Below are 72,089 nucleotides of genomic sequence, written 5' to 3' on the forward strand. Positions count from 1 at the left end.
CTGTCTTTGTCTCTGAGGTGTGTTTCCTGTAGGCAGCAGAATGCAGGTCCTGCTAGGTATCCAGTTTGTTAATCTATGTCTTTTTTATTGGGAGTTGAGGCCATTGATGTTGAGAGATATTAATGAATAGTGATTATTGCTTCCTGTTATATTCATATTTGGATGTGAGGTTATGTTTGTGTTTTTTCTTCTCTTTTTGTTTTGTTGCCAACATTTATTAGTTTTGCCTTCTAGGTATATAGCTTGCCTCCTTATGTTGGGTTTTACCATTTATTATCTTTTGTTGTGCTGGATTTGTAGAAAGATATTGTGTAAATTTGGTTTTGTCATGGAATATCTTGTTTTCTCCATCTATGTTGATTGAGAGTTTTGCAGGATACAGTAACCTGGGCTGGCATTTGTGTTCTCTTAGGGTCTGTATGACATCAGTCCAGGATCTTCTGGCCTTCATAGTTTCTGGTGAAAAGACTGGTGTGATTCTGATAGGTCTGCCTTTATATGTTACTTGGACCTTTTTCCCTTACTGCTTTTTTAATATTCTTTCTTTATTTTGTGCGTTTGGTGTTTTTGACTATTATGTGGACGGAGGTGTTTTTTTCTGGTCCAATCTATTTGGAGTTCTGTAAACCTTGGTATGTATGCCTATGGGCATCTTTTTAGGTTAGGGAAGTTTTTTCTATGATTTTGTTGAAGATATTTACTGGTACTTTGAGCTGGGAGTATTCACTATCTTCTATACCTATGATCCTTAGGTTTGATATTCTCATTGAGTCCTGGATTTACTCTATGTTTTGGACCAGTAGCTTTTTCCGCTTTACATTATCTTTGACAGTTGAGTCAATGATTTCTATGGAATCTTCTGCTCCTGAGATTCTCTCTTCCATCTCTTGTATTCTGTTGGTGAAGCTTGTATCTACAGCCTTGGTCTCTTTTGGTTTTCTATATCCAGGTTATATCCATGTGTTCTTTCTTGATTGCTTCTATTTCCATTTTTAATTCCTTCAACTGTTTGATTATGTTTTCCTGGAATTCTTTCAGGGATTTTTGCGATTCCTCTCTGTAGGCTTCTACTTGTTCTCTAAGGGAGTTCTTCACGTCTTTCTTGAAGTCCTCCAGCATCATGATCAAATATGATTTGAAACTAGATCTTGCTTTTCTGGTGTGTTTGGATATTCAGTGTTTGCTTTGGTGGGAGAATTGGGCTCTGATGATGCCATGTAGTCTTGGTTTCTGTTGCTTGGGTTCCTGCGCTTGCCTCTCGCCATCAGATTATCTCTAGTGTTACTTTGTTCTGCTATTTCTGACAGTGGCTAGACTGTCCTATAAGCCTGTGTGTCAGGAGTGCTGTAGACCTGTTTTACTGTTTTCTTTCAGCCAGTTATGGGGACAGAGTGTTCTGCTTTGGTGCGTGTAGTTTTTCCCCTCTACAGGTCTTCAGCTGTTCCTGTGGGCCTGTGTCTTGAGTTCACCAGGCAGGTCACTTGCAGCAGAAAGCTTGGTCTTACCTGTGGTCCTGAGGCTCAAGTTCACTCGCGGGGTGCTGCCCACGGGCTCTCTGCGGTGGCAGCAACCAGGAAGATCTGCTCTGCCTTCCCGGGAGCCTCCGTGTAACCAGGGTTCTAGATGTGCTTTTGGTGTTTCCCTCTGGAATCAGTAATGTGCAGAGAGCAGTCTCTTCTGGTTTTTGAGGGGCGTGGTCTGCCTCTCTGAAGGTTTAGCTCTCCTCCCACGGGATTTGGGTGCAGAGAACTGTTTATCCAGTCTCTTTCCTTCAGGTTCTGGCGGTGTCTCAGGCAGGGGTCCTGCCGCTCCTGGGCCCTCTCCCACGGTAGCCCAGAGGCCTTATACAGTTTCCTCTTGGGCCAGGGATGTGGGCAGGGGTGGGCAGTGTTGGTGGTCTCTTCCGCTCTGCAGCCTCAGGAGTGCCCACCTGACCAGGCGGTGAGGTCTCTCTCCCACGGGTTCTGGGAGCAGAGAGCTGCTGCAGGCCCGGATCCGCGGGTGTGGGACTTCCGGTAAACACAGGATGTGCCCGGTCCTAGAGGAATTCTGCCTCCGTGTGTTCCGAGATCACCAGGCCACTTTCTTGCAGCAGAAAAATTCGTCTTACCTGCGGTCCCGAGGCTCAAGTTAGCTCGCGGGGTGCTGCCCACGGGCTCTGCGCGGTGGCAGCAACCAGGAATCATACCTGCTTTTTATTGGTTTGTTTGCTTCTCTACCTATATTATATCCTGGCCTCAGTTTCTCCTGCTTCCCTTCCTCCTAGTCCCCCTCAAAAACACATTTTCTATTTCCACTATATCTATTCCTCCATTGTTACCCCTAAAAAAACAAAGGGCTCTCAGAGATAGCAACTGAATGCAGCCTATCAAATTACAATAAGACTAGGCATGATCCCTCATATCAAGGCTAGATGATGCAATGCTATAAAAGGTAAATTGTCCCAAGTTTAAGCAAAAGAGTCAGAGGCAGTCCCTGCTCCTCTGTTAGGGATGCAATAAGAACACAAAGTTATACAACCATACTAAATAAGCAGAGATTATTGCAGATTTCATGCAGGGTCCATGTTTTTCTCTTCAGTCTCTATGAGTCTCTGTAAGACCTGCTTAGTTGATTCTGTGGGTGTGTTCTCATAGTGTCCTTGACCCCTCTGGCTGCTTCTTTCCCTCTTCTGTGGCTTGACCATTTGTTTGGCTGTGGTCTCTGCATCTGTTCATTTCATCTCCTGGATGATGCCTCTGAAGACTATGGGGACAGGCACCATACTCTAAAAATAGCGGAAAATTATTAGAAATCATTTGTCTTTGTTTTTCTTCCTCTTACATTTCTGTCATTCTTTTTTCTTTCTTTTCTTTCTTCTTTTCTTCCTTTCTTTCCCTTTCCCTTCCTTCCTTCTTTCCTTCCTTCTCTTCTTTCTCTCTCTCATATATATATATACATATATATTTACATATTTACATATATATTTATTTACATGTATATATTTATTTACATATATATATATATATGTATGTATATATTTTTTTCTCCAGTTGTGTTTGTTTCTATCCTTAATCTCTGCCATGACCGGCTTTTAGTTCCTCGCAGTCAACACAGTGGCAGGCATGGGCTCCTTCTTAGGTATGTGCCTTAAGTTAGACCAGACTTGTGGGCCACTTACACACATTCTGCCTCACCATTACCCCAGCCTATCTTGTAGGCAGAACATATTGTAGAATGAAAATTGTGTGGCTGTTCTCCTTGCTTCTTACATCAATGATAAATTTTCAAATCATGTCATTATACTTCTGCAGCAAACACTTTATTAGCTCAATCAATTGCCCAGCTGTTTGCACACTCCCTGTTCTTTTGTAACTAAGCGACTTCCCTGATTTTCCTACAGATCCATCCTGTCTGAAGACAAATCTATCTTCTTTAAGACAAAATGGCATCTCTCTTTTCTGATTTTGGCTTTATGTGGTACTGGAAAGAGCTAAACCAGGTGGAATTCATAAAGTTTAAGGAATTTCTCATACTTGAGATTCTGCAAATGGGGCTAAAACAGATTTCTTGGACTGAAGTAAAGAATGCATCTCGGGAAGACCTTGCCATCTTACTGGTGAAATATTGTGAGGGGAAGCAAGCCTGGGACACAACCTTCAAAGTTCTCCAGATAATCAGTAGAAATGATCTCACTGAGAGGGCAACAGGGGAGATTGCTGGTGAGTTGCTCAATGCTCCTTTAATATAATAAGGTTTGTTTAATAATTTTGACGACTGTTCTTCATGCCCACCTACCTTAGGGACAGAGGTGTCATTGCACATAATTCTCCTTGAGGAAGGAAGCAGTTTCATGTATACATGTTAGTTCTAGGCTGTATATTCAAATTTATGAGGGTTGCAACCCTAACCTAGATGATTAAACTACTACATAGGACATTATTAATGTTCCCTTCAAATCTAAACTGGAGCCTTAACTGTAGAGTGAAATAGTAGCACTGAGGATTTAGGGCAGCAGCAAGAGAGACACCTGTAAGAAATCATATTTATGGAGTCTAGGAAGATGTCTTTGTCTGCAAGGTATTTGCTATGAAAACTTGAAAATCTGCCTTTGGATCTCAGCAACCATATAAAAACAAGACAAGGTAGCAATCTGGTCAGGTAGCTTTGCAAGTTCTGAGCTAGCTGAAAAAATTGTCTCAAAAAATGAGATGGATGGCCGGAGGAGATGACTCAGTTGTTAAGAATACCTGTTCTTCTTGAAGGGCTCGAGACCCCATATGTACAACAATGCCAAGCAACCAGAGCTCCAGGACTAAGCCACTACCTAAAAGACTATACATGGACTGGACCCTGGACTCTGACCTCATAGGTAGCAATGAATATCCTAGTAAGAGCACCAGTGGAAGGGGAAGCCCTGGGTCCTGCTAAGACTGAACCCCCAGTGAACTAGACTGTTGGGGTGAGGGTGGCAATGGGGGAGGGTGGGGAGGGAACACCCATAAGGAAGGGGAGGGGGAGGATGTTTGCCCGAAACCGGGAAAGGAATAACACTAAAATGTATATAAGAAATATTCAAGTTAATAAAAAAAAAAAAAGGAAAGAAAAAAAATCAAAAAAAAAAAAAAAGAATACCTGTTCTTACAGAGGAACTCCATTCTTTTTCCAGAATCTACCTGGTGGTTCACAACCATCTGTAACTCCACGTCCAGGGGATCCAACACATTCTTTTATTCTCTGAGGGCACTGCATATTTCTGGTGCACATACATGAATGTATAAAAAAGCACCCTTTCACCCCTGTTAAAAGCAAATTAATATTTAAGAAAGTAGCAGCTAAGGAAGACACCCAATGTGAACCTCTGGTCTCTACATGCACATACACTGTACCCCTCCCCATCTCACCATCCCACATACATATCAAGTATGTATTTGAAATATCTACATAACACAGTATGAAACAAGATTTTTCAGCCTTTGTTGTTTAACAACAAAAGATTATAAAAGAAAAGTCATGTTTCATAAACACTCTGACACTGAGAATCAGACATTAAATTATATTGGTAGAAGATACCATGGATGCTTTAAAGTTTAATGTATTTTTTGTTTATTTGTTTCTGAGGTTCCAGTGTCTTACTATGATAATTTTCATTTTATTTTTTTCTTATCCTCATTATAATGGGATTCGCTGTTAATTTTATATTTATGGCTAGAAAATAGTCTTTACTCTTCAGTCTACATTTGTTTAAATATTGTCTCTGTGCTGTTCTTTCTATCCCACTCTACTTTGTGATTCTAATTACACATATTAAATCTTTAAATCATTATCAAAATATGCATAAGAACCATTAGAAACTATTTTATGTGTTTGTGAGAGTAACTGCATATTTGTGTGTCATGTGTGGCAGTGCCACTGGAGGGTAGAGGACATCACTTCTCCTGGTACTAGACCTACAGAAGGTTGATGCTACCATGGGGATGTTTAGCGTTAAACCCAGGGCTTCTGAGTTCTTTTAACAACTGAGCAGTCTCTTGAGCCCCACATATTACATCTCCATACAATGCCTTATGTATAATCTCTTTTTATCTTTTCTGAGCTCTAGGTTGGATCTTGTTTCTTGCCCTCCTTCCCCTGTACAGCTGTTTCTCATCAATATCAAAATCAATGTTTGATCCTTTTGACCTTTCTTTATTTTTCTTGAATGCAGCAAAATGCTGGTAACTCTTTACATATTCAGTTGGTTAGTCTATGTCTTTATATTGGGGAATTGAGTCCATTGATATTAAAAGATAATAAGGAATTGTGATTGTTGTGTCCCATTATTTTTGTTGTTTGAGGTGGAATTATGTTTGTGTGTCTATTTTCTTTTGGTTTCTTTGCAAGGAGATTATTTTCTTGCTTTTTCTAGGATGTAATTTCTCTCCTTGTGTTGGGATTTTCCTTCCATTATCCTTTGTAGTGCTGGATTTGTAAAAACATATTGTGTAAATTTGTTTTTTTTATGGAAATCTTGGTTTCTCCATCAATGTTAATTGAGAATTTTCCAGGATATTGTAGCCTGGGCTAGCATTTCTGTTCTCTTAGATGTTCAGTATGACACCTGCCCAGGATCTTCTGGCTTTCATAATCGCTGGTGAGAAATATGGTCTAATTATGATAGGTCTGAATATATATGTTACTTGATTTTTCCCATAATGCTTTTAATATTCTTTCTTTGTTTTGTGCATTTGATGTTCTGACTATTATGTAAAGGGAGTAATTTCTTTTCTGGTCCAATCTATTTGGAGTTCTGTAGGCTTCTTGTATGTTTATGGGGATTTCATTACATTAGGGAAGTTTCTCTCTATAGTTTTGTTGAAGATGTTTACTAGCCGTTTAAGTTGGGAGTCTCCATTCTCTTCTATACCTATTATCCTTACGGTTTATCTTCTCATTGTGTCCTGGATTTTCTAAATGTTCTGTGTTAAGAGCTTTTTACCATTTCACATTACCCTTGATGTTTGTGACAATGTTTTCTCCTGTATCTTCTGCCCCTAATATTATCTCTTCTCTCTTGCTGTATTATGTGTGTAATGCTTACATCTATGACTTCTGATCTCTTTCCTAGGATTTCTATCTCCAGGGTTGTCTCACTTTTTTGCTTTCCTTATTGTTTCTATTTCGATTTTCAAATCCTGGATGATTTTGTTCAATTCTTTCACCTGTTTATTTGTGTTTTCTTGTAATTCCTTAAGAGATTTTTATGTTTCCTTTTTAAGGTATTCTACTTGTTTACCTGTGTTGTCCTGTAATTTTTTAATCTCCTTTTCTTTTTTTCATTTTTATTAAATTGGGTATTTCTTATTTACATTTCAAATGTTATTCTCTTTCTGAGTTTCCTGTTCATCAACCTCCTAACTCCACCCTCTCCATTTCTATAAGAGTGTTGCCATCCCTATCCACCCCTCCCTACCACCACCCCCAACAATCCCCTACACTGGGTGTCCAACCTTGGCAGGAACAAGGGCTTCCCCTTCCACTGATGCCCCAACAAGGCTATTCTCTGATACATATGCATTTGGAGCCCTGGGTCAGTCCATATATAGTCTTTTGGTAGTGGTTTAGTCCCTGGAAGCTCTGGTTGGTTGGCATTGTTGTTCTCATGGTGTTGCAAGCCCCTTAAGCTCTTTTATTCCTTTTTCTAATTCTTCCAACAGGGGTACTGTTCTCAGTTGAGTGGTCAGCTGCTAGCATTCACCTCTGTATTTGACATACTCTACCTGTGTCTCTCAGGAGAGATCTATATCCGGTTCCTGTCAGCATGCACTTCTTAACTTTATCCATCTTATCTCATTTCAGTGGCTGTATATATATGGGCCACATATGGAGCAGGTTCTGAATGTCCTTTCCTTCAGTCTAACTCTAAACATTGCCTCTGTATCCCCTTCTATGGAGATTTTTGTTCCCCTTTTAAAGAAGGAGTGAAGCATCTGCATTTTGCTCACCCTTCTTGAGTTTCATGTGGCCTTTTGACTTTTCTTACACATATTTTGATAAGTTCAAATATGCACACTTCCATGCCATGGAGCACAAATGGAGATCAGAGAAAAACTTCTGAGTTAATTCTGTTTCTGTCCTTTGGGGCTCATGAAACAAATTGAGGACCTCAGACCTTGTGACAAATGCCCAAAGACATCTCATCAGCCCCGATCTTTCGATTCTTAAATTTAGTTCAGACCTTTTACAAAGGTATACAATTTGCCTTGCTTTTATCAGTTTCCTTAATTGGTCAACTTGCCTTTTATTATTATTGAGCATATTTTAGAAATTAATTGTTATATTTGGCATACAAAATGTTTCGATGTTTAATTTGAGTGTATATGTGTGTGCATGTATGTGTGTATGTATATACATTTTTCAACATATATAAAATCTTATATATATGATTTTATATATATACATTTTATACATATATACATATACATATATACATACAAATATATATACACATTATATATATACATTTATATATATATATATATTCACTATGGTATCATTTCAAAAATTGCACATATGAATGAATGTGTATGGGGTTATGTGTGTGAGTACAGTGCTTGTAGAAGCCAGGCATTCAAGAGATGGGTAATTTGCATAGGCATTGTGAGGCAACAGATATGTGTGCTGAAAACCCTTCTCAGGACATCTTCCAGAGTAGCCAGTGCCCCTAACTACTGAATCATATCTCCAGATCCATTATTCTTCCTTTTATGTCAGTGTGACATTACCTGTTTTCATTATTATGCAGACAAATTTATGTTGAAAATAATACTATTTTTCTGTTTTCTGCTGTTATGGCAACCATGTATAATTACACTCTGTTAGGTGGGCATATCTGAGTATGTTAGAGATTAACAGACACTGTTGTTTAAGTTTGGATAGCCATGCAGTGTGCCTTACTTTGTTGCAAATTTTGCTGTCCGTAAGTCAGTTGCACACTGCAGAGAGTACTATATGGTTCAACATATTATCTATGAAAGCCATGCTTTTCATTTTGAATGAATGTGTTTACTTAATACATAGCAAGTCAAAATAAAATAATAACTAGCAAATGATAGAAATAAATGGTATGTAGGATAGATAGATAGATAGATAGATAGATAGATAGATAGATAGATAGACAGACAGACAGACAGAGGAATAGAGATATCTAGATACCTAGATATTTAGATAGATACCTAGATAGACACATAAATAGATACATAGATACATAGAAAGCATAATCAAATTTGACCTTCAAAACTCTGGTAGAAATTGATAGGGTCTTTACTTCAGTCTCCTGAAATGCTTGCTGACAGGGGCCCTGAGAGACTCTGCCAGAGCCTGATAAATACAGAGGTGGGTGATCTCAGCCAAGCATTGGACTGAGCAAGGCGTCTCCAATTGAGGAGTTAGAAAAAGGATTGAAGGAGCTGAAGGGGTTTGTAACTCCATAAGAGGAACAACAATATCAACCAAGCAAACCCCCTAGACCACCCAGGGACTAGAGGAACATGTCTCCATCTACATATATAGCAGAGGATGGCCTTAATGGGCATCAGTGGGAGAAGGGGCTTTGGTCCTGTGAAGGCTTGATGCCCCAGTGTAGGGGAATGTCAGGGCAGCATTGTGGGGTGAATGGGTGGGTAGGGGAGCACCCTCATAGAAACAAGGTGAGGGAGGATTGGATTGGGGGTTTCCAGAGTGGAAACCAGGAAAGGGTAAGACATTTGAAATGTAAATAAATAAAATATCCAATAAAAATGTTTAAAAAAAACCAGAGAAATTGACAGGGGAAGCCTCTTTTAAGTCAACATCTGGAGTTCCCAGGCAGAGCAGAGAGTATCCTCTCAAGTGATATTCCAATTCAAAAACAAATTATGGTAGGAAGTTTACATCACCAAATCAGGCTTTTATAACATCATCAAATTGAGCTCTCACAAAATCGAGCAGAAACCAGATTGAGAAGGGGGAGCTAGTTGGAGCTCCCAATTGAGGGGTCTCTCCAATGGCCAAGTTTCCCATTATTCTAATGCTAGCTTTATTTCCCATTGCAGGCCCTTTTATATCATGATGTAATATATCATAAAATCTGCTTGAAATAGTTCATGATTTAGCTGATCCTCAAGGGTTACTCTTGAGCTGTTTATTCTCTTCCCTTCCTGTTGCAGAGATAGTGCTCAGTCCATTCCCTGACAAGAACACAAGAAGGCACTGTATGTAACATGTTTGAGTTTAAAATGGGGTAAAGAGACCTCACTTCAAGTGCCAGCTTCTGAAACAGCACATGACAGTTTAACAATATAACATTCATGACACACAGAGAAATGCAACTCTGCTCCAGGGCCAGTAAAAATCTTCACACATGAACTATCATTGTTCTTGGCTTACAGACTTCTACAAACATTCATCACAAGGCAGGGAGAGAAGAAATGACTCAGTGGCTAGAAGCATGCCCCACACTTGCAAAGAATCTGAATTCAATTCCTAGCACCCATGTGGGACTGCTCATAGACAACTGTAATTCAGCTCTGGGTGTATTTAACAACTCTGACTTCAAGAGGAACCCACAAACACATTATTAAAAAATATTTAAGGGTACATTCTGAAATGAAAATATTGAGATAAGACTATATATGGGTAAATGTTTAACTTAATTTTGATATATTTTGGCTTTTTCTCCACTCTCTGACTCAGCACATGCAAATATATATCGAGCTCATTTAAAGAAGAAGCTGACCCAAGATTGTTCTAGAAAGTTCAGCGTTAGTATTCAGAATTTCTTCCAGGATGAATATGATCATCTTGAGAACCTTCTCATACCAAAGGTAACTGAAGAAAAGCCACAACTGGTGTTCCTGAAAGGTGTAGCTGGAATTGGCAAGACTATTCTGTTGAAAAATTTAATGATTGTCTGGTCAGAAGGCCTTGTGTTTCAGAACAAATTCTCCTATATCTTCTACTTCTGTTGTCAAGATGTGAAGCAATTGAAGACCACAAGCCTAGCTGAACTGATCTCCAGAGAGTGGCCCAGTTCCTCAGCTCCCATGGAGGAGATCCTATCCCAACCTGAAAAGCTCTTATTTATCATTGACAGTTTAGAAGGAATGGAATGGGATTTTACCAAACAGGAATCAGAACTGTGTGACAATTGCTTAGAGAAGCAGCCAGTGAATGTATTGCTGAGCAGTTTGCTCAAGAAGAAGATACTCCCTGAATCATCTCTTCTTATCTCAGCTACTTTTGAGACTTTTGAGGAATTGAAGGACTGGATTGAGTACACAAATGTGAGAACAATAACTGGATTCAAGGAAAGCAATATTAAGATGTATTTCCATAGCTTGTTCCAAGATAGGAACAGAGCCCTGGAGGCCTTCAGTTTTGTAAGAGAAAATGAGCAGCTGTTCACTTTATGTCAGGCCCCTGTGATCTGCTGCATGGTAGCTACTTGTCTTAAGAATGAGATAGAGAAGGGGAAAAATCCAGTCTCTATCTGTCGACGTACCACCTCTCTGTACACCACTCACATCTTCAATTTGTTCATTCCTCCAAATGTCCAATACCCAAGTAAGAAAAGCCAAGACCAACTACAGGGCTTGTGTTTTCTAGCAGTGGAGGGCATGTGGACTGACATATCTGTGTTTAGTGAGGAGACTCTGAGGAGAAATGGAATCCTGGACTCTGACATCCCTACATTGTTGGACATTGGAATTCTTGAACAGAGCAGAGAGTCTCAAAATTCTTACATATTCTTCCACCCGTCTGTCCAGGAGTTCTGTGCTGCCATGTTTTATCTGCTACAGACCCACATGAACCACCCTAGTCCGGATGTTCTCCATGTAGAAAAACTATTGTTTTCTTTTCTAGAGGAGGTCAATACACAGTGGATTTTTTTGGGTCGTTTCATATTTGGCCTTTTGCATGAATTGGAACACGAAAAGCTGGAAGCATTTTTTGGCTACCAGTTGTCTCAGCAACTAAAACAAGAATTGTTTCTGTGGCTGGAACTTCTGTTGGACCCTGAAGTTGAAGTAAATACAATGAAGTTCTTTTACTGTCTGTTTGAGATGGAAGAGGAAGTCTTCGTACAGTCAGCAATGAACTGTAGGGAAGAGATTGACGTTGTGGCTAAGGATTATTATGATTTTATCGTTGCTGCCTACTGCTTAAACCATGGTTCTGCACTGAGAGACTTATCTATTTCAACCCAAAATGTCCTAAATGAAAAGCTGAATCAGAGATATATGTGAGTCTGTTCATTATTTTTATTTCTCCCATTTTCAGAACCTCTCCTTGTGCATTGATAATTTATATAGACAGATTCAAAACTCGCCCTTACTGGCTATGTAATGCCAAGTGTTCGGTGTTCAGAAACCTAGAAACCATATACACACAAACAACAAAAACAGTTTCAACAGTTTGTGTGTGTGTATGTTTCTGTATATGTATATGTACATATATATGAGTATACATGTGTGTATATATGTGTATCCACATACAAAACCCCTAACATATGTGAAAAAATTTACCTGTTTTCATAATAGCTTCTACTTTTTTAAAAATTCATTTTTCTTTTGTGTGTATGTGGCTACATCTTAATATGCACATATGTCAAAATGGCATGGGTGGCCAGAAGAGGTCATCAGATCTCCTGGAACTATAGTTAAATAGCTGTGGGTTCTGGGGTCCAAATTCTTAATATCAGAAGAAACATAAGCATGATTAAATTAACCAGTGAACTCTCTCCAGTCTGATAGATGCCATCTTGAGCCCCAAATTTACTCTTCTAAATATTTGCTATTTCATCATTTTAATATTTATTTTTTGTTAATTGTTTTGAGACAGGATTTCACTATATAGTTGTACTGAGCTTGGAACTCTGATAACCATCTGCCTGTCTCCATAATCTTGGAATTAAAGGCATGTACTTCCATGTCTGAGTATATTTCTTAATTATTAGTTATATATATATTAGCAATATTGTATCAGTTCATATGTACAGACGCCCAGGGAGAAGTTCAGTTTTCAGAGTACTGCCTGCTATACTGCACATGTAAAGGATTTGTTCCCCAGCATCATATAAAACTGAATATAATGGCGAATGCCTATAATATAATTTTCTGATAGTAGATACAGAAGACAAACTCAGGGTCATTGGTGCTTATTTATCAAGTGTAGGACAGGCCCACAATTCATGACAGAGTTTACATAAGGAATAAAATATTATTAAACTGAGTCAGGTATAGTGGTATCATGCTTATAATCTTAGCCCTCAGAGAACTGAGGCAGGAAGTTCTCTGAGCATTTTAAACTAGTCTGGGCTACATAAAAAGTGGGTTCCAGGTGAATCTTGTCTAAAGATTAATATTCTATCTATAAAAAATCTTGAGCAAAAAAAGTATATGTGAACAACTTATGATCACTTGACTCTTTTATTCTCCCATTGTGAAGATATAATGCAGGGCCTCATCTCTACTAGGCCAGCATGTTTCTGGCAATTGCAACCCCAGATTTTTTTGAGACATGTTTTAGCTTTCTATTCATTGTGGAATCAAAACTAGTCTTTAATTTCTAATCTTTCTGCAGCAATAGAATTAGTTAAATTGACTGCTTAGAAGCCCTGGAATTTGTCCTTTTGGCTTTCCTTTTCCTTTAATGGCCTCATTATCAAAGCAGCAATGATATTAACCCACCACAATCTGAGCGTGGAGTTTATATTTTCTACCCTTATGAGATATTAACAACACGTGCAGACTTTTTCTTGACCTCCTAGCTGCAAACTGCCTTGTGAACATTAAAAGTTGTGGAGAGCATGGGATTGGATCAGTTGCACAAGTATGAGAACTTCAGTTCCATCCCCTGGATCCACATTTCAAATAAAAACCAAAAATAAAACAACAACAACAGAAACCAAAAATCCCAAAAGCATTTGTGTCTAGTAGCAGGTACCTATAATCCCAGCACTAAATAGGCAGAGACAAATTTTCCATTTATAAGCACATACATGCTCTCATATGCCTGTGCGCATTCACTCATACACATATACACACAAAAACATGTACTATATTAATTTACTGCTCAGAAATATGTAATGTTAGCTGGCAAGGTGGATCAGCAGAAAAAAGGTGCCTTTTCTCAAGTCTGATGACCTATATTCAATTCATTAGACAAGATAGGAAAACTGTTTACTGTACATTGCCCTTTGACCTCCACACCCATAATGTGGTGTGCGTGTGTGCACACACACACACAAAGAAATGTTACAAGGCAAATTTGATTATCTTGTTGCAGATGATAATAGCCAGAGGAGTCACATACATTATCCAAGATTATAAACTGAGTAAGTCATGGCATCTGAAGCTTGAGCCAGGAGATCCTTGTTCCAGGTTTTAACTCATTGGCATCTGACATCATTTTTTTTCATTCTAAATTTACCAAGGTTATTTATAAATCAGATTTTCTCAACTTCAATACTGCCAAGTCATCTATGTTCCCTTATCCTGATATGGGAGTAGGGAAGGTAGCTGAAAACATCACATAAGCTTTGTCCCCAGTGCATAGGATTCTCAGAATCCTCTGGTTATTTCCAGTAAATATTAATTGAATCTCTAAAATGAAGGTATAACATCCAGAATCCTACTACTTTACCACATGTCTGGCTATTTACTGCAAATATGAAATGACCTTACATGGCTACCCTTATTCAGTATGGGGAGTCAGTTTGTTATATTTATGTGCTGTGAATGGTTTGACTTAACTTTTTGTAAATGAGTAGAATCTGAAAGTGCTGGCAGGTTTTATCCTCTATTTTTTATTTTATGGGATTGAATGATTTTGTCTACATGTGTACATGTACCTGATATGCATATATTGACCATGGTGGACAGATGGGGTTGTCATTTATCTATGGAGTTGGAGTTATGGATGGTTGTGAGCCAGCATGTTGGTGCTGGAAAATGAACTCAGGTCTTCTGAGAGAAGAACAAATGATCTTAACCATTGAGCCGTCTCTCCAGTCCCTTGAATTTATTTTCTAAGAGTGGTATGTATTCCTTTCTCCTCTGTTACAGGGAAAATCTACTCATGCTTTGGCATAATATATGCTCTGTGTTTGTAAGGAATAAGGACATTCACATCCTCCAAATGAAAGACAGTATTTTCAATGAGCCAGTTTTTCAAATCTTATATAATTATCTAAAGAACTCCAGCTGTATCCTTAAAGAACTTGTGTAAGTTAAAAGGTGATTTTGATATAGTCATATCTTGGAAATAACAGACCTGTCTTCTCACTGTCTCTCAGCTAGCTCCATAAATGTAGACTTATATACTCTAAAGTGGAATCTCACTACTTTTGCCACTAATGTCTGTTGCCAATTTTTTTTAATTTAGAGCTATCCCATTCATTGTAGGAAGATCATATGTAGAGCTCTACTTTCTAGGTGCTAATAGTTTCCTCATGTAACAGCCAACCTTGCCTCTACAAGTTTCTCAAAGTTCCACATGGAAGAGAAAAATCACCCTGATTGAGAGCCAGTGAGCTATGCCACTGGGTTATGAAATTAGAGTTATGTTGTCATTATGTAATATAGCATCTTGCTAAAGGTTAGATGTTATGCTAATTATAAACTGATGGATAACTCTATTTGTTCTGCAGGGCAAATGATGTGTCCTTTTTATGCGATAAGTACCTATTTTTTGATTTGATTCGAAGCTACAATTTGGAACTCTTGGACCTCAGCGGCACATTCCTCTCCCATAGTGATGTGGTAATATTGTGTAATATCTTGAACAAGGCAGAGTACAAAATACAAAAACTCAAGTAAGTCTTTGTTTTCTCCCAGCTCAGTGACTCCCATCAAAGGAGGCATTTAATTTTGATCCTTATGCTGTGATAAAAATGACCTGACCTAAGTAATCATAGAAAAAAAATGTTTACTGGATTCAAAATTTCAACTTATAGGTCATCCCTGTGGCTAGTTAGAAGAGCAAAAATAACTAGAAGCATAGTCACATCATATGCATAATCGAGCAAAGAACAATGGATTAATGCATGCATGCTTGTGCTCAATTAACTCCCTCATTGAGATTCCCTTTCTGTGTGATTTTAGATTGTGTCAAGTTGACATTAAAACTATCATATGACTACAGCATTTAATTTGTGGACTTGTGTCCTATTTTTCTATTATCCATGTATAGATTTCCTCACTTTAAAACTTGATCACCACTGTCAATGAAATGGGTCAATCGGTTAAGGCACTTGCTACTAACCCTACAACCCGAGTTTTATACCAGGATCCACATGAAGAACTTCAAAAGATGACCAACTAGACTAAAGTCCCTATCACAAGCACATAGAACTATGTCAATAACTTAGTTTCAGAATATAGAATGGACTCTCAACTGGGGCAGTCACAGAATGCAATGCCTATGAGATCATTGACCCTATTTCATACTGAATGTGCCTCTCTTTTAATTCTGTTTGCTATCATGGAAGAATATTAAGGTCTTTAGGAACTGAAGAGGGAAAGACAGATGGTTTAGTATTTTGGAGAGTGCCAAGTGAATTCAAATTTTCATATTGTGTATTCCTATATATTTCATATTATATTTAATGTTACTGACAACTCGGCACAATGAAGAACCATCTGAGAAGTGTCAATGAAGGAGTGTCTAGATCAGATGGGCCCAGGAGCATGTCTATGAGACATGGTCTTGATTATGCTAATTAGTCTGTGAAGGCCCAGTCCACAGTGGGCATCGCTGTGTATGAATTCTTTGTGCCCTTGACTCTACATGTGATATGACTAAGCTGCTGCCCCCTTGACCTCACAAAATGAAATATTATAATCTGGAATAATGAACTAAATCATAACTTCTCTCTCCAAAAATGATTTTTGTGAAGATATTATCACAAAAACAAAAATGAAACTAAACCAACTATACATTATTTTAAATATATTTTTATCCTGTTTATTATACAAGACAATATTGATATTGTTGTCTGCATTTCAATAATTATGTAGCTTTAGAAAGTATTATTATAGACAGGAACTGAGACATCATTAATATAAAGATTTAGGTTAGCTTCAGGTAACATCTTCCAAACATAAGCATTTTCAGTGATTTACTCAGATTCAATGCTAAATCTGATATGAGTCAAAAGTAATGAAGGGAGATGTGTTGGGTAAGCCAAATGTTCCTCCTCTTACTGAATATTTTATTAGAGTAGTTTTGTGTAAATTTGTGGAAATGTATTTTCTTCCTATTCATATACTCTCCTTTCCCTCCTACAGGTTAGCCAACTGTTCCCTCAGTGAGCAATCTTGGAAATACATTTCTGATGTTCTTTGTCAGAACAAAACCCTGAGACACCTAGACATCAGCTCCAATGACCTGAAGGATGAAGGATTGAAAGTTCTCTGTAAGGCTCTCACTCTCCCAGACAGCGTACTGTTAACACTAAGGTAGGTTTCTTTGAGCTTGTACTTGGAGGTCCTGTTTAGAAATCCTGTTTAGTATACGACTGAGAATATGCAGAGTAGAGCCACATATCTCTGACTCCTGAAGATCATTTCCTTGGGACAGATAGATCTGTGCCTTGCCCTCTATGTCACAGTTTTGGTATGTAGTGTGAAGCCTCTCAAAATATATACACAAGGGAATAAGAGAAAGAGGAATTATGACTTGAGCTGAAGAGAGGGTTAAAAAGTTTAGATGGGTGCTAGAAGATGAAGATATATCAAAAGATGGAAAACTGTACCCCAAATTCTAGATAGAGGGCATATTAGTGTTTTTGTTCCAATCATTGTGATTGTGATTAAATATCAGATAAAAGCAGCTTAGGGGAGGCAGAATTCATTCAAAGTCATGGTATAGAATTGTGTAATGTCTCCTGTTGGGGAAAAAAAGCATGATGGAGTAGCCTCATAGTGACAGTGGTATATATAAAGATTCCTCTCATTACTGTGGATCAGGAAGTAGGGTACGGAGCAAATATCAGAGTCTAGGATATAATCCTTAAGCCCACAACCAGGGACTCACAACTACCTGCCACACAGCAATATTCCAGAAATTCCACAATGTCCCAAAACCATATAGGGACTATTGCTTTAAACATAGGAGTGGGTAGGAGACTTTTCAAGTCCAAGGATGAGTAAGACACAGAAGAGGGACTCTAAAATGTTTCTATGAATTATCTAGTATCCATGAAAAATCTACATTGGAAAGAATAAAGAGCAGTGTTTCAGTAATGGGAAGAAAAATGACAGAACTCTCGATTTCAAATTATAAAACAAAGAAATTTTTGGATAATTTAATGTGGTTATTGTTTTGATCATGTTAAGTGGATTAGCATTCCGATATCAAATGGATTTTGGTATCAATTCCAGATGTGTGGGACTTGCTAGACCCCTGATAACTACTCAATTATAAAATCACAGATTCACAACATTTTCATCCTTTCAAGAAAAAAAGCACAAAGTGCAAACCCAATATAAAATATGACTTCCCTGTGATGGTGGCTTTCTAAAACACACTAAAATTGTTATACAGGATATAATGTAAACACATTCAAAGTATTTATGTTTCTCTAGCACTCTAAAGAATGGAAAAAGGTTTAAAAGTATACACTACTCACTACTTGAAGTCTCTAAATACATTGAATATGTATTGAAAATCCATTGGGAGAGTAAAAGTCGGTTTTCTCCAATGAAAAGACAATGACAATATTACCCATATCAATCCCACACTCAGCAATATTGACCTACCCTAAATGGATGCTGTTTTACATGCTTCAGTTGGTTGGTTTGATCAAACTAGGCTTGAATAAAACCATACTTTAAAATAAAAATGTAAAATTTATATGGCATTTTCCGAATCACAAAATAAAATTACTGTAAGAAGATAATGAGGAAAGTCTCACTCAAATATTTTAACTGATTAGATAGTTGTGTGAGAGCTGGAGATATGACTTTGTTCAGAGCACATATTTCTCTTCAATAGAATCTAAATTTTATTCCCAGAACTAAAGTCCAGTGACCCAATAACTTCTGTCCCACTAGCTCTGGAAACCCAATCACCTGCTCTAACATTTGTAGGTACCTTCTTACATGTGACAGAAATACACACAGAAACATTGATGTTTGTTTGTTTTTGTTTAATTTCTCTATATCTGGGTCTTTATCATATCATAACATTATAGATGATCGGGAGATTATTTGTAGCATCCACAGATTTTATTTATTGGATATATTTTTATTTAAATTTCAAATGATATCCCCTTTCCTGTTCCCATCAAAAAACTTCCATTCCATTCAACCTCTCCCTTGTATTATGAGGGTATTCCTCCACTCATCCACACATCCATTCCCACCTCTTTGCTCTGACATTCCCTTATACTGAGGGATATAGCCTTGGGAGAACCAAGGGCTTCTCTACCCATTGGTACACATCAAGTCCATCCTGTGCTACATTTGTGACTGGAGCCATGGGTCTGACCATGTGTATACTTTGTATGGAGGTTTAGTCCCTGGGGCTCTGGTTAGCTGGTATGATTGTTCTTATAGAGTTGCAAACCCATTCAGATACTTCAATCCTTTATCTAATTCCTCCAATGAGAACCCCATTCTCAGTTCAATGGGTGGCTATACGCGTTCACCTATGTATTTGTCATGTTCTCCAGAACCTCTGAGGAGACAGCTAAAAGGATCCTGTCAGCATGCACTTCTTGGCATCAGCAATATTGTTTGGGTTTGGTGGCTGTATGTGTAAGGTCTGGATCCCGAGGTGAGGCAGTCCCTAGATGGCCTTTCCTAAAGTCTCTGCTACAAATTTTGTCTCCAAATTTCCTAATATTAATATTTTTGTTCCTCCTTCTAAAAAGGACTTCAGCATCCACACTTTGGTCATCCTCCTTGAGCTTCATGTAGTCTATGGATTGTATCATTGGATAATTCAAATATTTGAGATAATATCCAATTATCAGTGAATGCATAACATGTTTGATTATTTTGTGACTGTCACCACACTCAAGAAGATATTTTCCAGTTTCATGCATTTGACTATGAATTTCATGAAGTCATTGTTTTTGATAGCTGAGTAGTACTCCATTGAGTAGATGAACCACATTTTTTTATCCATTCCTCTGTTGAGGGACATCTGTGTTATTTCCAGCTTCTAGCTACTATAAATAAGTCTGCTGTGAACATAGTGGAGCAAGTGTCCTTGATACATGTTGGAGCATCTTTTGGGTATATGCCCAGTAGTGGTATAGCTGGGTCCTCAGGTAGTAAGACGTCCAATTTCTGAGAAAGCTCCAGACTGATTTCCAGAGTGGTTGTACTAGCTTACAATTCCATGAACAATGGAAGAGTGCTCTTCTTTCTCCATATCCCTGACAGCTTTGTTGTCACCTGAAGTTTTGATCTTAGCCATTCTGACTGGTGTAAAGTGGAATCTCAGGGTTGTACAAATTTGCATTTCCCTAATGACTATGGATGTAGAACATTTCTTTAGATGCTTCTGAGCCATTCAGTATTCCTCAGTTGAGAATTCTCTGTTAAACTCTGTAACTCATTTTTTTATATTTTTATTATTATTAACTTGAGTATTTTTATATACATTTCGAGTGTTATTCCCTTTCCAGTTTCCGGGCAAACATCCCCTTCCCCCTCCCCTTCCTATGGGTGTTCCTCCCAACCCCCCCCCTTGTTTCCCTCTCCCCAACAGTCTAGTTCACTGGGGGTTCAGTCTTAGCAGGACCCAGGGCTTCCCCTTCCACTGGTGCTCTTACTAGGATATTCATTGCTACCTATGAGGTCAGAGTCCAGGGTCAGTCCATGTATAGTCTTTGGGTAGTGGCTTAGTCCCTGGAAGCTCTGTTTGGTTGGCATTGCTGTACATATGGGGTCTCGAGCTCCTTCAAGCTCTTCCAGTTCTTTCTCTGATTCCTTCAACGGGGGTCCTGTTCTCAGTTCAGTGGTTTCCTGCTGGCATACGCCTCTGTATTTGCTGTATTCTGGCTGTGTCTCTCAGGAGCGATATGCATTCACATTTTGATTTTTAATGAGGTTATTTGATTCTCTGAGTCTAACTTTTTTTTTTTTTTATTAACTTGAATATTTCTTATATACATTTCTGAGTGTTATTCCCTTTCCCAGTTTCGGCAAACATCCCCTCCCCCTCCCTTCCTTATGGGTGTTCCTCCGACCCTCCCCCATTGCCGCCTCCCGCAACAGTCTAGTTCACTGGGGGGTTCAGTATTAGCAGGACCCAGGGCTTCCCCTTCCACTGGTGCTCTTACTAGGATATTCATTGCTACCTATGAGGTCAGAGTCCAGGGTCAGTCCATGTATAGTCTTTTAGGTAGTGGCTTAGTCCCTGGAAGCTCTGGTGGCTTGGCATTGTTGTACATATAGGGTCCTGAGCCCTTCAAGCTCTTCCAGTTCTTTTCTCTGATTCCTTAACGGGGTCCTATTCTCAGTTCAGAGGTTTGCTGCTGACATTCGCCTCTGTATTTGCTGTATTCTGGCTGTGTCTCTCAGGAGCGATCTACACTTCTGCACTTCTTTGCTTCATCCATCTTGTCTAATTGGGTGGCTGTATATATATGGGCCACATGTGGGGCAGGCTCTGAATGGATGTTCCTTCAGTCTCTATTTTAATCTTTGCCTCTCTCTTCCCTGCCAAGGGTATTCTTGTTCACCTTTTAAAGAAGGAGTGAAGCATTCACATTTTGATCATCCGTCTTGAGTTTCATTTGTTCTAGGCATCTAGGGTAATTCAGGCTTTTGGGCTAATAGCCACTTATCAATGAGTGCATACCATGTATGTCTTTCTGTGATTGGGTTAGCTCACTCAGGATGATATTTTCCAGTTCCAACCATTTGCCTACAAATTTCATAAACTCGTTGTTTTTGATAGCTGAGTAATATTCCATTGTGTAGATATACCACATTTTCTGTATCCATTCCTCTGTTGAAGGGCATCTGGGTTCTTTCCAGCTTCTGGCTATTAAGAATAAGGCTGCGATGAACATAGTGGAGCACGTGTCTTTTTTATATGTTGGGGCATCTTTTGGGTATATGCCCAAGAGAGGGATAGCTGGATCCTCAGGCAGTTTAATGTCCAATTTTCTGAGGAACCTCCAGACTGATTTCCAGAATGGTTGTACAAGTCTGCAATCCCACCAACAATGGAGGAGTGTTCCTCTTTCTCCACATCCTCGCCAGCATTTGCTGTCACCTGAGTTTTTGATCTTAGCCATTCTCACTGGTGTGAGGTGAAATCTCAGGGTTGTTTTGATTTGCATTTCCCTGATGACTAAAGATGTTGAACATTTCTTTAGGTGTTTTCAGCCATTCAGCATTCCTCAGCTGTGAATTCTTTGTTTAGCTCTGAACCCCATTTTTAATAGGGTTATTTGTCTCCCCCTGGGTCTAACTTTTGAGTTTTGTATATTTTGGATATAAGGCCTCTATCTGTTGTAGGATTGGTAAAGATCTTTTCCCAATCTGTTGGTTGCCTTTTTTGTCCCAACCACAGTGTCCTTTGCCTTACAGAAGCTTTGCAGTTTTATGAGATCCCATTTGTCGATTCTTGATCTTAGAGCATGCCATTGGTGTTTTGTTCAGGAAATTTTTTCCAGTGCCCATGTGTTCCAGATGCTTCCCTAGTTTTTCTTCTATTAGTTTGAGTGTGTCTGGTTTGATGTGGAGGTCCTTGATCCACTTGGACTTAAGCTTTGTACAGGGTGATAAGCATGGATCGATCTGCATTCTTCTACATGTTGATCTCCAGTTGAACCAGCACCATTTGCTGAAAATACTATCTTTTTTCCATTGGATGGATTTGGCTCCTTTGTCAAAAATCAAGTGACCATAGGTGTGTGGATTCATTTCTGGGTCTTCAATTCTGTTCCATTGGTCTATCTGTCTGTCTCTGTACCAATACCATGCAGTTTTTATCACTATTGCTCTGTAATATTGCTTGAGTTCAGGGAGAGTGATTCCCCCCTGAAGTCCTTTTTTTATTGTTGAGGATAGTTTTAGCTATCCTGGGTTTTTTGTTATTCCAGATGAATTTGTAAATTGTTCTAACTCTTTGAAGAATTGGATTGGTATTTTGATGGGGGATTGCATTGAATCTGTAGATCGCTTTTGGTAAATGGCCATTTTTACTATATTAATCCTGCCAATCCATGAGCATGGGAGATCTTTCCACCTTCTGAGGTCTTCTTCAATTTCTTTTTCTTCAGTGTCTTGAAGTTCTTATTGTACAGATCTTTTACTTGCTTGGTTAAAGTCACAATGAGGTATTTTTTTATATTATTTGGGTCTATTATGAAGGGTGTCGTTTCCCTAATTTCTTTCTCGGCTTGTTTCTCTTTTGTGTAGAGGAAGGCTACTGATTAATTTGAGTTAATTTTATACCCAGCCACTTTGCTGAAGTTGTTTATCAGCTTTAGTAGTTCTCTGGTGGAACTTTTGGCATCACTTAAATATACTATCATATCATCTGCAAATAGTGATATTTTGACTTCTTCTTTCCGATCTGTATCCCCCTTGATCTCCTTTTTGTTGTCTGATTGCTCTGGCTAGAACTTCAAGAACTATATTGAATAAGTAGGAGAGAGGGCAGCCTTGTCTAGTCCCTGATTTTAGTGGGATTGCTTCAAGTTTCTTCCATTTAGTTTAATGTTAGCAACTGGTTTGCTGTATATGGCTTTTACTATGTTTAGGTATGGGCCTTGTATTCCTATTCTTTCCAGGACTTTTATCATGAAGGGGTGTTGAATTTTGTCAAATGCTTTCTCAGCATCTAATGAAATGATCATGTGGTTTTGTTCTTTCAGTTTGTTTATATAATGGATCACGTTGATGGTTTTCCGTATATTAAACCATCCCTGCATGCCTGGGATGAAGCCTACTTGATCATGGTGGATGATTGTTTTGATGTGCTCTTGGATTCTGTTTGCCAGAATTTTATTGAGTATTTTTCTGTCGATATTCATAAGGGAAATTGGTCTGAAGTTCTCTTTCTTTGTTGGGTCTTTGTGTGGTTTAGGTATAAGAGTAATTGTGGCTTCATAGATGGAATTCGGTAGTGCTCCATCTGTTTCAATTTTGTGGAATAGTTCGGATAATATTGGTATGAGGTCTTCTATGATGGTCTGATAGAATTCTGCACTAAACCTGTCTGGACCTGGGCTTTTTTTGGTTGGGAGACCTTTAATGACTGCTTCTATTTCCTTAGGAGTTATGGGGTTGTTTAACTGGTTTATCTGTTTGATTTAACTTCGGTACTGGTATCTGTCTAGAAATTGTCCATTTCTGTAGATTTTCAAGTTTTGTTGAATATAGGCTTTATAGTAAGATCTGATGATTTTTTGAATTTCCTCTGAATCTGTAGTTATGTCTCCTTTTCATTTCTGATTTTGTTAATTTGGACACTCTCTCTGTGTCCTCTCGTTAGTCTGGCTAGGGTTTTATCTATCTTGTTGATTTTCTCAAAGAACCAATTTTTGGTTCTGTTGATTCTTTCTATGGTCCTTTTTTGTTTCTACTTGGTTGATTTCAGCTCTGAGTTTGATTATTTCCTGCCTTCTACTCCTCCTGGGTGTATTTGCTTCTTTTTGTTCTAGAGCTTTTAGGTGTGCTGTCAAGCTGCTGACATATGCTCTTTTCCTGTTTTTTTCTGCAGGCACTCAGCGCTATGAGTTTTCCTCTTAGCACAGCTTTCATTGTGTCCCATAAGTTTGGGTATGTTGTACCTTCATTTTCATTAAATTCTAAAAAGTTTTTAATTTCTTTCTTTATTTCTTCCTTGACCAGGTTATCATTGAGTAGAGCATTGTTCAGTTTCCACGTATATGTGGGCATTCTTCCCTTATTGTTATTGAAGACCAGCTTTAGGCAGTGGTGGTCCGATAGCACGCATGGGATTATTTCTATCTTCCTGTATCTGTTGAGGTCTGTTTTTTGACCAATTATATGGTCAATTTTGGAGAAAGTACCATGAGGAGCTGAGAAGAAGGTATATCCTTTTGCTTTAGGATAGAACTTTCTATAAATATCCGTTAAGTCCATTTGGCTCATGACTTCTCTTAGTCTGTCTACGTCTCTGTTTAATTTCTGTTTCCATGATCTGTCCATTGATGAGAATGGGGTGTTGAAATCTCCTACTATTATTGTGTGAGGTGCAATGTGTGCTTTGAGATTTAGTAGGGTTTCTTTTACGTATGTAGGTGCCCTTGTATTTGGGGCATAGATATTTAGGATTGAGAGTTCATCTTGGTGGATTTTTCCTTTGATGAATATAAAGTGTCCTTCCTTATCTTTTTTGATGACTTTTAGTTGGAAATTGATTTTATTTGATATTAGAATGGCTACTCCAGCTTGCTTCTTCTGACCATTTGCTTGGAAAGTTGTTTCCCAGCCTTTCACTCTGAGGTAGTGTCTGTCTTTGTCTCTGAGGTGTGTTTCTTGTAGGCAGCAGAATGCAGGGTCCTCGTTGCGTATCCAGTTTGTTAATCTATGTCTTTTTATTGGGGAGTTGAGGCCATTGATGTTGAGAGATATTAAGGAATAGTGATTATTGCTTCCTGTTATATTCATATTTGGATGTGAGGTTGTGTTTGTGTGCTTTTCTTCTCTTTGTTTTGTTGCCAAGATGATTAGTTTCTTGCCTCTTCTTGGGTATAGCTTGCCTCCTTATGTTGGGCTTTTTACCATTTATTATCCTTTTGTAGTGCTGGATTTGTAGAAAGATATTGTGTAAATTTGGTTTTGTCATGGAATATCTTGGTTTCTCCATCTATGTTAATTGAGAGTTTTGCAGGATACAGTAGCCTGGGCTGGCATTTGTGTTCTCTTAGGGTCTGTATGACATCAGTCCAGGATCTTCTGGCCTTCATAGTTTCTGGTGAGAAGTCTGTGTGATTCTGATAGGTCTGCCTTTTATATGTTACTTGACCTTTTTCCCTTACTGCTTTTAATATTCTTTTCTTTATTTTGAGCCTTTAGTGTTTTGACTATTATGTGACGGAGGTGTTTCTTTTCTGGTCCAATCTATTTGGAGTTCTGTAGGCTTTTTGTATGCCTATGGGTATCTTTTTTTAGGTTAGGAAGTTTTCTTCTATGATTTTGTTGAAGATATTTACTGGTCCTTTGAGCTGGGAGTCTTCACTCTCTTCTATACCTATTATCCTTAGGTTTGATCTTCTCATTGAGTCCTGGATTTCCTGTATGTTTTGGACCAGTAGCTTTTTCCGCTTTTACATTATCTTTGACAGTTGAGTCAATGATTTCTATGGAATCTTCTGCTCCTGAGATTCTCTCTTCCATCTCTTGTATTCTGTTGGTGAAGCTTGTATCTACAGCTCCTTGTCTCTTCTTTTGGTTTTCTATATCCAGGGTTATTTCCATGTGTTCTTTTCTTGATTGCTTCTATTTCCATTTTTAATTCCTTCAACTGTTTGTTTGTGTTTTCCTGGAATTCTTTCAGGGATTTTTGTGATTCCTCTCTGTAGGCTTCTACTTGTTTACTTGTTCTCTAAGGGAGTTCTTCACGTCTTTTCTTGAAGTCCTCCAGCATCATGATCAAATATGATTTTGAAACTAGATCTTGCTTTTCTGGTGTGTTTGGATATTCCATGTTTGTTTTGGTGGGAGAATTGGGCTCCGATGATGCCATGTAGTCTTGGTTTCTGTTGCTTGTGTTCCTGCGCTTGCCTCTCGCCATCAGATTATCTCTAGTGTTACTTTGTTCTGCTAATTCTGACAGTGGCTAGACTGTCCTATAAGCCTGTGTGTCAGGAGTGCTGTAGACCTGTTTTTACTGTTTTCTTTCAGCCAGTTATGGGGACAGAGTGTTCTGCTTTGTGTGTGTAGTTTTGTCCTCTACAGGTCTTCAGCTGTTCCTGTGGGCCTGTGTCTTGAGTTCACCAGGCAGGTCACTTGCAGCAGAAAAGTTGGTCTTACCTGTGGTCCCGAGGCTCAAGTTCGCTGACCGGAATCTGCCAACGCTCTCTCCCCGGTGGCCGCGACCAGGGAGATCTGCCCCACCCCTTCCGGGAGCCTCCGTACACCAGGGTTCCAGATGGCCTCCGGTGTTTTCCTCTGGAATCAGCAATGTGTGTAGAGAGCAGTCTCTTCTGGTTTTGCAGGCGTGTCTGCCTCTCTGAAGGTTTAGCTCTCCCTCCCACGGGATTTGGGTGCAGAGAACTGTTTATCCGGTCTGTTTCCTTCAGGTTCCGGCGGTGTCTCAGGCAGGGCTCCTGCCTCACCTGGGCCCTCTCCCACGGGAGCCCAGAGGCCTTATACAGTTTCCTCTTGGGCCAGGGATGTGGGCAGGGGTGGGCAGTGTTGGTGGTCTCTTCTGCTCTGCAGCCTCAGGAGTGCCCACCTGACCAGGCGGGTGAGGTATCTCTCCCACGGGTTCTGGGAGCAGAGAGCTGCTATGGCCGGGATCCGCGGGTGTGGGACTTCCCAAACACAGGACGGCCTGGTCCTAGAGGGATTCTGCCTCTGTTGTCCCGATTCCACCCGGCAAGTCACTTGCAGCAGATAAGTTAGTCTTACCTGTGGTCCCGAGGCATATTTGCTGGGTTCTGCCCACGGGCTCTCCGGTGGCAGCGACCAGGAAGATCTGCTGCCTCTTCCGGGAGCCTCCGTGCACCAGGGTTCCAGATGGCCTCCGTGTTTTCCTCTGAATCAGTAATGTGTGTAGAGAGCAGTCTCTTCTGGTTTCGCAGGCGTGTCTGCCTCTCTGAAGGTTTAGCTCTCCTTCCCACGGGATTTGGGTGCAGAGAACTGTTTATCCGGTCTGTTTCCTTCAGGTTCCGGCGGTGTCTCAGGCAGGGCTCCTGCCTCACCTGGGCCCTCTCCCACGGGAGCCCAGAGGCCTTGTACAGTTTCCTCTTGGGTCAGGGATGTGGGCAGGGGTGGGCAGTGTTGGTGGTCTCTTCTGCTCTGCAGCCTCAGGAGTGCCCACCTGACCTAGCCGTAAGGTATCTCTCCCACGGGTTCTGGGAGCAGAGAGCTGCTGCGGGCCGGGATCCGCGGGTGTGAGCTGGAGTCTAACTTCTTGAATTGTGTGTATATATTGGATATTAGCTCTCTATTGGATGTAGAATTCGAAAGATCTTTCCACAATCAGTTAATTGCTGTTTTATCCTAATGACAGTGTCCTTTGTCTTACAGAATCTTTGCAATTTTTTGTCTTACAGAATCTTTGCAATTTTATTAAGACCCATTTGTCAATTCTTGATCTTAGAGCATACGCCATTTGTGTTCTGTTCAGGAAAATTTCCCCAGTGCCCAAATGTTCAATGCCCTTCCCCACTTTTTCTTCTACTAGTTTGAGTATATCTGGTTTTATATGGAGGACCTTGATCCACTTGGACTTGAGCTTTGTACAGGGTGATAAGAATGGATCAATTTGCATTCTTCTCCATGCTGAGCTCCCATTTAACCAGCACCATCTGTTGAAAATGCTATCCTTTTACCACTGGATTGTTTTAGCTCCTTTGTCAAAGTTCAATTGACAATAGATGTATGGGTTCATTAATGGCTCTTCAATTCTATTATATTGATCTACCTCCCCGTCTGGGTAGCAGTATCATATAATTTGTATCATTATTGCTCTGTAATAAATATTGAGATCAGGGATGGTGATTCCCCCAGATGTTCTTTTATTGTTGAGGATAGTTTTTGCTATCCTGTTTTTTGTTTGTTTGTTTGTTTGTTTTTTTGTTATTCCAAATGAATTAGCAAATTGTCCCTTCTAACTCTATGAAGAATTTAGGTGGGATTTTGCTGGGGATTGGATTGAATTGTAGATTCCTTTTGGCAAGTTGGAGATTTTTACAATATTAATCCTGCCAAATCATGAGCACGGGAGTTCTTAACGTCTTCTGAGATCTTCAATTTCTTTCTTCAGAGACTTGAAGGTCTTGTCATACTGATCTTTAACTTGCTTTGTTAAAGTCACACTAAGGTATTTCATATTAATTGTGATTATTGTAAAAGGACTTGTTTCCCTAATTTTTTTCTCAGCCTGTTTGTCCTTTTAGGTGAGGAAGGCTGCTGATTTGTTTGAGTTAATTTTATATCCAGCCACTTTGCTGAAGTTGTTTTTCAGTATTAGGATTTCTCTGGTAGAACTTTTGGGGTCACTTAATTATCATATCATCTGGAAATAGTGATATTTTGACTTCTTCCTTTCCAATTTATATCATTTTGACCTCTATTTGTTGTCTGATTCCTCTGATTAGGAATTGGAAAACTATACTGAATAGGTAAGGAGAGCGTGGGCACTTGTTTATTCCCTGATTTTAGTGGAATTGCTTGAAGTTCCTCTACATTTCCTGTGACGTTGGCTACTGGTGTGCCAAATACTGCTTTTCCTATATTGAGGTATGGGCCTTGAATTCCTGATCTTCCCATGAGTTTTATTATGAAGGAGTGTTGAATTTTAACAAATGATTTCTCATCATCTACTGAGATGATCATGTCGTTCTTTGAGAAAATTTTGTAAGAGGATTATGTTTATAGACATCCACATATTAAAACATTATTACATCCATGGGATGAAGTCTAATTGATCATAATGGATTAGAGTTTTTGTGTGTTCTTGGATTCTGTTTGCAAGAATTTTATTGAGTATTTTCACATTGATATTCAGAAGGACAATTGGTGTGAAGAACTTTTCATTGTCGGGTCTTTGTGTGGTTTATGTAGAAGCATAATTGTGACTTCATAAAAGGAGTTGGACAGTGTTCTTCTGTTTCTATTTTGTGGAATAGTTTGGACATTATTGCTATGAGGTCTTCTATGAAGGTCTGATAGAATTCTAGATTAACATATCTGGTCCTGGGTCTTCTGGGAAAGAGTGTACTTTTTTTTATCTTTATTAACTTGAGTATTTCTTATTTACATTTCGATTATTATTCACCTTCTCGGTTTGTGGGCCAACATCCCTGGCAGGACCAAGGGCTTCCCCTTCCACTGGTGATCTTACTAGGATATTCATTGCTACTTATGAGGTTGGAGCCCAGGGTCAGTCCATGTATAGTCTTTGGGTAGTGGCTTAGTCCCTGGAAGCTCTGGTTGGTTGGCATTGTTGTTCATATGAGGTCTCGAGCTGTCGCTTCTGTCTTTGACCCGCAGAAAAGAGCAACACCACAATGTTCTTCTCAAAGCAGTTTATTCAGGAACCTTTCTTGCTGCATACAAGCAGCAATCTCTTTTTTCTTTTCTTCTCTCTCCCTTCTCTCTCACCCCCAGCCCCCGAGCACACTCCCTTATATCCTCCTTCAACTCTGCCTCCTCAGTACAGACTGCATAATCTCAGTTCATAGGTTCACATCACATGGCCTATTCTTTCGTCATGGTGCATCTGCGCAGTTCTCACAATGGCTGTGGCTAGTTTCAGGTGTGTGAGGAAGTCACGTGCTAGTCATGAGACTTAGCTGCAGTCCCGGGCGCCATCTTTGGACTGCCGCCACACTCGCTCCCCACATCGAGCCCCTTCAAACTCTTCCAGACCTTTCTCTGATTCCTTCAACAGGGGTCCCGATCTCAGTTCAGTGGATTGCTGCTGGCATTCGCCTATGCAATTGCTGTATTCTGCATGTGTCTCTCAGGAGAGATCTACATCTGGTTCCTGTCAGCCTGCACTTCTTTGCTTCATCCATCTTATCTAATTGGGTGGCTGTATATGTATGGGCCACATGTGGGACAGGCTCTGAATGGGTGTTCCTTCAGCCTCTGTTCTAATCTTTGCCTCCCTATTCCCTGCCAAGGGTATTCTTGTTCCCATTTTAAAGAAGGAGTGAAGTATTTGCATTTTGGTCATCCTTCTTGAGTTTCTCGTGTTCTGTGCATCTAGGGTAATTCAAGCATTTGGGCTAATAGCCACTTATCAATGAGTGCATACCATGTGTGTTCTTCTGTGATTGGGTTACCTCACTCAGGATGATATTTTCCAGTTCCATTTATTTGCCTATGAATTTCATAAAGTCATTGTTTTTGATAGCTGAATAATATTCCATTTTGTAGATGTACCACATTTTCTGTATCCATTCCTCTGTTGAAGAGCATCCAGGTTCTTTCCAGCTTCTGGCTATTATAAATAAGGCTGTTATGAACATTGTGGAGCATGTGTCTTTGTTATATGTTGGGGCATCTTTTGGGTATATGCCCAAGAGAGGTATAGCTGTGTCCTCAGGTAATGCAATGTCCAATTTTCTGAGGAACCTCCAGACTGATTTCCAGAATGGTTGTACCAGTTTGCAGTCCCACCAGCAATGGAGGAGTGTTCCTCTTTCTCCACATCCTCGTCAGCCTTTGTTGTCACCTGAGTTTTTGTTTTGAGTTTGTCATTTTTATTGGATATTTTCTTTATATACATTTCAAATATTAAAAATTTCTAGGTTTCCCCTCCAGAAACCCCCCATCCAATCCCCATGCCCTGGCTCAATGAGTGTGCTCCCTCACCCACCCACACACTTCTGCTGCCCAGGCCCTGGGTTCCTCCATGTGTATTTGGTTGGTGCTTTAGTCCCTGGGAGGTCTGAGGGGTCTGGTTGGTAGATATGATTGTTCTTCCTATAGGGCTGCAAACCCACTCAGCTACCTCAGTCTTTTCTTTAACTCCTCTACTGGGACCCCATTCTCAGTGCAACGGTTGGCTGTAATTGGTATCTCTGAAACCGAGTATTGTTAGGTGAGATCTCAACCCACAAATTATTTGAATAGATTCAGGAAAGAAAACTTGATATATATTCTATTAACATAAAAGGTCAACATGGAAATAAAATGAATTTTCTTTTTTTAAACTTTTTTATTAGATATATTTATTTACTTACATTTCAAATGTTATTTCCTTTCCCAGTATCCTGTCCATATGTCCCCATGCCTCCCCCCTCCCCCATACGGGTATTCCCAACATCCACTCCTCCTACTGTTCTCCCCATATTCCCCTGGACTGGGGTTCCAACCTTGGTGGGGCCAAGGGCTTTCCCCTTCCACTGGTGTCCCAACAAGGCTATTCTCTGCTACTTATGCTGTTGGAGCCCTGGGTCAGACCATGTATAGTCTTCCGGTAATGGTTTAGTCCCTGAAAGCTCTGGTTGGTTGGCATTTTTCTTATTAGGTTGCAAGCTCCTTCAACTCTTTCAATCCTTGCTTGGAAGTTTGTTTTCTATCCTTTTACTCTGCGGTATTGTCTGTCTTTGTCACTAAGTCGTATTTCCTCTATGCATCAAAATGCTGGGTCTTCTTCTTCTTTTTTTTTTGTTTTTGCCCTTTTTTTTTTTTTTTTTTTTTTTTTATTAACTTGAGTATTTCTTATATACATTTCGAGTGTTATTCCCTTTCCCGGTTTCCGGGCAAACATCCCCCTAATCCCTCCCCCTCCCCTTTTTTATGGGTGTTCCCCTCCCCATCCTCCCCCATTGCCGCCCTCCCCCCAACAATCTAGTTCACTGGGGGTTCAGTCTTAGCAGGACCCAGGGCTTCCCCTTCCACTGGTGCTCTTCCTAGGATATTCATTGCTACCTATGAGGTCAGAGTCCAGGGTCAGTTCATGTATAGTCTTTAGGTAGTGGCTTAGTCCCTGGAAGCTCTGGTTGCTTGGCATTGTTGTACATATGGGGTCTCGAGCCCCTTCAAGCTCTTCCAGTTCTTTCTCTGATTCCTTCAACGTGGGTCCTATTCTCAGTTCAGTGGTTTGCTGCTGGCATTCGCCTCTGTATTTGCTGTATTCTGGCTGTGTCTCTCAGGAGCGATCTACATCTGGCTCCTGTCGGTCTGCACTTCGTTGCTTCATCCATCTTGTCTAATTGGGTGGCTGTATATGTATGGGCCACATGTGGGGCAGGCTCTGAATGGGTGTTCCTTCAGTCTCTGTTTTAATCTTTGCCTCTCTCTTCCCTGCAAAGGGTATTCTTGTTCCCCTTTTAAAGAAGGAGTGAAGTATTCATTTTGATCATCCGTCTTGAGTTTCATTTGTTCTAGGCATCTAGGGTAATTCAAGCATTTGGGCTAATAGCCACTTATCAATGAGTGCATAACATGTGTGTTTTTCTGTAATTGGGTTACCTCACTCAGGGTCTTCTTTATTTATCCAGTCTGTTAGTCTATGTCTTTTTATTGGTGAATTGAGTCCATTAATGTTAAGAGATATTATGGAATAGTGATTGTTGTTTCCTGTTATTTCTGTTGTTAGAGATGGAATTAATTTTGCATGGATATCTTCTTTTGGATTTGTTGCAAGAAGATTACTTTCTTTCTTTTTCCAGGGTGTAGATTCCCTCCCTGTGTTGGAGTTTTCCAATTATTATCCATTGCAGGGCTGGATATGTGGAAAGATACAGTGTATGTTTGGTTTTGCTATGGAATATCTTGGATTTTCAATCTACAGTAATTGAGAGTTCTGCTGGGTATAGTAGCCTGGGCTGGCATTTTTGTTCAATTGGGGTCTGTATGCCATTTGCCCAGTTTTTTCTGGCTTTAATATTCTCAGGTGAGAAGTATGCTATAATTCTGATAGGTCTGCCTCCATATGTTACAACACTTCTTTCCCTTACTGCTTTTTAATAATCTTTGTTTTGTGTATTTGGTGTTTTGACTATTATTTGATGAGAGGAGTTTCTTTTCTGGTTCAATCTCTTTGGAGTTCTGCAGCCTTCTTGTATGTTCATCAGCATCTTTTACTTTAGGTTAGGTAACTTTTTTTCTGTAATTTTGTTGAAGATATTTCCTGGCCTTTTAAGTTGGGAATCTTTATTCTCTTTTCTATCTATTACCCTTAGATTTGATCTTCTCATTGTATCCTGGATTTCCGGGATGTTTTGGGTTAAGAGCTTTTTGCATTTTGTATTTTCTTTGACTCTTTTGTCAATGTTTTCTATGGTATTTCTGCCACCGAGATTCTCTCTTCTATCTCTTTTATTCTGCTGGTAATATTTTGGTCTATGATTCCTAATCTCTTTCCTAGGTTTTCTATCTCCAGGGTTGTTTCCCTTTGTGATTTCTTTAATGTTTCTATTTCCAGTTTTAGATCCTGAATGGTTTTGCTCAATTTTTACCCTATGTACTTGTATTTTCTTTTAATTCTTTAAGGGATTTTGTGTTTCTGCTTTAAGCACATTTATTTGCTTACCTGTGTTGCTTTGTATTACATTAAGGCAGTTATATATGTCCTTCTTAAAGTCCTCTATCATCATCATTAGATGTAATTTTCAAATCCAAATCTTGCTTTTTTGGTGTATTGGGATACCCAGTATTTGCTTTGGTGGGAGAACTGGATGCTGCTGTTGCTAAGTGGCCTTAGTTTCTGTTGCTTAGGTTCTTGTCCTTGCCTTTTGCCATCTTCTTATCTCTGGGGTTAGCTCGTCTTGCTGTCTCTGACAGTGGCTTGATCCTCCTGTAAGCCTGTATGTCACCACTTCTAGAAACTGGCTTTCTCCCAGTAGGATCTGGATACAGAGAGCTGTGTTACGGGGTCAGCTCTAGACACAGGCAGAACAGAATGGGCTCCAAAGAATCAGGCACATTTCCTCGTATTCATATAATGAAGTGTATCCAAGATCAGAAATAAGCTGGATTCAACACAGTTACACTATTCCTGTTCAGCCATTATCTCTGTGGATGGCAAAGTCTGTGATATCATGCCGTTTTTCTTCCCTTAATATAAAGTATAAACCTTGAAATCTGTACAGTAGCTACTCTCACCCTGCCTTACCCACATAGTATGTTACCCATAGTGCCCCACTCCATTTTCTTTTGAGTTAACTATAGTCAATCATTGCTCAAGAATATTACTTAACACTATTATTTTTACTTTAAAAGATATGTTTGCTTCCTCTAATGTGTGTGCACAAGTGCCTAAGGAGGCTGCAAGAGGGAATTGGATCCCCTAAAACTGGAGTTACAGGTGCTTGTGAGCAGTGTAACATGAGTTCTGGGAAACAAACCTAGGTCTTCTGCAAGAGAGGTGTACTCTTAACTTCTGAGCTACCGGTCCAGCCCACTGTTTTAACTTCATTCCAATGTATTGTAGTTGATCTTCTATAACATTGTTAATATCTTAGTTTGCCTGGTTTATTTCATTGTCATTGTCTGAAAGGTTCAGTGCTGTCTACAGTTTTTGGCATCATTTAACTTTGTGAAATGCTTCCTCTTCAAATCAAGAAGTAATCACTGTTGTGTTATTTTCTCTTTCAGTGTGAAAGCTTGTTTCATCACCACTGTAGGCTGCCAGTACCTGGCTGAAGTCCTCAGGAACAACCATAAACTGATGTTCCTAACACTTTCAAAGAATAAGCTAGAAGACTCTGGTGTGAAGCTCCTGTGTGATGCTATAAAACATCCCAGATGCCAATTATCTCAACTCAAGTGGGTGTCATCAAGGTCATAGTGATATCTTTGAGGGTGGCAGAAGATGGGAAATTTATGTGCAGAAAGGAAAACTGAAAATCCAGAGCAGGCCTATGAAGATGGCTCAATAATTAAGAATACTGCATGTTTTTCCAGAGGACCCAGGTTCAATTCTCAGGTTCCACATTGTAGCACATAACTTTCTGTGTCTCCATTTTCATAGGACCCACCACCTTCATACAGATATCATGCAGGCAAAGCACCAATCCACATAAAATATAAATAAATAAATAAATAAATAAAATAAGTAAATAAGTAAATTAATATATACATAGATACATATACACACCATAGGGGAAATAAAGCAGGTATCAGTGGTTGTATTAAAAGACGCTCTACAAACTCAAGCCTTGAGGCAATGATTCTTTACTGCTGGCTGATTGCTAATCTATCTAAGCATGATGTATCTAGACTGGGCATCCTTACAGATTTGATTATCTAGGTGACTGTAATATGGGTGAACAAACTGTTAGAAATGGTGCCAAGATAAGTACATGTTGTAATGACAGATGTGTACCTGGATGAAGAGATGCTAAGTTGGATGAATGGATGCATAGACTTATACATAAAACCATCTGTACGTGACTGTTGGTTGCATGTATGAGATAAATGTTTAAGTGTGTGAATGTATTTAGTTGGGTGAGTCCATGGATTCAAGAATGGATGAATGCATGGTAGGATGGATGGGTGATTGATGATTGCTTGTTTCAATGGACAGAAGCATGCATAGTATTGAAAATTCTTACATGGATGTGAGTAGATATGAATACCACATAGATGATTGGATGGATACAGGGATGGATATCCACTGGAGATGACAGAAGAGATTGGACATCTCATTAACTTGTTTGAATGGCCTGATGTGGCAACTGCTTTGGCTGCCATAACAAAAATAAAATGACTCCTCAGACAAAAGATTTATAAACACAGTAGTAGAGAAAATAAATATGATTGTACACCAACAGGGATGGATCTTTTAGAGCACCAAACAAGTAGTTTGTTCTAAGCTATTTTCATTAAGGTGAAAATTGTTGTCTTCTCCCTGTGTCTTCACAGTTATACAAGATTTCATCCCAACTGATTTTATCTTAGTTGCCTCTGAAAAGATTCTGTCTTAAAGTCCCGTCCCAAGGAAACTTGTGGATTAGAACTTCAACAGACGAATTTTGAGGGGAGATCATTTAGCCATTAGCAAAATGAATCTAAATGGTTCAAATCAAAAGGTGTCAAGGTTCTTGAGGTGTAGGCTCAGAATTCACCAACATTTGCCCCCTTTTTTAACTGTAGTTCACAATGCAAGATCAAATTTCATCCCAGGTTCAAGGTCTGGTACAGCAGACTATTAATGGAACTACTAGTTCACTACAAACATGGATACTGAGAATGGGCAATTGTGCCCACAACTGCCAATGAAGGGAAATGTTTGTTAACACTGAACTTTTAGAGTCTGTCCTCAGATGGAATGCAGTGAGCATACTCTAAATAGCTAAGTCACCAACCATGCATATTCCTTTTTACCCTGACACAGAATGGTTCCTCTCTGTTGTAGCTTGAAAGCCTGTGAACTTACTGGTGCCTGTTGTGAGGATCTTGCTTCTACTTTTACCCAGTGTAAAACCTTGGGTTGGATCAATCTGGTGAAGAACGCTTTGGACTTCAATGGATTGGTTGTGCTATGCAAGGCTCTGAAACAGAAAACCTCTAACCTGAAAGAACTAAGGTAAGTTGGCCTCTATTTTTCAATATAACATGAATCCTTGGGGCTAAGAAAGGATTAATTGAAATCTGAAATGTGCAGCTAATAATATGACCATTTAAGTTTGATAGAAATAAGAGTTGGGGAGATGGCTCAGTCCATACAGTGATTGCTATATAAAATAAGAACTAGAGTTGGTTCCCCAGAAACTACACGAAAAAATCATGCATGAGCTTGCAATTGTAATCCAGTACCAGAAGTGTAATACAGGAGGATCCTTAATGTACATGGCCAAGCAATCTATTCGAATTGGTAAGTTCCAGAACAATAAGAAACCCCATCTCAAAAATCAAGAATGATTCCTGAGGTTGGCCTCTGACCTCTGTCTGTTACACACATGTGACCAAAATGCAAGTAGACCAATAATAAGGTGGCTGGTCACACCAATGATAATCCTGCTGTTGTAAAACAAGTAAGCACACCTTGTCAAGAAACTCCACTTCTCACTGATGGACTAATTGTTGTTTGGAAAAGGGACACTATAAAATATTCCTTTAAATTAAAGTTAAAATGGATACAAGTTATGTTCTGTCACTGCACAGAGGGAAGGGGTAAATGTTACAGCATTATTAGATTAAGTATAATGACCCTCCTTTTTCTGTGACTGATGAGTGCCCAAGTACTGGTGGTACTTGGGACTTTTATAAAGATATTACATAAATATGCTTGTAAACACAATTTTATGCAGAGAGACCTGACTTAAGATTGTTCAGCTCCACAATATGAAGGTATATAGTCATTTATGTTTTTTTCCAGAACAGTAGTCATTAATAACATGAGACATCATTTTTGACATTTCAACATTTTAATATAAAATGGCCTTTGTATTATGTAATTTGATTTTTGCCCACCTGGAAATTAATGTGAGTTCTATCAGAATATTTAAGATAGGCTAAGTGAATTAGGGTGGTCTGCTTTTATATAAAGGTTTATATTATGCATTTTCATATAAATATGTGATTCAGAGTAATTTATATAAGCATATTTTATAAATATGATGTACACCAAATAATTATTTTAAAATTCTCAGCATTTATCTCTGCATTTCATTTTCTCCCCTATGGTCTTCAAACCAACATGTGACTAAGGTAATTTTTATGAAAATATATGAATCAGGTGCACATCCGTGTTTGGATTGTGTACAGGAGACAAGAGAACATCCTCTTATGGACATCCATCATCAGATGCCATCCTCCTCAGTAATTTTGAGATAGGAATTCTCACTGAAACCTGTGACAAACTAATTCTGAAAGACAAATTATCCACCAAGGGTCCTGCTAGTCTCTGTCTTAATGGATCTTAGAAATCACAGTGATAAGCCAACATTTCCAACTTTTTTGTGGGTGTTAGGAATTAGCCAAAGGTTATCATGCTTGCGTAGCAGATACTTCACTAAGAGTTATTTATCCAGATCCCCAAGATCAGGTTCATTTTGAGTAGTTATTAAGGTACTCATTTCTAGGAACATGAAATCAGAGTGTCCAACCTTTTGGCATTGCACCATGGCTCACACAGAGCTAACTCTCAGAAACTGTGCAGCCAGTTTACAAACAAAATCTTATTCTTCAGAGGAAACTTAACTTTTTTTTTCATCTTTATTAAATTTGGTATTTCTTATTTACATTTCGATTGTTATTCCTTTTCCCATTTTCCGGGTCAACATCTCCCTGACACCTCCACCTCCCCTTCTCTATGGGTGTTCCCCTCCCCATCCTCCCCCCATTACCGCCCTCCCCCCAACAATCACGTTCACTGGGGGTTCAGTCTTAGCAGGACCAAGGGCTTCCCCTTCCACTGGTGCTCTTACTAGGATATTCATTGCTACCTATGGGGTTGGAGCCCAGGGTCAATCCATGTATAGTCTTTGGGTAGTGGCTTAGTCCCTGGAAGCTCTGGTTGCTTGGCATTGTTGTTCATATGGGGTCTCAAGCCCCTTCAAGCTCTTCCAGTTCTTTCTCTGATTCCTTCAACGGGGGTCCCATTCTCAGTTCAGTGGTTTGCTGCTGGCATTCGCCTATGTATTTGCTGTATTCTGGCAGTGTCTCTTAGTAGAGATCTACATCTGGTTCCTGTCAGCCTGCACTTCTTTGCTTCATCCATCTTATCTAACTGGGTGGCTGTATAAGTATGGGCCACATGTGGGGCAGGCTCTGAATGGGTGTCCCTTCTGCCTCTGTTTTAAACTTTGCCTCCCTATTCCCTGCCAAGGGTATTCATGTTCCCCTTTTAAAGAAGGAGTGAAGCATTTGCACTTTGGTCATCCCTTTTGAGTTTCATGTGTTCTGTGAGTCTAGGGCAATTCAAGCATTTGGGCTAATAGCCACTTATCAATGAGTGCATACCATGTGTGTTTTTCTGTGATTGGGTTAGCTCACTCAGGATGATATTTTCCAGTTCCATCCATTTGCCTATGAATTTCATAACGTCCATTGTTTTTTATGGCTGAGTAGTATTCCATTGTGTAGATGTACCACATTTTCTGTATCCATTCCTCTGTTGAAGGGCATCTGGGTTCTTTCCAGCTTCTGGCTATTATAAATAAGCCTGCTATGAACATAGTGGAGCATGTGACTTTGTTATGCGTTGGAGCATCTTTTGGGTATATGCCCAAGAAGGGCATACCTGGGTCCTCAAGTAATGCAATGTCCAATTTTCTGAGGAACCTTCAGACTGATTTCCAGAATGGTTGTACCAGTCTACAATCCCACCAACAATGGAGGAGTGTTCCCCTTTCCTACATCCTTGCCAGCATCTGCTGTTGCTGGAGTTTTTGATCTTAGCCATTCTGACTGGTGTGAATTGGAATCTCAGGGTTGTTTTGATTTGCATTTCCCTTATGAGTAAAGATGTTGAACATTTCTTTAGGTGTTTCTCAGCCATACAACATTCTTCAGCAATAAATTCTTTGTTTAGCTCTGAACCCCATTTTTAATAGGGTTATTTGTCTCCCTGCAGTCTAACTTCTTGAGCTCTTTGTATATTTTGGATATATGAACTCTATCAGTTGTAGGATTGATAAAGATCTTTTCCCAATCTGTTGGTTGCCATTTTGTCCTAACAACAGTGTCCTTTGCCTTACAGAAACTTTGCAGTTTTATGAGATCCCATTTGTTGATTCTTGATCTTAGAGCATAAGCCATTGGTGTTTGGTTCAGGAAATTTTCTCCAGTGCCCATGTATTCGAGATTCTTCCCCACCTTTTCTTCTAATAGTTTGAGTGTTGATAGACCTTTTCATGGCTGCAATCATTCGCATGTGGCTCATGAGCAACAGGTTGAATATGCCTATCAGATATTGGGTTAAAATATTTATATTCTTACCTCTCTGTCCTGGAAGAAAGATCCAAGCTCACTTCCTTAATATTTACTCTTGCAAATTATGCTGCCCCTGGAAATATGAAGTGACTGCAAGATTTTTCTTACTTTGTGCAACCTGGAAATTTAGAGGGTACCAAGCTGTAGTGGATGCAAAACAAAATAGAAAAAAGTAAGTTATCTATCATTTTCTGAGCCTTCTAGCTGTGTTATTCATTCCTACTCAGCCATGTTTATTCTGTACCTCTGGGGAAGGTATCAGTTCCTCAGATTTAGTTGGCAAAGTAAGAGTCATTAATTTGATGTGAGAAGTTAATTTATAGTTATCAGGTAATTCTGTAGATCTTATGAAACCCGGTAAGTGTATATGTTTCTTCTTGTCCTCTTACCCCACCATGGAACGCCTCAGATGTTAATATGTGCCCTAGACACATGGTTTGTTTCTAGAGGACAACACTACTGGAAACATAAAAATTAACACAATGTGATGGTTTGAATGAAAATGTTTCCTATAAGCTCAGATATTTGTATATTTGGTCTGCTGTTGATATTGCTATTTCAATACTTGAGAAAGTATGTCATTGGGACAGGTTTTGAGGTTGTAAAGCTTCATACCATTCTCAATGACATTTCTCTGCTTCATGCTGTGTATCATGATGTGACCACTCAGCTTCCTGCTCCTGCTGCTACTCTTCCCTGCCACCATGTTGAGAGACTCTTATCCTACTGGAATCATTGGCATTTTTAGGCAAATAGACATTTCCTACTATATGTTGCCTTGTTCAGTTTATTTTTTTTAATTTCAATAATAGAAATGTAATTAATACAGAATGAAAATAGGAATCAGGTTGTGTGTGTGTGTGTGTGTGTGTGTGTGTGTGTGTGTGGTGTGTCTGTGTGACTGTGAACGTATTGTGTGGATACAGATGCATGAGAACAGTTAGCTATAAGGATAAGATCAGACCTTCTCATCATGGAAAGAATTATAATTTTGGGCTTGAAGAAGGAAATCCCCAAGCTTTCTTCATAACTTTTATGCAAAACCCTAAGGCTTTGATGGAATCAGTGGTTCCTACCAACGTTCTGGATGTTGATATGAAACTGAAATAGATGATGGTTTGGGTGTAAAATTCCTTACACAGAGATGGCCAAAGTAGAAGCTGCAGAGAGGCTTAGTCAATTAAAGTGCTTGCAGCTGAAGTATAAGTACCCGAGTTCAGATTTTTTACCCTCCACATAAAACAGTTGATTGTGTCCTCATGTGTCTGTGTCCTTAGGGCCAGGAAGAAGTGTGGTGAGTATAGCCTTCTGGCTAGCCAATCCATGAATGGCAGCTTCATTAAGAGACCCTGTCTCACAAAGATAAGTTGCAAAGCAATTGAAGACATGTCACCTTGACCTCTGACAGACATGTAAATGCTTACACACATACATAAACATACATACACACACACATACACACACAAGCACATATATAAACATGAGGGCAAACTAATTTTTTCTTTAATTTTTAAAATTTTATGTGTATGTACATTTTAGCTGCATGTATATTCTGTCTCAGAATCAAAATTTGGTATGAGATCCCTTGGAACTGGAGTTACAGATGGTTCTAAACTTTAGTGTGGGGAATTGAACTAGAGTCCTCTACAAAAATAGTCAGTGCTTTTAGCAACTGAGTTATCTTCCCAGTCCCCAAATTAGTTTTTATGACAGAGTCTGGATGTTAAACATGTATCAGCATACCATTTCATAACTTAAATATGCCACCCTATTAGAAAAAACATCAGCATCTCCTGAACTTAGCCTTAGAAAAACTATGAAGGGAAAATGAGAAGTTGAAAAGCACAAATGAAAGAATAAACGTCTAGAGAAATGAGTCTTGAATTAAGAGCACTTGCTGCTCTTGCAGAGAATTCAGCTTCAGTTCCCAGCACTCAAAGTGACTGCTCACAATTGCAAAACACATGGTTCTTGGAGATCAGGTGACTTCTGATTGTCATGAGTACCGTTAAACAGATTGTATACATATGCTCAAATAGGCACATGCACACAGAAACTAAAACTTTTGAATTGTAATAAAATTACAATTAATGAATTAATGCTGCTTGTTCTTTGCATCTTTCTAGACTGCGAATAACTGACTTTGATAACAAATCCCAGACATTTCTACTTTCTGAGGAAAAGGAAAATAAATTCTTGAATATCGAAGATGATGAGTAAGCAGAAGCAGAAAACAAAGGTAAACTTCCTGATGCAAGAACAATGGATGTATTGTGACATCAAACTACTTCTGAAAGAAAGAGAAGAGGATCTTTGTTTTGTTCTATCGTGTAAAAATTACAGGTTGTAAACATTCTAATGAGATAGGAATTCTTTAAATCCATTCAGATGAGTTTTGCAATTTAGATGCAGCTTTTTGTTTGCACTAGAGTTTCAGACAGGCCATACAAAGACAATCATGCTAAAATATAATGATATGTTTTTCGCACACTGCTTTCTTAAGCACCCAATAAAGTGTTAAGTATCTTTAAATAATGGCTTGGAATCTCTTCTCAAGAGTTTTGGTCTTTTGTTGGATTACTGGAGTTATGGTGTAGGTCCACCCAAAAAGTTGTTGGGGAATTCTTAATTGGCTATGCATGAGAATTCAATAGCAGTGAGCTAAGACTGGACACTCTGATAATGGAAACTGATGTTGTCTTGTGTTTCATATTATCCAAGTCTACTGACTTCTAGTTCTGAATGTTAATGCATATAGAGTTGTGTGTGTGTGTGTGTGTGTGTGCATGTGTGTGTGTGCGTGTATGTGTATGTGTGTGTGTGTATGTACATGAGCATAGTGACCTGCAAAGACCACAAGTGAACCTCAGATCTCTGGGAGCTGGAGTTTCAGGCAGTTTTGTGATGTCTGTAACAAGTATTTGGAAGTGAACTTACATTCTGCAAAAGCAGTATGTGAGCTTAACTGCTGGGTCATCTCTCCAACCTATCATCCATCTTGGTATAGAAAGATGATGGCTATGCTGAGGTCCCCAAAAAGGCTGACCTGACTTGATTCTTAGTCCTACTAGCAATCTAATTCTGAGATTTTTCTCTAATGTTTCTGGATGAAGGCATTTACAAGCTCATTTTAAAAGAAAAAATTTGAAAACAGCACATTTTTTTATAATTTCATTATTTCTTTGAGAATTTCATAGTCTGTATTTTGATCATATTCTCCCACCCTCCCCCTTAACTCTTCCCAGACCCATCCTCATCTTTCTACTGAACTTTGTGTCATCTCTCATTCTCTCATCAATGTCAATATGTGTTATCCAAGCATTCTTGCACATGTTGTCTTTTACAGCAGTGTGGCCAAGGACTTGACTTAATGAAAACTGACCCTTTCTTCCAGCAGCTGACAGTTGCAACTTCTGGGATATGGGTGGAACTCCAGGTTCAACTCTACTTTGCCTGCTGGAATTTGTCTTAATTTTGGCTAATATTGGTAACGTGCATGTAAAAAGGACATAAGGACATTTTTAATAGAAATCACTCATTTCTTCTCCCTAAGAATACAAATAAGAGCAAATATTGTTTTAAATCACACCCTGCCATATTTCTCTATATATAAATTTTACTAGTAACCTTGTTATAAGACAAAGCACTTGCATAACTGAAAAAAATTCATTGTTTAAAATTGGAAGACTTGATTAAGCATATATGAATTGTGCTGTAAGTCAATTTGTCAATAAAAAGACTTTATTTTCAGTTATGTAGAAAACACCACATCTTCAAGATATCAATGTTGTTGGTCTGATCCTATAGCTACTTGTGCCTATCAATACAGATAGTGAGTGGGAAGAAATACACAATATGTTTAAATGGATATATGCACGTATGAATATATCTATCTTTGTGTTTCCAGAGCAAAACCAAAAGTAAATAAGATATATGTATGAATTGATTAATACAATTTTAATGATGTTTTAACATGATTAGGTGAGTTGATGAGATTGTTCAGTGGATAAGTGTTCTTGCCACTACCACGGATAGCCTCTGCTCCCTCTCTGGCATTGTCTTGGAAGCAGAAAAATGCCTCCCAAAAGTAGGCCTTTGACCACACACATATACACACATAAAATAAATATACAAAAACAAGATTATTTGCTTTAGTATGGTGTCATGCAGTATACTGTGATTCCAGTACTCTGAAGAAAATTTACACAGTTTGGGAGTTCAAGTTCATTCTTGGCTACATAAGGAGTTTAAGTGTAGTTTAGTCTACATGTGACCCTGTCTCAAGGAAAATCCCAACTTGGGGAGGAAGGCATGGATTCTTTTTTCTAGCTAAGGATCTCCTAGAAACTGATAACCACTGAGTGAGTGTCAAATTTCTTCAAAAGTGTGGCCACAGATAAGTTGAGCATACTTCAGTAAAGGCCAAACATTCAAGAGTATATGGGAACAGCAGAAGTTGTACTTAAGTCTATTCAAACTTGGACACAGTATAGGGGCAAAGTGTTAGGTAACTCTATTCCTAGGGAGACAAGAATTAGTTCTATTCTCCCCAGATAGAGACCAATGACTGAACCAAGAATGTATCACCCAAGTCGAACATGCACAGAAATGATGGTAAAGTCTGCTGCACCATCAAAGCCCAGCCCAGCATGAGTAAGAGGTCATATCCCAAAGATAGGAACCTAGAACAGACTGCACAGCCTCCAGGTAACTTTCCAGCCAGGCAACTTGTCTCTGTTTCTTCTAGGTCGTCCTGCTGGTGTCTATCTCCAAGCTTCTAGCATAGGCTTTGAAGCTTGGGGGTTGGGAGTGAGGAGTTGAACTCTACATAATCTTTTCTGCTAGGCTTTCTTGAGATCAGGTCACACTAATATGTCTGGTCTATTTCTGTGCCTTTCTAGAGCTTTTTTGAGTGAGTTGCTTTCTGTCTTAAGGAGCAATAACTGGGTGGACTATTTCAGCTACCCCATAGAAAACTTTTATTTCACTTCCTTTTAACAATCCTGTCCTGAAAGATACTGTTGTTTTTGGCTCACTTTCACATCCCGTGTGTTATGTATTTTCTTGTGAAGGTGGCAGATTTCTAATCTTGGAAAAAACTGCTTCATAGCACTGTGGAAAGAAGGCTGGATCTGGGAGGAGTTGTGGGAGGTGACCATGATCAAAACACCTTGTACAAAACACTGAAAAAAGTAATAAATGAAAATGATTCTATATGTGCTAATCCTTATTTTATAACCTGGCATGTAGAACAAGAAACTAGATGTTCATATCTATTTCCCAGGATTAGGGGAAGTTTTTCTTTGTCTTGTTTTTCTGTTGTTATTGTTTTAGGTATTTTGTTTAGGTATTTTGCTAGTTTGTTCTTAAGACATGGCTTACCTCTGTAAGCAACTGCTCTGGGTTTCCTAGAACTTACTGTGTAGACCAAGCTCACTTCTACTTCACAGAGATCCAACTTGTTGGGTGTCAATAGTGAAATCTAACAAAAATCACAGCATTTGACTGGTCTTTTTGGGGGGTCTAATTTTCATTTATTTACTTTTATTTGATATTTTATGTACTTGCATTTCAAATATTATCCCACTTCCCCCTCTCCTATACCCTCTCCCCTCCTCCTCCTACTTCTATAAATATGCTCCCACTCCCACCTCAGCACACTGGCATTTCCCTACACTGGGGAAAGGAGCCTTCACAGGAACAAGCACTTCTCATCTCAATGGCAGACAATACCACCCTGTGCTATATATGAGTCTGGAGCCATGGATCACTCCATGTGTAGACTGGTTGGCGGTTTAGTTCCCAGGAGCTCGGGGGTTCTGGATGTTTGATTGATAATTGTTTTTCTTCATGTTGGGTTACAAACCCCTTCAGCCCCTTCAGTATTTTCTCTAACACCACAACTGGGGTCTTTATACTCAGTCTGATGTTTAACTGCAAGCATCCTCATCTTTATCAGTAAGGCTCTGGCAGAGCTTCTCAGGATACATCCATATCAGCATCCTGTTAGCAAGAACTACTTGGTATCAGAAATAATGACTGGGTTTGATGGCTGCATACAGAATCAATCCCCAGGAAGGGCAGTCTCTGGATGACTTTTGCATCATTTTCTTCTCTACTCTGTACCAGTATTTCCTCCCATGAGTATTTTGATTACCCTTCTAAGAAGGATTGAAGCATCTACATATTGGTACTCTTTCTTCTTGAGCTTCATTAGGTCTGTGAATTGTTTCTTAGATATTCTGAACTTTGGGGTTAATATCCAATTATTAGTGAGAACATACCATGTATATTCTTTTGGGACTGGGTTGCCTCATTTAAATATTTTCTAGTTCCATCTATTTGCTGATGAATTTCATGTAGAAATTGTTTTTAATAGCTGAGTAGTACTCCATTGTATAAATGTACCACATTTTCCGTATCCCTTCCTCTGTAGAAGGACATCTGTTACTTTTTCCAGTTTCTGGCTATTATAAATAAGGCTGCTATGAATATAGTGAAGCATATGTTCTTGTTATATGTTGGAGCATTTTTGGGTATATGCCCAGGAGTGAATTACCCGGGTTCTCAGGAAATACGATGTCTAGTTTCTGAGGAATCCCCAAACTGATTTCCACAGTGCTTGTACCAGCTTATAATTCCACCAATAATGGAAGTGTGTTCATCTTTCTTCACATCCTTGTCAGCATCTGCTGTGGAATGGGTTTTTGATCTCAGCCATTCTGACTGGTATGAGGTGGTATCTTAGGGTTGTTTTGATTTGCATTATCCTCATGACTGAGGATATTGAACATTTCTTTAGGTGCTTCTCATCTATTCTATATTCCTCACTTGAGAATTCTTTGTTAGGCTCTGTACCCAATTTTTTTTTACTTGAGCTGAACAGTTTATTCTAAAGAGCAAAATCAGGGCAAAGGGAATCTTCTTCATGTTCATTTGATTAAAGGAGAAGAAATAGCAGCAGATATTTAAAACTTAGAATTGTGAAATGGCCAGAAACCCTGTGTCAGTGCTGCAAACCAAAGAACCAAAGTATGGAAAAAAGAAAATACAAATTAGGAAACTGCAGGGAAAGCTTAGCTGAAAGCCCTACTCAGTAGGCTGTGGCCCCCTTGGCATGATACCGATGTTTCCTATGCTGTTGTTCAAAACTGAGCTTGGGAACATATGGTAGAATAATTAATGCTAACACTGGATCCTGCGGAAATTGGAGCTGAATAATACACATATATGTATGCTTTAGGCTTTTCTTCTATCTCAAATCTACTAGTCACTATTTACTTACTTCAATTTTAATCAGATTTGAAAGAGGACATTGTTTATTTTCTAGATAAAAGAAAATCATTTATCTATATGACTAATTGGAAGAGAATAACAGCTCTCAATTCCAGTAGGATTACAGCTAGTTGAAGATTTATCTTTGAGCATAATATTTTTTTCTCTCTTTTTTTTATGGTACTGCCCACTTTTTTTTTAATTAACTTGAGTATTTCTTACTTACATTTCGAGTGTTATTCCCTTTCCTGGTTTAAGGTCCAACATCCCCCTAACCCCTCCCACTCCCGTTCTTTATGGGTGTTCCATTCCCCATCCTCCCCCCATTGCTGCCCTCCCCCAACAATCACGTTCACTGGGGGTTCAGTCTTAGCAGGAGCAGGGCTTCCCCTTACACTGGTGATCTTACTAGGATATTCAATGCTACCTATGAGGTCAGAGTCCAGGGTCAGTCCATGTATAGCCTTTAGGTAGTGGCTTAGTCCCTGGAAGCTCTGGTTGCTTGGCATTGTTGTACATATGGGGTCTCGAGCCCCTTCAAGCTCTTCCAGTTCTTTCTCTGATTCCTTCAACGGGGGTCCTGTTCTCAGTTCAGTGGTTTCCTGTTGGCATTCGCCTCTTTATTTGCTGTATTCTGGCTGTGTTTCTCAGGAGAAATCTACATCCGGCTCCTGTCTGCCTGCACTTCTTTCCTTCATTCATCTTGTCTAATTGGGTGGCTGTATATGTATGGGCCACATGTGGGGCAGGCTCTGAATGGGTGTTCCTTCTGTCTCTGTTTTAATCTTTGCCTCTCTATTCCCTGCCAAGGGTATTCTTATTCCCCTTTTAAAGAAGGAGTGAAGCATTTGCACTTTGGTCATCTATCTTGAGTTTCATGTGTTCTATGCATCTAGGGTAATTCAAGCATTTGGGCTAATAGCCATTTATCAATGAGTGCATACCATGTGTGTTTTTCTGCAATTGGGGTACCTCACTCAGGATGATATTTTCCAGTTCCAACCATTTGCCTATGAATTTCATAAAGGCATTGCTTTGATAGCTGAGTAATATTCCATTGTGTAGATGCACCACATTTTCTGTATCCATTCCTCCGTTGAAGGGCATCTGGGTCCTTTGCAGCTTCTGGCTATTATAAATAAGGCTACGATGAACATAGTGGAACACGTGTCTTTTTTATATGTTGGGGCATCTTTTGGGTATATGCCCAAGAGAGGTATAGCTGGGTCCTCAGGTAGTTCAACATCCAATTTTCTGAGGAACCTCCAGACTGTTTTCCAGAATGGTTGTACCAGTCTGCAGTCCCACCAACAATGGAGGAGTGTTCCTCTTTCTCCACATCCTTGCCAGCATCTGCTGTCACTGAGTTTGTGATCTTAGCCATTCTCACTGGTGTGAGGTGAAATCTCAGGGTTGTTTTGATTTGCATTTCCCTTATGACTAAAGATGTTGAACATTTCTTTAGGTGTTTCTCAGCCATGCATCATTCCTCAGCTGTGAATTCTTTGTTTAGCTCTGTACCCATTTTTTAATAGGGTTATTTGTCTCCCTGCGGTCTAACTTCTTGAGTTCTTTGTATATTTTGGATATAAGCCCTCTATCTGTTGTAGGACTGGGAAAGATCTTTTCCCAATCTGTTGGTTGTCGTTTTGTCCTAACCACAGTGTCCTTTGCCTTACAGAAGCTTTGCAGTTTTATGAGATCCCATTTGTAGATTCTTGATCTTAGAGCATAAGCCACTGGTGTTTTGTTCAGGAAATTTTTTCCAGTGCCCATGTGTTTGAGATGCTTCTACAGTTTGTCTTCTATTAGTTTGAGTGTATCTGGTTTGATGTGGAGGTCCTTGATCCACTTGGACTTAAGCTTTTACAGGGTGATAAGCATGGATCGATCTGCATTCTTCTACATGTTGACCTCCAGTTGAACCAGCACCATTTGCTGAAAATGCTATCTTTTTCCATTGGATGGTTTTGGCTCCTTTGTCAAAAATCAGATGCCCATAGGTGTGTGGGTTCATTTCTGGGTCTTCAATTCTGTTCCATTGGTCTATCTGTCTGTCTCTGTACCAATACCATGCAGTTCTTATCACTATTGCTCTGTAATACTGCTTGAGTTCAGGGATAGTGATTCCCCCTGAAGTCCTTTTATTGTTGAGGATAGTTTTAGCTATCCTGGGTTTTTTGTTATTCCAGATGAATTTGCAATTTGTTCGGTCTAACTCTTTGAAGAATTGGATTGGTATTTTGATGGGGATTGCATTGAATCTGTAGATCACTTTTGGTAAAATGGCCATTTTTACTATATTAATCCTGCCAATCCATGAGCATGGGAGATCTTACCATCTTCTGAGGTCTTCTTCAATTTCTTTCTTCAGTGTCTTGAAGTTCTTATTGTACAGATCTTTTACTTGCTTGCTTAAAGTCACACAGAGATACTTTATATTATTTGGGTCTATTATGATGGGTGTCATTTCCCTAATTTCTTTCTCGGCTGGTTTCTCTTTTGTGTAGAAAGGCTACTGATTTATTTGAGTTAATTTTATACCCAGCCACTTTACCGAAGTTGTTTATCAGCTTTAGTAGTTCTCTGGTGGAACTTTTGGGATCACTTAAATATACTATCATACAATCTGCAAATAGAGATATTTTGACTACTTCTTTTCAATCTGTATCCCCTTGATCTCCTTTTGTTGTCTGTTTGCTCTGGCTACAACTTCAAGAACTATATTGAATAAGTAGGGAGAGAGTGGGCAGCCTTGTCTAGTCCCTGATTTTAGTGGGATTGCTTCAAGTTTCTCTCCATTTAGTTTAATGTTAGCCACTGGTTTGCTGTATATGGCTTTTACTATGTTTAGGTATGGGCCTTGAATTCCTATTCTTTCCAGGACTTTTTTTATCATGAAGGGGTGTTGAAAGCATTTGTCAAATGCTTTCTAAGCATCTAATGAAATGATCATGTGGTATGTTCTTTCAGTTTGTTTATATAATGGATCACGTTGATGGTTTTCCATATATTAAACCATCCCTGTATGCCTGGGATGAAGCCTACTTGATCATGTTGGATGATTGTTTTGATGTGCTCTTGGATTCGGTTTACCAGAATTTTATTGAGTATTTTTGCATCAATATTCATAAGGGAAATTGGTCCGAAGTTCTCTTTCTTTGTTGGGTCTTTGTGTGGTTTAGGTATAAGAGTAATTGTGGCTTCATAGCAGGAATTCGGTAGTGCTCCATCTGTTTCAATTTGTGGAATAGTTTGGATAGTATTGGTATGAGGTCTTCTATGAAGGTCTGATAGGATTCTGCACTAAACCTGTCTGGACCTGGGCTCCTTTTGGTTGGGAGACCTTTAATGACTGCTTCTATTTCCTTAGGAGTTATGGGGTTGTTTAACTGGTTTATCTGATCCTGATTTAACTTGGGTACCTGGTATCTGTCTAGGAAATTGTCCATTTCCTGCAGATTTTCAAGTTTTGTTGAATATAGACTTTTATAGTAAGATCTGATGATTTTTTTTGAATTTCCTCTGATTCTATAGTTATGTCTCCCTTTTCATTTCTGATTTTGTTAATTTGGACACACTCTCTGTGTCCTCTCATTAGTCTGGTAAGGGTTTATCTATCTTGTTGATTTTCTCAAAGAACCAACTTTTGGTTCTGTTGATTCTTTCTGTGGTCCTTTTTGTTTCTACTTGGTTCATTTCAAGTCTGAGTTTGATTATTTCCTGCCTTCTACTCATCCTGGGTGTATTTGCTTCCTTTTGTTCTAGAGCTTTTAGGTGTGCTGTCAAGCTGCTGACATATGCTCTTTCCTGTTTCTTTCTGCAGGCACTCAGAGCTATGGGTTTTCCTCTTAGCACAGCTTTCATTCTGTCCCATAAGTTTGGGTATGTTGTACCTTCATTTACAATAAATTCTATGAAGTCTTTAATTTCTTTCTTTATTTCTTCCTTGACCAGGTTATCGTTGAGTAGAGCATTGTACCACTTCCACGTATATGTGGGCGTTCTTACCTTATTGTTATTGAAGACCAGCTTTAGGCCGTGGTGGTCTGATAGCACGCATGGGATTATTTCTATCTTTCTGTACCTGTTGAGGCCCGTTTTTTGACCAAATATATGGTCAATTTTGGAGAAAGTACCATGAGGAGCTGAGAAGAATGTATATCCTTTTGCTTTAGGATAGAATGTTCTATAAATATCTCTTAAGTCCATTTGGTTCAGGACTTCTCTTAGTCTGTCTACGCCTCTGTTTAATTTCTGTTTCCATGATCTGTCCATTAATGAGAGTGGGGTGTTGACATCTCCTACTATTATTGTGTGAGGTGCAATGTGTGTTTTGAGCTTTAGTAAGGTTTCTTTTATGTATGTAGGTGCCCTTGTATTTGGGGCATAGATATTTAGGATTGAGGGTTCATCTTGGTGGATTTTTCTTTGATGAATATGAAGTGTCCTTCCTTATCTTTTTTGATGACATTTAGTTGAAAATTGAGTTTATTTGATATTAGAATGGCTACTCCAGCTTGCTTCTTCTGACCATTTGCTTGGAAAATTGTTTTCCAGGCTTTCACTCTGAGGTAGTGTCTGTCTTTGTCTCTGAGGTGTGTTTCCTGTAGGCAGCAGAATGCAGGGTCCTCGTTGCGTATCCAGTTTGTTAATCTATGTCTTTTTATTAGGGAGTTGCGGCCATTGATGTTGAGAGATATTAAGAAATAGTGATTATTGCTTCCTGTTATATTCATATTTGGATGTGAGGTTATGTTTGTGTGCTTTACTTCTCTTTGTTTTGTTGCCAAGACGATTAGTTTCTTGCTTCTTCTAGGGTGTAGTATGCCTACTTATGTTGGGCTTTACCATGTATTATCCTTTGTAGTGCTGGATTTATAGAAAGATATTGTGTAAATTTGGTTTTGTCATGGAATATCTTGGTTTCTCCATCTATGTTAATTGAGATTTTTGCTGGATACAGTAAGCTGGGCTGGCATTTGTGTTCTCTTAGGGTCTGTATGACATCTCTCCAGGATCTTCTGGCTTTCATGGTCTCTGGCGAAAAGGCTGGTGTGATTCTGATAGGTTTGCCTTTATATGTTACTTGACCTTTTTTCCTTACTGCTTTTAATTTTCTTTCTTTATTTTGTGCATTTGGTGTTTTGACTATTATGTGACGGGAGGAATTTTTTTTCTTGTCCAATCCATTTGGAGTTCTGTATGCTTCTTGTATGCTTATGGGTATCTCTTTCTTTAAGTTAGGGAAGTTTTCTTCTATGATTTTGTTGAAGATATTTACTGGTCCTTTGAGCTGGGAGTTTTCACTCTCTTCTATACCTATTATCCTTAGGTTTGATCTTCTCATTGAGTCCTGGATTTCCTGTATGTTTTGGACCAGTAGCTTTTTCCATATTACATTATCTTTGTCAGTTGAGTCGATGATTTCTATGGAATCTTCTGCTCCTGAGATTCTCTCTTCTATCTCTTGTATTCTGTTTGTGAATCTTGTATCTATGGCTCCTTTCTCTTCTTTTGGTTTTCTATATCCAGGGTTGTTTCCATATGTTCTTTCTTGATTGCTTCTATTTCCATTTTTAATTCCTTCAACTGTTTGATTGTGTTTTCCAGGAATTCTTTCAGGGTTTTTTGTGATTCCTTTCTGTAGGCTTCTACTTGTTTATTTATGTTTTCTTGTGTTTCTCTAAGGGACTTCTTCATGTCTTTCTTGAAGTTTTCCAGCATCATGATCAAATAAGATTTTAAACCTAGATCTTGCTTTTCTGGTGTGTTTGGATATTCCGTGTTTGCTTTGGTGGGAGAATTGGTCTCCGATGATGCCATATAGTCTTGGTTTCTGTTGCTTGGGTTCCTGCGCTTGCCTCTCGCCATCGGATTATCTCTAGTGTTACTTTGTTCTGCTATTTCTGACAGTGGCTAGACTGTCCTATAAGCCTGTGTGTCAGGAGTGCTGTAGACCTGTTTTCCTGTTTTCTTTCAGCCAGTTATGGGAACAGAGTGTTCTGCTTTCGGGCGTGTAGTTTTTCCTATCTACAGGTCTTCAGCTGTTCCTGTGGGCCTGTGTCTTGAGTTCACCAGGCAGGTCGCTTGGAGCAGGAAGGTTTGTCTTACCTGTGGTCCCCAGGAGGCTCAAGTTTGCTCGTGGGGTGATGCTTATGAGCTCTCTGTGGGGGCAGCAACCAGGAAGATCTGCACCGCCCTTTCTGGGAGCCTCCGTGCACCAGGGTTCCAGATAGCATTTGGTGTTTTCCTCTGGAATCGGTAATGTGGGCAGAGTGTAGTATCTTCTGGTTTCCCAGGTGTGTCTGCCTCTCTGAAGGTTTAGCTCTCCCTCCCACGGGATTTGGGTGCAGAGAACTGTTTATCTGGTCCCTTCAGGTTCTGGCGGTGTCTCAGACGCAGGGGCGTGCTGCTCCTGTGCCCTTATCTCCAGGAACCCAGAGGCCGTTTACAGTTTCCTCTTGGGCCAAGGATGTGGGCAGGGGTGGGCAGTGTTGGTGGTCTCTTCCACTCTGCAGTCTCAGGAGTGCCCACCTGTCCAGGTGGTGACCTCTCTCTCCCACGGGGTTTGGGAGCAGTGAGCTGCTGCAGGCAGGGATCCGCGAGTTAGTTTTTTGCATTTCTATAAGGAAGTTATTTGTTTCCTACTTAAAGGCCTCTACCATCTTCATAAGATGGGACTTTAGGTCAAAATATTGTTCTTCAATGTGTTTGGGTATCCAGGATTTGCTGTGATTGCAGAATTGGGTTCTGATGATGACAGCTTACATTGTCTTTGTGTCTTATCTTCTTCTGCTTGCATTGATTATCTGTTTATCTCTGGTGTTAACTGGCCTTGGTGTCTCAGACTAGTGCAGGCCTACTAAGAGGCATGTAGATTTGTGTGACCTCGGCTAGATCAGGCCTCCTGGGAGGCAGAAAGTGTTGTCTCTGGTTAGGACATGCCTCCTCTTTCCCTGTTAAGGCAGAAATTGTGTCCCTTGTTAGGGCAGAAATTCTTGAAGACAGGCTGGCTTTGAGGTCCATGGGCTAGGATTGTCAGTCTGTATTCCTGTTTATGGAAGACCTTCTGAAAGACATGTAGGCTATGGGGTGGCTCATTCACTGATCTGCTATAGGCTCAGGTTGGGGTACAGACAAGAAGGGGGATGATGCTCCAGAAGATCAGGATATATCCCACTTCTTCTGTGTCTACGGGGTTCCTAGATGGCTTGGGTGTTGGGATAGGGGTCTCAACTGTGTTTACTGATTATGACAGACCTAATGGGAGATAGGGCAAGGGCAAGTTCACCAATCTGCTATGGATTCAGATGATTACACACTGAAGAAGGATGATGCTCAGGCAGAACTGGATAGATCCTCCTTCTATTTGGCTCTGTGTAAGTTTAAGCTGGCATGGGTATTGAGGATGGGGTCTCACCTGAGTAACTGGTTATGGCAGACCTCATGGGAGATAGGTAAGCCTTGGGTTACAGGGTTGGGAGTAGTCTCACCTATCTCCCATGTGAACAGGTCCAGATGCAGAACTGGAAGTTTACCTGATTTTGATTTTTTCCAGTCTCTTCAATCATGTATGAAACTCTTAAAAAAATACAAGACATTGTTCCACAACATCATGAGATCAGATTTGTTCTTGTAATGCAGCTAAACACTCTTCAACAAGTAGCTGGTCTTTAGTAGCATTTATCCCTTCTAGCTAAATAATATTAATCTTTGTTACTTTCTGTCTGTATCATGACAACTACTGTAATTGTTGTCTGCCTTCTTGTACAGCTGACACCAATTGCTTTTATTCTTACACAATAACCTGATGCTATGTAGCCAAATTAATTAGCATTTCTCTAACAAATGAAAAATGTAATCCATTTGATATAACAGTCTCTTTTAAATGGTTTCAATCAAGCATTTTTGTTCATTATAAGAATGAATCTAGTAATTCTAAGAATGGCAACATTTTTAGCACACATATGTTGAACAAAGTCTGGGAAAGCTGCAGGAGCCTATGTAAAATTCTCTGATGGCATACTTGGAAAAGGCATTGATCCTGTAATGCCTCCTCCTCTTGCTGGACCCTTATTTCACTTATTCCCTGGTACCTTTATCTGAGTTCTTGGGGATGAAGTGCAGGAAGCAGGACAAAGCATCCCTTTATATTCCAGCCTAGGTTTTTTCTCCCAGATTCATTTTAAGGTTAATTTCATGTCTCAGATACCATGCATGAACTTTGTTGTTGTACTTCCACTGGTCCTTTTGTTTTCCAAGTACTTCTACCTCTATCTGTAAATTCTCTAAAGTCACAGCCAACTCTGCAGTCTTCTGTAGTAGAAGAAAATTTTCAGCCTTTCCCTTAAATTTTTTCAAACTAGTATACATGAAAGCTATGAAAAAACCACTAGGAGCAGGACAGGACACAACCAAATGGCAGCAGCTGCTGTTTTTCCAACCTTCTCAGACATCATTGCTAACCCATCACAGATTAACAAACTGGATACAGAAAGAGAACCCAGCATTTTGCTGCATACAGGAAATATACCTCAGTGAAAAAGACAGACTACCTCAGAGTAAAAGTCTGGAAAACAATTTTCCAAGCAAATGGTCCAAAGAAATAAGCTGGAGTAGCCATTGTAATATCGAATAAAATTGACTTTCAACCAAAAGTTATCAAAAAAATAAGGAAGGACACTTCATATTCATCAAAGAAAAAAACCACCAAGATGAACTTTCAATCCTGAATATCTATTCTCCAAATGCAAGGGCACCTACAATCATAAAAAGATACCTTACTTAAGCTTAAAGCACACATTACACCTTAGAAAATAAAAGTGGGAGATTTGAAAACCTCAATCATCAATGGACAGATCATGGAAACAGAATCAAAACAGAGACAGAGAGAAACTAATATTAGTTAAAAAAGGATTTAACAGATATTTATAGATCATTTCATCCTAAAACAAATAAATATACCTTCTCCTCAGCATCTCATTGTACCTTCTCCTAAATTGACCATATAATCAGTCACACAACAAGCCTCAGTAGATAAAAAAAAGATTGACATAATCCCATGCATCCTATCAGATCGCCAAGGACTAAGGCTGCTGTTCAATAAGGACAATAATGAAAGAAAGCCCACATATACATGGAAGCTGAACAATGCTCTACTCAATGATAAATTGGTCAAGAAAGGAAGAAAGAAAGAAATTAAAGACTTTTTAGAATTTAGTGAAAATGAATGCACAAGATACCCAAACTTATGAGAACAAATGAAAGCAGTGCTAAGAGGAAAGCTCATAGGTCTGAGTGCCTCCAAAAAGAAACTGGAGGGAGCACACATTAGCAGCTTGAGGGAACACCTTAAAGTTCTACAACAAAAAAGAAAATAAAACCAGGAGGACTAGAAGACAGGAAATAATCAAACTCAGGGCTGAAAATCAACCAAGTAGAAACAAAAAGAACTATACAAAGAATCAACAGACCAGGATTGGGTTCTTTCAGAAAATCAAGATAGATAAATCCTTAGCCAGACTAACCAGCGGGCACAGAGAGTGTGTCCAAATTAACAAAATCAGAAATGAAAAGGGAGATATAACAACAGAATCTGAGGAAATTCAAAAAACCATCAGATCCTACTACAAAAGCCTATATTCACCAAAACTGGAAAATCTGGATGAAATGGACAATTTTCTAGACAGATACCAGGAACCAAAGTTAAATCAGGATCCAGTAAACCATGTAAACAGTTCCATAACTCCCAAAGAAATAGAAACAGTTATTAAAAATCTCCCAAACAATAAAAGCTCTGAAACAGATGGGCTTAGTGCAGAATTCTATCAGACCTTTACAGAAGACCTCACACCACTACTGTCCAAACTAATCCACAAAATAGAAACAGAAGGAGCACTACTCAATTCCTTTGATGAAGCCACAACTATGCTTATACTTGAACCACACAAAGACCTAACAAAGAGATAGAACTTCAGACCAATTTTCCTTATGCCTATTGGTGCAAAAATACTCAGCACAATTCTCACAAACCGAATCCAAGAACACATCAAATTGATCATCCATCATGATGAATTAGACTTCCTCCCAGGGATACAGAGATGGTTCAAATATGGAAATCCATCAAGGTAATCCACTATGTAAAAAAGTTTGTTTAAACTCAAAGGAAAAAGAACACGTGACCATCTCATTAGATACTGAGAAAGCATTTGACAAAATTCAACCCATCTTCATGTTAAAAGTCTTGGAAAGATCAGGGATTCAGGGTCCATATCTAAACATAGTAAAAGCAATGTACAGCATACTAATAGCCAACATTAAAATGAATGGAGAGAAATTTGAACAAACCACCAAAGGCTTATACTCTAAGATCAAGAATCTACAAATGGAACTTCAAAAAATTGCAAACGTTCTGTAAGGTAATGGACACTGTCATTAGGACAAAACAGCAAACAACAGATTGGGGAAAGATCTTTACCAATCCTACATCTGACACAGGGCTAATATCAAATATATACAAAAAACCCAAGAAGTTAGACTCCAGAGAGACAAATAACTCTTTTTTAAAAAATGGGGAAGAGAGCTAAGCAAAGAATTCTCAGCCAAGGATTATTGAATGGGTGAGAAGTACCTGAAGAAATGTTCAACAACCTTAGTCATCAGGGAAATGCAAATCAAAACCACCCTGAGATTCCTCCTCACTCCAGTCAGAATAGTTAAGATCAAAAACTCAGGTGACAACAGATGCTGATGAAGATGTGGAGAAAGAGGAACACTCCTCCATTGTTGGTGGGATTGCAGACTGGTACAACCATTCTGGAAATCAGTCTGGAGGTTCCTCAGAAAATTGGACATTGAACTGCCTGAGGATCCAGCTATACCTCTCTTGGGCATATACCCAAAAGATGCCCCAACATATAAAAAAAGACACGTGCTCCACTATGTTCATCGCAGCCTTATTTATAATAGCCAGAAGCTGGAAAGAACCCAGATGCCCTTCAACAGAGGAATGGATACAGAAAATGTGGTACATCTACACAATGGAATATTACTCAGCTATCAAAAACAATGACCTTATGATATTCGTAGGCAAATGGATGGAACTGGAAAATATCATCCTGAGTGAGCTAACCCAATCACAGAAAGACATACATGGTATGCACTCATTGATAAGTGGCTATTAGCCCAAATGCTTGAATTACCCTAGATGCCTAGAACAAATGAAACTCAAGACGGATGATCAAAATGTGAATGCTTCACTCCTTCTTTAAAAGGGGAACAAGAATACCCTTGGCAGGAAGAGAGAGGCAAAGATTAAAACAGAGACTGAAGGAACACCCATTCAGAGCCTGCCCCACATGTGGCCCATACATATACAGCCACCCAATTAGACAAGATGGATGAAGCAAAGAAGTGCAGACCGACAGGAGCTGGATATAGATCTCTCCTGAGAGACAGAGCCAGAATACAGCAAATACAGAGGCGAATGCCAGCAGCAAACCACTGAACTGAGAACAGGACCCCCGTTGAAGGAATCAGAGAAAGAACTGGAAGAGCTTGAAGGGGCTTGAGACCCCATATGTACAACAATGCCAAGCAACCAGAGCTTCCAGGGACTAAGCCACTACCTAAAGACTATACATGGACTGACCCTGGACTCTGACCTCATAGGTAGCAATGAATATCCTAATAAGAGCACCAGTGGAAGGGGAAGCCCTGGGTCCTGCTAAGACTGAACCCCCAGTGAACTAGACTGTCGGGGGGAGGGTGGCAATGGGGGGAGGGTGGGGAGGGGAACACCCATAAGGAAGGGGGGGTGGGAAGGGGATGTTTGCCCAGAAACCGGGAAAGGGAATAACACTCGAAATGTAAATAAGAAATACTCAAGTTAATAAAAAAAAAAAAAGAAAGAAAGAAAGACGACCAAAGTGTGTAGATGCTTCAGTCCTTCTTAAAAGGGGGGAATAAAAATATTCATAGGAGGAGATATGGAGACTAAGTTTGGAACAGAGAAAGAAATGGCCATTCAGAGCCTGCCCCAATTTGGTATACAACATATATAATGTGTGTGTGTGTGTGTGTGTGTGTGTGTGTGTGTGTGTGTGTGTGTGTGTATCCACCAAACCTAGACAATATTGATGAAGCCATAAAGTCAGTGCTGACAGGAGCCTGACATAGCTGTCTCCTGAGAGGAACAGCCAGAGCAAGACAGATACAGAGGCGAATGTTAGCAGCAAACTATTGAACTGAGAATGGGGTGCCTATTGGAGGAGATAGAGTAAGGTTTTAAGACAATGAAGGGGTTTGCAACCCAATAAGCTCAACAATACCAACCAACCAGAGCTCCCAAGGACTAAACCACTATCTGAAGAGGACACATGCACAGATCCATAGCTCCAGCTTCATATATAGCAGTGGGCACCAATGGGAGGAGAATCCGTTGTTTCTACCAAGGCTGCCCCCCCCCAGTGCAGAGGAATGTTGGGGCTGAGGTGGAAATTGGGGGTTGGTTGGGGAGGAGAATCACCCTTCTAGAAGAAGTGGAGGGGGATAGGATAGAGCGCTTATGACTGGGAAATGAAGAAAGGGTATAACATTTGAAATGTAAATAAAAAATATCCAATAAAAATATCCAAAGAAAAAGAATTTATGGTTGTAGCCTCTCTAACATTTGCAAGAGATTCATTTGCATGACAAAATTTCTATTACTCTGCTCTTTCAGTCCTTTTCAAACTCTGCTCTACCTTGATTCCTGAGTTTCAGATATAGTTTTTTTTCTTCTAGATATATATTAGGTTAAGATGGAAATCACATGATTATTTTTCTCTGTACTTTATTCTACTGAAGGTCTCTGCAATGGTATTCATTTTTATTTTATAAGCAGTCAGAAATGTGACAAATTTGGTGCTTTGCTTTAATTTTTTAACAATTAACTATTTTATTTATTCCATCCCAAATTCTGCCCTTCTCCTAGCTACTCCTGACAGAGTTTTTGCCCCATCTTCTTCCCCTTGATTCTAAGAGGGCGCCCCCTTGGTATCAATTCTCTACAGGATTGAGTGTTTCCTCTCCAACTGAGTTGAGACAAGGCAACCCTCCTTTACATAATTTTGGGGGGCCTAGGGACAGCACTGGTGCTTTTTGGTTGATGTCTCAGGTTTGAAAGCTCCAAGGGGGTCCAGGTTAGTTTACACTGTTCATCTTTCTGTGGGCTTGCCACCCTCTTTGGGTATTTCAAACTTTCCCCTAACTCTTCTCTAGTTGTCTACACCTTTCTAATGTTTATCTGCAAGTATCTGCATCAGTCTGTGATAGCTGCTAAATAGAGCTTCTCAGAGAACAGCTATGCTAGGTTAAAGCACAGCATAACCCAGTAACAGTTTCAGAGATGGCTTCCTACCCATGGAATAAATGTCAAATTTGGCTGTTCAGTGCTTGGCAATTCCCTCAGTCTCTGCTTCACTTTTTGTCCCTGCATTCCTTTTAGACAGTAGCAATTTTAAATAAAAAGTTGTACAGGCAGGTTGGTGTCTCCATACCTCTACTGTTGTTCCTGGCTGCCTACTAGAGGTGGTCTCTTCAGGTTACATATCAATGCTGTTGGTTGTTTTAGCTAAGGTCACCAGTCAAATTTTGTCATCACCAAATCCTGGAAATGTAAGATACTATGAGAGCTAGGAGCCTCCTTCATCCAAGGTTTAGACTGTCTGTGGAACAAGGAACAACCAGGTCATTACCCTTTCTCTCCCGTCCCCTACATATTCACTGACCCATGACCAGATGCCCTGAGACCACTGATGACTCTCCCCAGAATTCAATTATCTGGCCACTATTCTTCCAGCCTCCACTAGACCTGCCAAACAAGAAACAACCAGGTCAGAAGCTTTATTTCCCAATCCCCTGCCAATTTCCTAGGTCACAAAGATGTGGAATAAGATGGCTGCTGGCTCTCCCCAGAGCTACACTGTCTTTGCACTGCTCTGACAGCTTCCCTTATGACTGCCAAGAAAGGAACATCCAGGCCTATTTCATCAGGGTCAGGCAGTCTATAATATCCCATTAGAGGCCTACTGCATGAAATTCAACCAGATTAGCTCCTCTTTCCTAATATATCCTACACCAAGAACATACAGGGACAACCAGGTAGCTAAAGGAAAGCATAAGAAAATGAAAAAGTAGAGCCATGGCAACATGACACTTCCCGAGCAAAGGTATCCTGCTACAGGAAGCTCTGGATATCCTAACATTGCAGAAGAACAAGAAAATGGCCTTAAATTATACCTTGTAAAGATGATAAATGCCTTTAAAGAGGGAATAAATCCCTCTAATAAATATAGGAAAATGCAGTCAACCAGGTAGAGGTTTTTAAAAATTAAACTAATAATTTCTTAAAGGAAAATATAAGTAAATGAGTGAAGGTAATGAATCAAACTGTTTATGACCTGAAAATGAAAATTGAAGCAATAACTAAATAAAAGAGGAGTGAATCCTGTAGATGAAATACAAGAAAAACAGTGTCAACAAATTAAACATAAAGGACAGAGTACAAAACTGGTAAAAATAAATAAATAAATAAATAAATAAATCTCAGGATTAAAAAAGACAATAGAAGAAATTGATACACCAGTCAAAGGAAATGTTAAACTTAAAAATGTCCTAACACAAAACATCCAGGAAATGCTATGAAAAGACCTAAATTAGAATAATAAAAATAGATGATTAAGAGTCTCAAATTCAAGGACCTGGACTTATTTTCAACAAAATCATAGAACAAATCCTCAATCCTAAGAAAAGAGATGCCTAAAAACATACAAGAACAGAACAAGTAATTAGATTGACCAAAGAAGAATATTTTCCCATCACATAAAATTCAAAACACTAAATGTACAGAATAAAGAAGTAATATTACAGGCTGCACTAGAAAAAGAACAAGTAAAATAAAATATTAGGACCTTCCTTTTGATTCCCATCTGCACGTGGGGGTAGATCCTGAGCTCTAGCCTTACCCCCACCCCACCCATACCCAGGGAGAACTTGATCCCTACCAGCACTTATTCCTCCAGGCTCATAGGTGAGTACCCCGACTAGCCGAATATCAGCCTAACAGGGATCCCTGGATTTCCCAAAAAATCAAGACCTCCCATACTGCCAGAAACATATCTTTTCTTTTCTGGTTTACAACTAAACACAGGAGCAGATCCTGTGCTCTAGCAATTGCCCTACCCTATTCAAACCCAGAGACAGCTTGACCCCCAGGAGTTCTGAAACTGTCAGACTCATGTATCCGGCACTCTAAATACCATCCCACACCCAGAGACAGCCTGACCAATGAAGGCCCAACAAAACAAGGCTCAGAGTAGGGACCAGTCCTTGTCATACACAACAAGGCCAGATAACACTAGAGATAACCAGATGGCAAGAGGCAAGAACAAGAACATAAGCAATAGAAACTAAGGCCACATAGCAATATCAGAACCTAGTTCTCCCACTATGGCAAGCCATGGATACCCAAACTTAATTCTAAAGCAAAAATCTGATCTAAAATCACATCTCATGAAAATGATAGAATATGGGAGAATGAAAGTCCCTGACTCCCAGTTGAGTAAGTTTGAAACCCCAGTGACCTTCTGGGGCAATAGGCATTTTGCATGACTCACAGGAAACCAGGCTGGTCACTTGCCCACAGCCCTCCATAGATTTGTGACCATCAGTCACATAAGGACAAAGCCCCAAGCACCTGCACAGTTAGAGGACATGACCACAGGCCACATTGTCTCAAGACAGATCTAATCATTATAATGAGGTACCTATAGGACTGGAGACTTAGACAATGAAATTCTCTTCCCAGTCACTCCTCCCTGCAAAAGGTATTTGATCTCAGGCCCACTCAGATAAGTAGGGTACGGTTTTATTTATCTACCTTCCATCATGATGATAAATGCTTTGAAATCCCACTAAAATCAGAGACTAGACAAGGCTGCTCATTCTCTCCCTACTTATTTAATAAAGTTCTTGAAGTTCTAGCCAGAGCAATCAGACAACAAAAGGAGATCAAGGGGATACAGATTGAAAAGAAGAAGTCAAAATATCACTATTTGCAGATTATATGATAGTATATTTAAGTGATCCCATAAGTTCCACCAGAGAACTACTAAAGCTGATTAAAAAAAACTTCAGCAAAGTGGCTGGGTATAAAATTAACTCAAATAAATCAGTAGCCTTCCTATACGCAAAAGAGAAACCAGCCGAGAAAGAAATTAGGGAAACGACACCCTTCATAATAGACGCAAATAATAAAGTTGGTGTGACTTTAACCAAGCAAATAAAAGATCTGTATAATAAAAACTTCAAGACTCTGAAGAAAGAAATTGAAGAAAGCCTCAGAAGATGGAAAGATCTCCCATGCTCATGGATTGGCAGGATTAATATAGTAAAAATGGCCATTTTACCAAAAGCGATCTACAGATTCAATGTAATCCCCATCAAAATACCAATCCATTTCTTCAAAGAGTTAGACAGAACAAATTGCAAATTCATCTGGAATAACAAAAAAACCCAGGATAGCTAAAACTATCCTCAACAATAAAAGGACTTCAGGGGGAATCACTATCCCTGAACTCAAGCAGTATTACAGAGAAATAGTGATAAAAACTGCATGGTATTGGTACGGAGACAGACAGATAGACCAATGGAACAGAACTGAAGACCCAGAAATGAACCCACACACCTATGGGCATCTGATTTTTGACAAAGGAGCCAAATCCATCCAATGGAAAAAAGATAGCATTTTCAGCAAATGGTGCTGGTTCAACTGGAGGTCAACATGTAGAAGAATGCAGATCGATCCATGCTTATCACCCTGTACAAAGCTTAAGTCCAAGTGGATCAAGGACCTCCACATCAAACCAGATACAATCAAACTAATAGAAGAAAAACTAGGGCAGCATCTCGAAAAACATGGGCAGTGGAAAAAATTTCCTGAACAAAACACCAATGGCTTATGCTCTATGATCAAGAATCTACAAATGGGATCTCATAAAACTGCAAAGCTTCTGTTAGGCAAAGAACACTGTGGTTAGGACAATATGGCAACAACCAGATTGGGAAAAGATCTTTACCAATCCTACAACAGATAGAGGGCTTATATCCAAAATATACAAAGAACTCAAGAAGTTAGACCGCAGGGAGACAAATAACCCTATTAAAAAATGGGGTACAGAGCTAAACAAAGAATTCACAGCTGAGGAATGCCGAATGGATGAGAAACACCTAAAGAAATGTTCAACATCTTTAGTCATCAGGGAAATGCAAATCAAAACAACCCTGAGATTTCACCTCACACCAGTGAGAATGGCTAAGATCAAAAACTCAGGTGACAGCAAATGCTGGCGAGGATGTTGAGAAAGAGGAACACTCCTCCATTGTTGGTGGGATTGCAGACTGGTACAACCATTCTGGAAAACAGTCTGGAGGTTCCTCAGAAAATTGGACATTGAACTGCCTGAGGATCCAGCTATCCCTCTCTTGGGCATATACCCAAAAGATGCCCCAACATATAAAAAAGACACGTGCTCCACTATGTTCATAGCAGGCTTATTTATAATAGCCAGAAGCTGGAAAGAACCCAGATGCCCTTCAACAGAGGAATGGATACAGAAAATGTGATGCATCTAAACAATGGAATATTACTCAGCTATCAAAAACAATACCTTTATGAAATTCATAGGCAAATGGTTGGAGCTGGAAAATATCATCCTGAGTGAGGTAACCCAATCACAGAAAAACACACATGGTATGCATTCATTGATAAGTGGCTATTAGCCCAAATGCTTGAATTACCCTAGATGCCTAGAACAAGTGAAACTCAAGATGGATGATCAAAATGTGAATGCTTCACTCCTTCTTTAAAAGGGGAACAAGAATACCCTTGGTAGGGAATAGAGAGACAAAGATTAAAACAGAGACAGAAGGAACACCCATTCAGAGCCTGCCCCACATGTGGCCCATACATATACAGCCACCCAATTAGACAAGATGGATGAAGGAAAGAAGTGCAGACCGACAGGAGCCGGATGTAGATCTCTCCTGAGAGACAGAGCTAGAATACAGCAAATACAGAGGCGAATGCCTGCAGGAAACCACTGAACTGAGAACAGGACCCCCGTTGAAGGAATCAGAGAAAGAACTGGAAGAGCTTGAAGGGGCTTGAGACCCCATATGAACAACAAGGCCAAGCAACCAGAGCTTCCAGGGACTAAGCCACTACCTAAAGACATACATGGACTGACCTTAGACTCTGACCTCATAGGTAGCAATGAATATCCTAGTAAGATCACCAGTGGAAGGGGAAGCCCTTGGTCCTGCTAAGACTGAACCCCCAGTGAACAGACTGTTGGGGGGAGGGTGGCAATGGGGGGAGGATGGGGAGGGGAACAGCCATCAAGAAGGGGAGGGGTAGGGGTTAGGGGGATATTGGCCCGGAAACCGGGAAAGGGAATAACAATCGAAATGTAAATAAGAAATACTCAAGTTAATAAAAAAAAAAAAAAAAAAAAAAAATTAAAAAAATTAAAAAAAAAAAATGCTTTGAAACTGCGGAGTACCACTCTTCATTGGAATCTGCTGTGGCGAGCCACAGAGAAGGCCTTGGCCTATATAGCCACCATCTAATCTCCCTAAGATAGCCTGCCTGCACTCCCAACAGCACCTACCACTAAGTTCAAACACTCCCCACCACATCTAGTCAAAGACTCTCCCTAGGGGGACCAGACAGAGTGTCCTTCTTCTTCTCACCCCCGCTTGGCCTCAAGCTAGATCCAGCCCCACAGTCTTCCACTCCATTCTCACCTCTTCTGCAGCATTCCAGTGACACCTGAATGACCAAGAGCCTGAGAATCAGACATCCCTGACTTCCTTACAGACCTGGGGACCCCTGCCCAAGCCAGTTCTGGTTCTTCTGTGACTGAGACTCTGGGTCTGCTCTTCCACACCCCCAAAACAGTGTCCCACAGCTGCCCACAACCAAACACCTTCCCAGCACCAGTGTGTGGTAAGGATAGTCAAACTTCCTACATCAAACCTCCCTGAACAGCCAAGCCTTGTGGTGGAGTGGGAGGGGGACCCCCCATTAATCCTACAATAGAGGACAGTAAGGCAGACATAAATAGCTCCCTTAAAGAAATATAAGAGGAGAGGTGTAAACAGGTAGAATTCCTTACATAGGAGACACATAATTCACTTAAATAAATCCGGAAAATGCAATCAAAAAGGTGAAGGAACTGAACAAAACTGTCCAAAAGCTAAATATGGAGAAAGAAACAATAAAGAAATCACAAAGTGAAACAACTCTGTAGATGAAAAACCTAGGATTTAAATCAAGAGTCACAGATTCAAGCATCACCAACAGAAATCAAAAGATAGAAGTGAGAATCTCAGGCATAAACGGTACTACTGAAAACAATGACACAACAATCAAAGAAACTACAATTTTCAAAAAGCTCATAACCCAAAACATCCAATAAATGCAGAACACAAGAAAAAGGCCAAACCTAACTAAAATAGGTATAGAAGAGAGTGCAGATTCCCAATTCACAGGACCAGTAAACATCTTCCATGAAATTATACAAGAAAACTTTCCTACCCTAAAGAGATGCCCAAAAACATACAAGAATCCTACAGAACACCAAATGGATTGGACCAGAAAAGAAATTCTTCCCTTCATACTATAAAACACCTATAGATACTGTTTTTATATAACTACAGTTGATTTTTCTTGATAAGATGAATTGGGGTTAAGACATGTTCCAATATAGGAATGATAAAAATATGCAAAGCAAGGCTTAGAGTCATGAGAATTTTCTGAAAGTCATCACGATTTGTGAGCTGCATATAACATGTGAGGAGGGCACTAACAACTCCAGTCTCATCAGCTCTGGTCAACTGGAAAAACAGATAAGTTGGACCCTTCAGGAAATCCTGTATAGTTGTGATGCTGCCTCCTCTCAACAGAAATAGCAGAATGTTGACCATGCTCCTTAGCCTGGTGTGTTTTGGTGAGTTCTGCTGGGAATGAAGGGTGCAGAATGCCATGGTGGAAATATAAGCCTTGAAGGCTGTACCTTTCCATAGCAGTGAGCATAGCTTCCATACAATGGTGGATATTGGGGCATGAGTTCATCGTCACCGAGTAGACTCTGACATTTCATTTACAGAGCCCAGTACAGTCAGGGGAAGAGACAACCAGGTTATATTGCAGAGAGATATATCATGGGTCTTTCTCTTCAAGATTCTTCCTGTTCCAGAGGACATAGACACAAGTGGACAAGTTTGACCCAAAATCATTCAGTAGTTCTAATGTTACATAGACAGATTTTTCTCTTATAAGAAGGAAAACTGCAGAGTTTTATACTGCTGTATAGACTAATAGGAAGACATCTCTGATAAACATGAAAGAGGAAGACTTGGAAATAAGCTCTCTGATACTGTCCAAAAGACACCCAGAGACACTTTTCTTGGTTGACTCAACCAATACTGGGTACTGGCAGAGATTGTAAGAGTCCTGAGCACTTAGGAAAGGTGATGTCGTTTATATAATGGGGGAAGGACACTCTAATTGGAACAGTACTCCTTCTCAAGACCAGATGTGAATGCAAACTCCCCAAAACATCCATGATGATAGATCATGTGAAAGCCAGCCATTATTGCATCAGAAGATGTGGAAGAGCTATATGTCTCATGGGCATTATACCCAAATATGCTCCAACATAAACAAAGACACATGCTCCACTATGTTCATAGCAGCCTTATTTATACTAGCCAGAAGCTGAAAAGATCCCAGATGCCCTTCAACAGAGGAATGGATTTAAAAAATGTGGTGCATCTACAAAATGGAGTACTACTCAGCTATCAAAAACAATGACTTCATGAAATTCATAGGTAAATGGAACGAACTGGAAAATATCATCCTGAGTGAGGTAACCCAGTCACAGAAAAACACACATGGTATGCACTCATTGATAAGTGGATATTAGCCCAAAAGCTCGAATTACCAAAGATGCAATCCACAGAACACAGGAAGCTCAAGAAGAAGGATGACCCAAACTGCAGATGCTCCCACTCCTTCTTAAGTGGGGGAACAAAAATATTCATAGGAGGATATATGGAGGCAAAGTTTAGAGCAGAGACTATAGGAACAGCCATTCAGAGCCTGCCCCATATGTGGCACATATATACCAAAATTAGATAATAATGATGAAGCTAAAAGTGCATGCTGAAAGGGACCAGATATAGATCTCTCCTGAGAGACACAACCAGAACATGCCAAATACAAAGGTGGATGCTAGCAGCAAACCACTGAACTGAGAACAGGATCCCCTTTGGGGGAATTAAAGGAAGGATTGAAAGAGTTGAAGGGGCTTGCAATTCCATAAGAACAACAATGCCAACCAGTAAGAGCTTTTAGGGACTAAACCACTACCAAAAGACTATACATCGACTGACCCAGGGCTCCAATTGCATATGTAGCAGAGAAGGAATGTCACCAATGGAAGGGGAATCCCTTGGTCCTGCCAAGGTTGGACCCCTAGTACAGGGGAATGTTGGGGGGTGGTAAGGAGGGGTGGATGGGGAGGGGATAGGGTGCTTATGGACAGGAAACCAGAAAAGGGAATAACATTTGAAAAGTAAAAAAAGAAATATATCCAATAAAAAATAAACAAAAAAATAAAAAAAGATCATGTGGAGGAACTTTGTACTATGTCCTGGGGCTTCTGTATTATTCCAATGTAGACTCAACTTCTTAATTTTTTAAGCAATCTGACATCATCTCATTCTTTGTTAATGGCTACATTTCTATATGTAACTTATTCTCATGATGCATTGGATCTTTTATGCAGAATTTGCTCAAAAGTTTCAGTAGGTATAGTACCATCAGGTAGTTCTGGGTAATTGGCTTGGAAGAAACCATAGAAATATATACAAGGAGAAATGTTGAACACAAATAGGAGTAGCTGCTGCCTCCTTATTTCTAAGATCATGCCAATTCTGTCTTCACAGAGGTTTCTAAAATGCCCATCTTGTCTACCTGAGCAAGTCCCATGGTTTCCATTGGAGAGCATGTGACTCTGCAGTGTCAATCTCAGCTTGGGTTAAAATTTTCCATTTAGTCAAGGAAGATACAGTCAACATCCTAGAGTTCTGTGACACCATATTTTAATACAGCTTTCATATGTACCCTGTGACCATGGCACCTATAGGGACTTATAGATGTCAGAGCTTTGATTCTAACCTGCCAAACATCCTGTAAGAAATCAGTGAACCCCTGTTGATCACAGTTACAGTTAAGACTGTTTTCCTGTCAGAGGTGTTCTTCGGGACTCTGGCATTTCTACTGAGATTTTGAGTTTTTTATTATTAGATAGGAGTCCCCAAGAATAGTAGGAATGATTTAAAGTATCTCAGGCTTCAGAAAAATCAAGACAGGGGAGTGGATTCGGAGGCAGTCAGGACAGTTTTCCCCTAATGAATTTCATATTCTCATCACTAGAGCCTATGAATATTTTCCATGTGGTTTGATAGTTTGTTTGTTTAACCTCTACCTAAAGTTCATGTGCAAAAATTTTGATTCCAAGGATAGATGCACTTGTGGTAGAGAAATCTATTAAGATGGAATTTAAACTGAGATGGGTGGGTTATAAGGGATACTGCACTTAGAAGATACTAATATTCTCCTGAGATGCTGGTGAGCTTTCATCAGAGAGTTTGTACAAAACAACTCTTGTATGGAAGGGGGAAAGAGGTTGAGGATGCAATTCATGTTTTAATCAGTTGACTTGGAATTGAAGGGAATGTCCTGGATGGTCCACATAGGCCAGAGTAGCTACAATATCTCATAAAGGAGAAGGAGGATAATAGTGAAGGTCAGAGCAAGGCAGCATGAGACATACTCCATTTTTCTGGTTCTGAAACTAAAGTGTCCACAAGCCAAAGAGTGCTGGAGATTTCTACAATCTGGAAAAGAAAAAGAAATATATTGTTCTCATGGCCCTTTGAAAGAAATGCAGACCTTACACCATGAGAATCATACCAGTGGGCTCATTTCAGACTTCTCACCTCCAGAACTGTAAGATATTATAAATGTATTCTTTTCCTGTGCCATATGTGTGATCATTTCTAACATTGGCAATTAGCATCTAAAAATATACCTAACTCAAAGACGAGCAGAAGAGAATTGTTGCTAAAAGAACAGTATGGCCATGATATTGATGATGTCATTAGGTTGAGAGGAGGTGATGGTTCATGGATCCAGAATCATAGCTACTTTGTTTGGGCTATGATCACAGACAACCTCCAGACAAACCAGTTGAAACAGTCCAGGATAAGGAGGGAGACATAGGAAAGCTTCTGTCTGCTGCCTTACTGCTAAGACATAGCCTTCTAGGGATTCCATTTTTTTCTAAAGGGCATGAAATGGATCCAAAGGGCAGCCTGAAGCCCAGCATTTTATATTTTCAACCCTCATCTATCATAGAAAATGGAAGTCTGTGATAATGAATGCTACAGTTACTTGTGAGGGACAACTCCAGTTAAGTGGAGTCTGAAAGTATTAGAGAATTGAGTAAAAACCAAAAAGAAATGGACAGGGTGAATAAAGATACATGGCTACAGGAGAGAACATAGAGATATGAGTAGGAGGAAAACCATGAGGTGGGAGAACCTCTGTTATTCTAATTTCTATGAAGTGACATGAGGAAGGGGTGACTCCCAAACTAACAGTCTCTTTGTTTTAGGAGTCTACAGAAAGCCTTTCTTATTGGCCCTACGACCTCTTCTGATGAAATCAGTAGAGGTGGTAATGTTGCAATGCTGTTCAAAAACAATGATTGAAACCTTCGTTCTGGTTTTGTGTAGCAAAGGGGTAGAAGAAATATGTATGTATCTTGTTGGGAAGCTTTATGGTGGTGGCTCCCAAGTCACATCTCCATGTCTCTCATGACTGCTGCAAATGCTGAAACCTACATGTTACAGTTCTCCCAGTTGACATACCTATATGTGGTCAGATCCAAGTGAGCCCCTGGACATGATAGTCACAGGTGAGTGTCTCCAAGATTATTCTTTAAACAGGTTTATATATGTTTTGGATATTCTAAAATTGGCAAGTCTCAAGAGGTCAGGAGGCTAATGAGTGTTGGGAATTTATGGAGTGTAGACTTGAGAGTTTTAATAACAAAAGCAATGATAAAAGAAACTCAAGTTAAAGATATTATGTAAAAAACAGAGGGGAGAACTTAGATGAGGGAAAGTAAATGGGGAGTAATAGAATATATTATAATTTCAAAAGTAAAAGAAATATTTAAAAAATAGGAGGAACAAATGAGTTATGAACAGAGATTAAAAGCCCAGAAACCAGGTGATGCAGCACATGGGTCAGAATAAGAATTTCCCATCCCTACCTTTTTCAAGTGACCTGGGAAGTTCAGAAATTGAGTTTTCACCTCATCACATCTCCCTTCTCAACTAGATAAAAACAGTTATGTCCTGTATCTAACAAGTACCTAACCTGCTGCATCACCATGGTTCCTCACAATGCCTTTAGTTTGACACTCCCTCTTCCCTGTAGTTGAGTCATAATGGTCATATGTTTGGTCCTATGTGAAAAGGCTGAACACCAGTATCGCTGTGATTATCTTTCTTTCATATATCTCCTAACTGGCTATCCAAGACCATATACTAAAATAATCATTGTGCTAGAGGATGACTGGAGAAAGTGGCAATTTGAGTTCAAGAGAGCTGTGTCAGGTTATAAGCACT

At 39.6% G+C, this 72,089-nt stretch overlaps 1 protein-coding gene across 1 annotated transcript; it reads left to right on the plus strand.

Moving 5' to 3' along the window:
* The first annotated feature begins 3,424 nt into the window (after positions 1-3,424).
* On the plus strand, positions 3,425-42,224 carry LOC116893439 (NACHT, LRR and PYD domains-containing protein 4B-like). Its single transcript, XM_032895206.1, has 8 exons — positions 3,425-3,701; positions 10,192-11,740; positions 14,565-14,723; positions 15,149-15,313; positions 16,788-16,958; positions 34,722-34,892; positions 36,484-36,654; positions 42,131-42,224. Exons 1-8 carry the CDS (start codon positions 3,425-3,427, stop codon positions 42,222-42,224), a joined length of 2,757 nt encoding a protein of 918 aa, XP_032751097.1.
* The last annotated feature ends 29,865 nt before the right edge of the window (positions 42,225-72,089 follow it).

This window comes from Rattus rattus, chromosome 2 (genome assembly GCF_011064425.1).
Source record: "Rattus rattus isolate New Zealand chromosome 2, Rrattus_CSIRO_v1, whole genome shotgun sequence".
Lineage (NCBI taxonomy): Eukaryota > Metazoa > Chordata > Mammalia > Rodentia > Muridae > Rattus > Rattus rattus.

Excerpts from the sequence above, each read along its gene's own strand:
- LOC116893439 (XM_032895206.1), top strand. The coding sequence starts at position 3,425 with ATGGCATCTCTCTTTTCTGATTTTGGCTTTATGTGGTACTGGAAAGAG. Across the intron at positions 14,724-15,148 it reads TGTATCCTTAAAGAACTTGT|GGCAAATGATGTGTCCTTTT; the intron begins GTAAGTTAAAAG and ends TTTGTTCTGCAG. Across the intron at positions 34,893-36,483 it reads TGCCAATTATCTCAACTCAA|CTTGAAAGCCTGTGAACTTA; the intron begins GTGGGTGTCATC and ends TCTCTGTTGTAG.